The sequence below is a fragment of the Narcine bancroftii genome, chromosome 6 (assembly GCF_036971445.1).
Source record: "Narcine bancroftii isolate sNarBan1 chromosome 6, sNarBan1.hap1, whole genome shotgun sequence".
Lineage (NCBI taxonomy): Eukaryota > Metazoa > Chordata > Chondrichthyes > Torpediniformes > Narcinidae > Narcine > Narcine bancroftii.
In genome coordinates, this window is record NC_091474.1 from 27,664,289 (window position 1) to 27,736,377 (window position 72,089).

The window sequence follows — 72,089 nt, forward strand, 5'->3', positions numbered from 1 at the left end:
ATACAAAGAAAGATGTCCATCAAGTTTGAGGAAATTGCGAACTGGGATCTTTTGCACCGATGTGGTGAAAGCACTCAGCAGCAGGGCATCAAAGACAGCTTTGATCATGGTAGCTCTGTCAAAAACATTGTCATAAAAATCTTGTCAGCCTCCTTTCTAGAGCCAGTCTTGTGAACTGAGCAAGTCTGTGCCATGACAAGGAGAGGTAGCAACCACTACACTGGCTGCCCTCCTACTGCAGGGGGAAACCATTGTACCTGCAAATAGGCAACCTGGGAGGCTGGCCTCACCTGCCGACTGTCAATCACCAGCCCCTTATAAAGACTCGATCTGGCCCCTTTGGGGAAGTCAGACATGTGGATCAACAAAAATACTAAGATTGGTTCCAACATCTGGTTGAGCAAGTGCACCTCCTCCATTCAAACCCAAATTACACCTACATCAGGTACCCCAATGGACATGAGGACACCATCTCGACCAGAGACCTGTCCCAGCCCTCTCACCCCAGGCACTTCTGGCCCATCCAGGATACCCCGGGAGTCAACACTCTCTCTCTGCCTCCCTGCATATCCGCCTCACACCTACACCTCATCTCTGCCAGACACCATCCTGCCCACACCACCGGCCACCCTGGCCACCCCAGACCCAGCTGCCCTATCCCTTCTGACCATTGACCAGGATCCTGTCTTGCAATGGTCCCAGAGGCACAGACGACCGCTGGACTGCCTGAACTCATAGATACTACCCGGTACCAAGGACATAGCACCCTCCCCCACCAGAGGACACATTTTAAGAAGGGAGTGAATGTGGTGATACAACCACTATACTGGCCATACTCCTACCAGCCTTCTGCAGGGGACAACCACTGTACCTGCAGATAGGCAATCTGGGAGACTGGCCCCATCTGCCAGTTGTCAATCACCAGCCTGTATAAAGATTTGAGCCAGCCCCTTCAGTCAGACACATGGAGCCAGCAAAGATACTAAGACTGGTGTGGAAGTTTAAGCTAATTAAAGCCTGTTGTACAGTCTGTGGACTTTGCGTCTGAATCATGAGCACAGCAGCGCTCACAAAAGGGTAGTAGGAGCATTGAAATGCAGAGTTTGATGGTGGAGCTGCAGCATAGGGAGAGGCCATTAACTGCGCATTTCTCTGGAAAAGCAATCACTATTCGAAGCTGAAAGGCACTGTGTTTGCCAAGTAATTTCTGACCTGTAGTCCCTTCCCCCAATGTCTGAGCAGAATCTGGACAGAATCTTTGTGGAATTTTTACCTCTTTCAGCTGGCATCTGAATAGCGTTGGTCAGTGCCAGGCCTCCAGGCATTGAATAATTACTCGTTCTGTGGCTTTGGCTTCTGCCTGCTGGACTTAAATTGAAAACACATCCAGTACTTGACCCTGCAGAAAAGTGCAAGTGAAGCCATGATCTTACTAAGGACAGTGCGGCTTATGGAGCCATGTGGGATTTTCCTCCTTCTACTTTCAATGTTATTTATACTCATATTTCTATTATGCCTATAGATCAATAAAAAATGGTCCAGGACACATCTTAGAGCTAGAAATGTCACACATTGGCTTGGCCACTGAGTGTTAAAAAATGTTGTAAAGGTGAGAGGTGGATATATTTAATTCCAGATCTCAAGACCTTGGCAATTGAAGGTGTAGAATATAATTTGTAGAATGCATGGACACTTAGAAGTGGAGAAATGCAGAGACCCTGGAGGATATCACATATAGAGGGGATACAGAGACTCAGGAGTTGGTGGTCCTGCCTTACAGTTCCAGAGACCCAGGTTCAGTCCTGACCTCTATACTTGTCTGCATGTGCTTCCAACGGTACTCCAGTTTCTACCCAAATCCACAAGACATGCTAGGCTACAGTAAGTAAGAGTCAAAAGCAGGTAAAGCTTTATGGGATGTGAGAGAGAATAATTTGCAGGGTATCAGGGAATGGGGCTAATGGGATTGTTTTGCTCAAAACCACCATAGACACAAGGGGACAGATGGTGTCTTTTTTGTTAATGGTGGGATTTTAAAAGCAAAGTGTTGAATTTTAAATTCAAATCTTTTCAGCAAAAGCCAATGGTTAATAAAAGCAGTGAATAACTGGAAGAACAATAAATTAGGAAACATTAGATAAAGGTCATTAGACCCATAGAACCATAAAACATTACAGCACAGAAACAGGCCCTGACTTCAGCCCTTCTGGTCTGTGCCTGTTACAGAGTTCTGTGTTGTGTATTGGCCGATGTGTTGTGTGGTTTTATGTTAAAAAATGACAGTTTGCCTTCGAGAGCCAAGGTGAAGGTGGACTGCTGAGAGAGTGGGAGACAAACTGAGCATGTGCAGAAAATGATCTAAAAATTTCTGGACTTGGATGGTGCTGTGGCGTGGAAGAAGGCCCAGAGCATGAGTCATGGTCTGGAGGACAGTTTAGAATATTGGGATTTCAAAAAGGATGAACATTCCGAAGGCAGCCAGAAGGATCCAGACCAAGCAACACAAGACAACTTTGAATTTTGTGCTCTCTCTCTCTCTCAAAGATCTTTTGGCTTCAGTTTACCAAACAAACTGAATTTTGTTTATGACCTTTGCTTCGGTTGAGATCGAAGTTTTGTGAGTCTTATGTATTTTGTGTCTAAGTTTTTCTGTGGGCTGGTTGGAAATATAACTTAGACTTTAATTACATATGTTATATTTAGGCTGGGGGATTTATTAGTTTTACACTGTTATAGAAATTTGCATAGTAACCAGTGGGCATTGTTATAAAAGGGGGGGATTTTGAATTAAAGTTTTAAAGTGAATTTTTTGTTAATAAAGTAATTGTACATCTTTACCGCTGTGTGATAGGCCTTCTTGTGGTTGCTGGTTTGATCTTGTAACAGTGCCAAACTATTTTTCTGCCTAGTCCCACTGACCTGCACTTAGTCCATCACCCTCCATATCTCTCCCATCCATGTACCTGTCCAAATTCTTCTTAAATGTTAAAATTGAGCCCACATTCACTACTTTAGCTGACAGGTCGTACCACACTCCTATTACTCTTTGTGTGAAGAAGTTTCCCATAATGTTCCCCATAAATCTTTCACCTTTCACCCTTAACTCATGCTCTTTGGTTTGTATATCACCTACCCTCAGTGGAAAAGCCTACCTACATTTATTCTGTCTATCTCTCTCATAATTTTAAATACCTTTATCAAATCTCCCCTCATTCTTCTACATTCCAGGGAAAAAAAGTCCTAACCTGTTTAACATTTCCCTGTAACTCACTGAACTGAAATATAAATTTGTTTTTCTCTCCACTATTGTTGCCTGACCTGCTGGCATTTTCACTATTAATTCAGATTTCCAGTATTAGCTGTTTTCTACAAATTCATAATGGTCAGTAGTGCAGTGATGACATAATCCCATTCTGATCTTTGTTATAGCTTACCAGGAAGGCAGAAGAAAAAATTGAAGGGGTTTGTGCAATACATAGATGTACTGAGAAACTGAGCAGATCACACAGAATCCATAGGTCAAAGGGCTCAGGCCTGAAACGTCGGTTACCTTTAACTTCCTGTAGATGCTGCGTGACCTGCTGAGAGTCACCTGCACACTCGTGTATTGCTCTTGACCCCAGCATTTGCAGATTTTCTTGTTTAACTGAAAGAGTTTATAAACACTTTATGGAAACAATACAACATTTCCCTTGGGGAGCATTCCTTGGGATTTTCTGTCCTATAACAGATCAAAGCAGAAATTGAGAACCTTCTGCATCAGGAACACACAGAAGTCCAGTGTCAACGTGGACACAGTGGACCTCCTCACGCTATCCACTGGAAGAGCACAGTTTCCTCATAACCCACAAAACCAGAGCAGAAGGAAGGCATCTACAAATCTACAAATCGTTATTGAATGAAGATCTACTGGGACCTGAAGAGGGTGCACAAAATCAGTGAACCGGTGCGGACTCGAAAGGCCAACATGCCCTGTTTCCGCTCCATAAATGGTTATATGGTTATATGGTTAAGGTAAGCAGAATCTTGCAGGCTCTAAGGTTATGGGGATCAGAATGGAAGTGGAAGTAGACTTAGCAAAACTAAGGGACTGTGAACTTCAGGATGAAATCAGGGAGAACAAGAAGCAGTCCTCATCAAGGGTTCAGCATTGCAAAGTGTTAAGAACTTCAAAATCCTGGGTGTCAACATCTCTGAAAATCTATCCAGTGGCATCTATGTCAATGCAATCATGAAGAAGGCTGGCCAGAGACTCTAATTCATGAGGAGTTTGAGGAGATTTGGTATGTCGCTAAAGACTCTTGTAAATTTCGGTAGGTGTACTGTGGAGAACATTCTCACTGGTTACATCATTGCTGGTATGGAGGTGCCAATACACAGGACAGGAAAAGACAACAGAGAATTGTGAACTTGGCCAGCACCATCATGGGCATCAGGCTTCACTCCATCGAGGACATCGACAAGAGAAGGTGTCTTAAGAAAGCAGCCTCTATCCTCAAGGACCCTCCCCACCCAGGCCATGCCCTCTTCTCTTTGTTACCATCAGGAAAAATGCTTCAGTTTCTAGGAACTGAAAGATGATGATGAATACCCAGCAGCACAAAAACAGTTTCTTCCCCTCCCCCATCAGATTTCTGAATGGACAATTATCCACAGACCCTACCTCACTTTGACTTCTTTTGTACTAATTTATTTAATGTTTAAATAAATGGGGTGGCACTGTTAGCGTATCAGTTAGCGCAACACCGTTACTGCACCAGCGATTGAGATCGGGGTTAGAATCCTATGCTGTCGAGAAGGAGTTTGTACAGGGGCTTTGGTTTCCTCCCACTTTTTGAAGCAGGTCAATTGGGTGGCATAGGCTCATGGGCTAAAATGACCTGTTGCTGTGCTGTATGTCTTTAATTTAAATTTAAATGTAATTTCTAGCAATATTTGCACTTGGAACGCTGCTGCAAAATAATGAATTTTATGACATGTTCATGATAACAAATTCTGATTCTGATTCTGAGACTGACCAGGACTGTATTAAAATAGTCGAGGTTTAGAACAATAAAGGGCACTGACAAGGGTTTCAGTGGCAGATGAGGTAAATAAGAGCAAGATGGAAAACAATAACACTTTCCCACTCCAGCCAGTCTTCATGTGCAAGGCCACTAAGTTTATGTGAAAATGGAGATTCTTTAACATGTTTTATGAGAAATATTTAGTTAAATCACCATAAACAAAATTCCATCAGATTTCATGGCTAAATTTTTGAAATACCCACAACAAATAATGACATTTTCAGAACCGGGGCTGTGATCAAAATAGTTTCTATGCGTGCAATATCCATTTTTGTTGCTAAGTGTAGAATGATATCATCAGAAATTATTTACTGTAATGTAATATTGGGTCCATGAGCACCAATGTCAGCAGCAGATTTTAATTTCCTTTTAAACAGAACAAGATTAAAAGTGGGCTGGAACTCATCACTTTTGGCCAAACTTTTTCTGAGTTGCTATGAGATGTGCGCTCAAGAAGATGACAATTGCTGGACTTTTATCAGACATTTTATTGTAGTTTTTTTTAATTTTTAAAAATTTCATTTACGACACAGTCGAAGCCAATTCCGTTGGTTACCTTTTACTTCCTCCAGACACTGTGTGACCTGCTGAGTTTCACCAGCACATTTGTGTATTGCATTTGGCCCCGGCTTTTGCAGATTTCCTTGATTATCTGAAAGCGTTTGTCAAAGCATTCTGGACACAATGCAACATTCCCCTTAGGGAACATTTCTTGGGAATCTTTGGTCTATAACAGCAAAAACTGAGAAACTTGAATACATGCTTCAGGAGCACACAAGCAACCAGTGTCAAAGAGGACATAGCGGACCTCCACAAGCTATCCACTGGAAGTGTGCAGTTCCCACAACAGGCACCCACGCCACTGAATTACACCCAAATAGCCTTCAACAATGTCTGTTTTGGAGGGTGGGAGGAAACTGGAGCACCCATAGGAAACACACGCAGATCATGGAGAGAACATACAATCTCTTTACAGACAGCGCCGGATTCAAACCCTTGTTGCTGGCACTGTAATAACGTTGCACTAATCTCTACACCAACCATGCCACCCCCTGTGTGCTGACTAGCCAAAGGAACTCAATAGTGGTGTTTGAAATGTCACTCTCACTGGCTTGAAATGTGATTTTGTTTTTGCCTCAATTATACTCTGTCCACTCTTCTCATGATCTGGCCAACTCAAGCCCAATCATGTTCTGGATCCTCTGCTTCAGTATCAGGAATAAAAGCTGCTACGCATTGTGATGGTATTCTCAAAGTTTAAAGCTCAGATTTATTGTCAGAGTACATACATGACATCACATACAATCCTGAGATTCTTTTTCCTACGGGCTAGGCAGAATTTCTATTTCATCAGTAGTTCAAAATAAAGCTATTTTTAAGAAAAGGTACGTGTACAAAAGAGAAAAATGAAAACAAAGAAGGAAGTGCAAGCAAACTGACTGCAATACCGAAAAAAATATTCAGCAATAAATAATGTGCCAAGTAGAAGTCCTCAAATGAGTCTCTGATTGAGTTTGTCATTGAGGAGTCTGATGGTGGAGGGGGAGCAGCTGTTCCTGAACCTAGTGGGGCAAGTCTTGTGGCACCTCTACCTCTTTCCTGATAGTAGCAGCAAGAGCATGTGCTGGGTGGTGTGGATCCTTGATGATTGCTGCTGCTCTCCGACGGCAGCATTCCCTGTCGATTTTCTCGATGATGAGGAGAGTTTTGCCTGTGATGTACTGGGCTGTGTCCACTACCTTTTGCAGGATTTTGTGCTCAGAGGTATTAGTATCCCTATACCAAGCTGTGATGCAGCCAGTCAGCACACTTTCCACTGCACATCTGTAGAAATTTGCCAAGGTTTCACTGTAGCTCAATATAAAATTTGTCACATTATATCTCATTGTCAGCCCTTTTTTAAAGACTTGTTTTCTTTAAAGCTTCTTTTATTGTTTCTCAGCTGTAACATTTGACTGAATAATACTGCAACAAATGTTTCCTGAATACTGTATCATATTGCTTCATAAAGCGCTTAGAAAAACACAACTTTGGACTTCAGTGAGCCATGTAATGAGAAAATAAATGACAATTCTTCACCAATATGCTCTGTTGTAATACAGAACACAGAAAACTACAGCACAGAATACAGGCCATTCGGCCCTTCTAGTCTGTACCGAAACATCATTCCTCTAGTCCCACTGACCTGCATCCATTCCATAATCCTCCAGACAGAACTTAACATTTTTCATCACCCAGTTGAGTGGTTGTCTGTAAGCTTTAAGAAGTGTTTTTGCTATAAGCAATATGTACTCTGAAGGAAACTGATTGGCCACAAGAGAATCAAAATCAAAATTTACTGTCATGAACAAGTCACAAAATTTGTTGTTTTGTGGCATCCCAGTGCAAACATTCCTATAAACCACCTTACAAAAATAAATAAAAATATTGCATGAAAATCAAAGTAAGGCAGTGTCTTTGGTTCATTGATCATTCAGGAATCTTATGACAGCAGAAAGAAGCTGTCCTTTTGCCACTTAGTGCTCATCTTCAGGCTCCTGTATCTTTTTCCCAATGTTAACAGATTGAAGAAAGCACACCCTGGGTGATGGGGATCCTTGAAGATAGCGGTTGCTTTCTTAAGACACTGTCTCTTGTAGATGTCCTCCATGGAGTGAAGTCTGGTGCCTGTGTTGTCATTGACTGAGTTAACAACTCTCTGGAGCTTTTTCTTGTCCTGAGAGTTGGCGCCTCTGTACCAGACAGTGATGCAACCAGCCAGAATGCTCCCCATGTTACATCTGAAGAAGTTTTCAAGAGTCTTTGGTGACATACCAAATCTCCTCAAACAACTCACAAAGTAAAGCCACTGACATGACATGAAGGCTCCAGGACAGATCCTTGTAGATGTTGACACATAAGAATTTTAATTTCTTGATCCTCTCCATTACTGAGCCCTCGATGAGGACTGGTTTGTGTTTCCCTGACTTCCTCCTGAAGTCCTCAATCATCTCCTTGGTTTTGCTAACATGAAGTGCAAAGTTGTTGGTGTAACACCACTCAACAAGTGGATCAATCTCCCTCCCTTCTGCCGACAACTGTGGTGACATTGGCATATTTGTAGATAACTTTGGAATTGTGCCTGGCCACACAGTCATGGGCGTACTGTATAATGAGTAGAGCAATGGATAAGCATGCATCCTTGAAGTGACCTTGTGCTGATAATCAGTGAGGAGCAGATGTTGTTTCCAATTCTCACTGACTCTGGCCTTCCTTGAGGAAGTCAAGGATTCAGTTGCAGAAGGGGGTCCAGAGGCCCAGGGTTTGAAGCTTATTGACCAGCACTGAGGAATAATGGTGCTGAAGGATGAGCTGTAGTCAATGAAGAGCGGCTGTATGTATGTTGCTGTTTTCGAGATGATCCAGAGTTGAGTGGAGAGCCAGTGATATTGCATCTGCTGTGGAGTGATTGTGACGATAGGCAAATTGCAGTGGGTCCAGACCTCTGCTTAGGCATGTGTTAATTCTGGCCATACCATCATCACAGTAGGTGTTACTAGGCAATGGTCATTGAGGCAGTTCACTCTGCCCTTCTCTTCTTGAGCATCAGGATGATTGAAGCCCTTTTGAACCAGATGGGAACTCTGCTTCAACATCCACCTCTGCAAAATCATCTTTGTTAGCTTGGCTCTACAATTCCAACAAATCTTATATTTCTCAATGAATGCTTCAAGATCTTTGACAGTCATAAAACTTTAGTGGCTGGATAGTTGAAATAAGTGAAGTTAGAAAGCACATGTGAAATCTCTTGCCTTTGCCTTCAAGCTCACAGTAGCGGAACGTTCAGAATGATATTCCTCTAGAACAACCATTTCTCAACCACTTTTTGGCCATACTCTGCTCTAAGTTTATGGGCCCACTTCCTCCCCTGTGAAGCAGTCAGTTTTTGGTTTCTTCTGTACTTCTTTTCTACCGACTACATAAAAAGCATAAAAATATTTATGTAACGTGTCGTTACTTTTATTTAAATATTCTGTGACCCTAGTGGGTTGGGGGGGGGGGGGAGGCAGTAGTAGTGCCCCCATTGAGAATGGCTGGTATAGAATGTGTCTTCTCAATACTTTAGGAGTAATGACTCTGTATTTGACACATTCTTGATCTGTGAACTGCTTGTAATCCAGACAAGGCTGTTGAAAACAGGCTGTGGAACAAAAAGAGAAAATTGATACTATCATCTATGCCAGATCCTCCACCCCATGCAAAAGTGCAAGTATTTCAGGCAGCGAGGAAGAGATTGTGCTTGCATTATAAGACTTTTCATACCAGGATCTTAAGGCAAATCAGAGCTGCAGAGGTGAGATGGAGGGAGATATTGGAGATTTAGTGAACTTGTCAATTACTTATCACATATCATAGAAGTCTAAGCTGGCTCTCAGAGGATTCACATCAATCCCAGTTACCCACTTGTTTCCCTATAATCTATTCTGTCATATTCTTGTCAATTCCACCCTAACTCTCCTACCACTTGCCTGCATTTGGACTTATTCATCATCCATTACTCTATGACAATTGTCAAATCAAGTCAAGTTTATTGTCATTTGATTGAACCTGACAATACCGTGTTCTCCAGTCCTCAGTGCAAAACATACAGACTCACAACCAGACATAACTCACATACAAATACTACATATGCAGGACAAGTATTCAAATGTATAAATAAATAATATTGTTTCATGAATATGAGAGTCTTGGATAATTGGTGTGAGCTATTCCTTTGGTCATTCAGCATCAGCGTTCTCACTGCCCGTGGGAAGAAGCTCTTCCTCAGCCTGGTGGTGCTGGCTCTGATACTCCTGTATCTCTTCCCCGACAGAAGCAGTAGCAAGATGGTGTGTGCATGGTGGAAGGGGTCCTCAATGATTTCACTCTTCAGACAACAATCCCGATAGATTATGTCAATGGTTGGGAGTGGAAGGAGACTCCAAAGATCCTCTCTGCCCTCTTAGGTTCCTGCAACAACTATACCCCACTGTGATGCAGCTATAGAAGGTTGACATAATGGTGGCAGGAAGTCTTGCCCACTTCAGTCTTCTCAGGAGTGCAATTGCTGTTGTGCCTTCCTGACAAGTGAGGAGATGTTGAGCGTCCACAATAGGTCACGAGTTAAGTGAACTATAAGGAACTTGGTGTTCTCCACTCTCTCTTCTCTCTACCACAGAGTTGTTGATGTGCAGTGGAGGGTAGTCATTCCTGGTCCTTCTGAAGTCCACGATCATTTCCTTTGTCTTGCCCATGTTCAGACTCCAGTTGTTAACTCTCACACCATTTCACAAGATTTTCTCTTCTCTGCAGATAGACTCATCATTGTTGCTGATGAGGCCAACTACTGTTGTGCCATCTGCAAGCTTGATAACACTGTTGGAGCTGGATTTGGCAATGCATTTACAGGTCAGGAGTGTAAACAGGAGTAGGCTGAGCACACATCCTTGATGTGCACAAGTGCTCAGCGTGACGGTGCTTGACCTTCTTCTACCAACCCAGACACACTGTGGTCTTTCCATTAAGAAGCCCAGAATCCAATTTATAGCCAGTTAACCTACCAACCAGTACAGCTTGGGATGTGGCAGAACACTGTGCACTTAGGAAAATGCCCATGCAGTCACATGGGGAGCATGAAAACTCCACACAGACAGCACCTAAGATTTGGAGCAAACCTGAGTCTCTGAAGCTGTGAGGTAGTAGCACCACCTGCTGCATGACTGTGGTATCCTCATCTTGTGAATTATTTCTTCAATATCTACACAAACCACCACTGCTGAGTGTATGGTGCCCAGAAAGAGCACAATGAAGATGGCGGCTAGATCAGTGTTTCTGAAGTAGTCAAGAGGAGTTAACCTGTTTATTGCTGATGGGAAGAGTGATAAAGCCAGGGTTGGATAATACTCCTCTAGTACCTGGGGAATCTACATGCTCTTTGCAAGTAGCATGAGCATCAGATGGTTTAGCAAAATGGGTTAAATCCATAAAGTGAAAAATGTTAAAATATATTCTGTAAATCTTTTACTTTGTTAATAAAACAGGAACCAGTATAGTGTGCATAATAATGGTTGCGCTAAATCAGCTATTCTCAATCTTTTTTTGCTATGGCCTCCTTGAGACCCTGCTCAAAGTTTATGGCCCCCTTCCCTGTGAAGTAGTCAGGTTTAGTTGTTCTTTTCCATACTTCTCTCCTATCGACTACATTAAAAATATTTAATGATCTCAGTTTGTGGGCCCCCTTAAATGTGCTGTTGGTTCCAGAGGGGCTGTCTGGCCCCCTTTGAGAATGGCTGCGCTAAATTACAGTATCTGCAGTCTCTTGTGTTCTTGTAATACGTTAGATATCACAGACAACATACGCCACACAAACAACTGCTTTTCACTAACTGCATATATGTACCAACACATTATTAAATACATTAATTAGTCATTGATACACACTACACTGGTTCAACGAGGTTGATAATGAGGTTCAATGTCAACTTTTGTTTAATTGTGTTCTTATGAAACATCGTGAGACATTTCACTAAGTTGAAGGCATTGTGTCTAAAGGGAAGTAATCACTTTGTTGTGCTACCCCGAGAGAAATGGAACCCTTTGTTAATCATGACCATCTTCCACAGTTGGTTAGATGTGGTAAGTTATTCTATAATGACAGTTGGAACTAGCTGCTTTGGCATCTGCAGCCTGAGGCTCCAATAATTATAGTGTCCATTCGTGCTTGCGGTTTATTCTTCCTGGCACTTGGATCTTGAAAAGACAAGGGAGAACTGTGTTTCATGAGTTTTCGACTTTGGAAGAGTAACCACTGAAGGTTTTTGAGGATGGAAGCATGGACCATTAGCTGAGAAACATCGCTGGAAGAGAAAGTGGCTGCAGGGACTGCATATTCCCAGCAATATCACAAAAGATGCTACAGAGAAGCAATGACAGATGAACAGAACATTTCAAATACTTTGATGCAGAGTTTATAAGAAATGAAAAAATAGAAATCCAATGTGCATCAGACCTGGGAGATGATGGGTTTGAGATTCACTTAATCCAGCTAACTCTTTGGTACAGTTCTCCAGTTTGGTCTTGATGAAGGCAACAGCTTATAATGTTAATTAAAGTTCTATGCTGAGGTTTGATTCTTTTTTTTTTTTTTTTTTTTAACTTGTTGTTATTTTATTACAGAATTTTAATATTAATTCTCGATATTTGACATTGATTCTCAGTGAGAGCTCTACTCTCAACGATATCTCAACCTTTATTTGCTCTATAATCATTTTATGATGGAGCAGGAAATGAACACACATTGCTAAACATAATATTGATTTACATAATACACTGTTAACAAATAATTGATAGGAACAGTTTAACCATCTACCAGGTTTAACATGTAATGAATCAAGTATTTTGCAAAACTTCAAAACCTGAAATTTCTTGGACAAATAGGAAGGAATTTTGTTCAATTAATTTGATGGAGAATGAAGCAGTAATTTAACCAAAACATTCAAGGCTAGTCTTGGCTTGTTCCATTTCATGCAAGAAGTTATAGAATTGTGGCAAAGTCAACTCCATGTAAATAATTTCAGTTTTGTTTCCCTTCTTGATCACCAACTTTAACTGCAAAAATATACTACCAACTTTTTGAAGCTCACTGCTGCCTGCAGTCACTCCAAATTTCCATTCCATATCTACCAACTGGTTGACTGTCATTGTTTGTTCTAGTGCCAGTCTTGACAGTACTGTAGAATGCAATTTCCACTGATCTGCAAAGCATCCAGCCTTCTCCTCACCTAGTCCAAGAGTAATGAAATCAGCTTTGATGTGATCAGCTGTCAAATTTCTTTTCAAGGCACCATAAGGAACCAACAGGACATTTTTCAGAATGTTCTTCAATGGGCCTGAACTCATTCCATTTTTTGAGGCAAACTCACTTAGCTCATTTAGTAATCGTACTGACTCTGTGGGTTCTGTTACAAAGTGGAAAATTATTTCTGTCAATGCTGAAAATTGCTGGTTGGAGAGTTTATTAAGTGCCTGGATATCGCTGGACAAAGCGTCCGACACCGTCTCTCCACTGAAGTGCAACTTGTGCATCTTCTCCCCACCGCCTCCTCTCTCTCTCCGTCCCGTCCCTTCCGCCAAGACCGAACGAGAGCCTGAGGTTTGATTCTTCATGATATCTGGGCTGGCTCAGTGGATTTCATCAGTTCTTCTGAATATCTCTTGTGTGGCATCTTATCAAAGGATTTCTGCAAGTCCAACTAAACATCTATGATTTGTTCTTATTACAACCTCAGAAAACTGTAATAGATTTCTCAAACTCAGTTTCCCTTTCATAAATCATTGTCAATTGCCAAGTCATATTATTTTTTTCTCAGTGGCTTGTATCACTTCTAATGTGGCTGCTCTGTGCTATTTAATGGAAGTATCCAACAGTCCCAGAGCTCGCATCACTGCAATCCCCTCTCACTCAGTAGGGAAGGGGCACTGATGTAATAGGAAGGCCCCTCATCTCTCAGCTCCCTTTCATCAGACTCCTTTAAACTGGTGACAATTTGCTGTTTCTTCACTATCCCTGAGTCTAGTGGCTTGGCTAGAAATGGATGGGTCATTCATTCTTATAGCAGAGGTCAATTTTATTTTTTCCATATTATAGAAAAATTTACACTTCTGTCATAACTTTCCTTTTGCTTCTCTCTTCAATTGTTAGGGGCACCAGGCTCATGGTGACTTACAGCAGACAAAAGTTAAAGTATTCTGCATTATTATGTGACAACAAAAGGAACCTTGAACCTTAAAACAATTTACAGCCAGCGAGATTCTTTCAGAAGTTTAACGCTGTTGGGTGTACTGCTGAAAACATGTCTGCCAATTTGCGTGACAATATGCCCACAGTGTTCTTGTTGAAGATTCAGAAACAAAGAGATTCCACAATCTTTTTCACACCAGATCCTGTGGGATCTTTCATTACATCTGAGTAGACAATGTGACCTTTCACCTAATGGAAGGAAGTTGTGAGCAGATCAAAGTGGCAGTTCCCACTGAGAATAACAAATGTGAGAGCCAATTGCCAAACTGCTTGCAAGTTGATACCTTAACCTGAATCCTTCAGAATTGCACTGGAGTGCATCAACATAGCAAACTTATCATTTACTTTGTTATATTCAATATTAGCAATAAATAAAGTTTTATTATTTTGCATAATGTTATCCACATGGAAAGCTGAAGAAACCTGTAAAAATTTGGTGAACCCAAAACACCAGTAGCATGCGACTACTTGACACTCGACTGTGCTGGGTGCCAAGTGTGTGTGGAGAACAACTCAAATGTTGCTATTTATTGTGCTTTGATGGTGTTATAAGTTTTCTTTTTTGGAACATGTTGTTGTTTGGTGCGCTGATAGTCAAAAGGTCTTATGCAAGTAACTTAGTATCAAATAGTTTTAAATTTAAAATTTAGACTTACAACATGGTAACAGGCCCTTCCAGCTCATGAGCCCATGCTGCCCAATTGCACCCAATTGATCTACAACCCCTGCACATTTTGAAGGGTGGAAGAAACTGGAGCACCCGGAGGAAACCCACCCAGACATGGGGACTGAAAAGCAAGACATCACTCTCAGTCCTGGTCCTCACCCTGGTCACTGTCCAAACCAGAATTCACAATTCAGGGTAATGAGCCTTTGATAGAAAGTATCACCAGCATTTCTGTTTTTATTTCTTGGACGTAGAATTTGAGGTGAATTTGAAATCAGCATTAATAGTATTGACTCGAAGAACAGGCTGAAGTGGTTGAACAAATTACTCCAGCTCTTATTTCTAATTTCGGCTTAAGTTAAAGAAAAAAGTGCAAACTCCACTCCTGAGATGCGGACACAACTACAGGCTGACATGCCAGTGCTTCACTGAGGGACTTGCACCCGTTAGATGTACAATACTTTGGAAGACACATTTAATGAAATACTGCCTTCTCAGGTAGATTTTCAAAGATCCCAGATTTCCTCATGACAGGAGAATTATTTGTTCCATCAAGTCCAGGCCAGCAGCAAGCAAATCCATCTGTCCCGTTGTGGACTTCAGGAGGAGAAAATCAGGTGAGCACAAACCAGTCCTCATTGAGGGGTCAGCAGAGGAAAGGGTTAAGAACTTCAAATTCCTGGGTGTCAACATCTCTGAAGTTCTATCCTGGAATCTTCTTGTCCATCCAATCACCAAGAAGTTTGCGGAGATTTGGTATGTCACCAAAGACTCTTACAAATTTCTACAGGTGTACAGTGGAGTGCCTTTTCACTGGTTGAACATTGTCTGGTATGGAGATGCCAATTCACAGGACAAGATTACAGAGAGTTGTAAACCATCATGGGAATCAGTCTTCACTTCATTAAGGACATCTGTAGTGTCTCAAGAAAACAGCCTCTATAATCAAGGACTCTCACCACCCAGGCCATGCCATTTTCTCACTGTTACCATCAGGAAGTAGTACAGGAGCCAGAAGATGCACACCCAACATTACATCAACAGCTTCTTCCCCTCCGCCATCAGATTTCTGAATGGACAATGAACCACAGATACAACCTCACTTTCTCTTCTTTTGCACTAATTTATTTATTTTTAGTGTAATTTATAGCAACATTTTCACCTGCTGCTACAAAACAAATTTCATGACATGTTAATGAGAATAAATTCTGATTTTGATTCCATTCCACCTGCTATAATCTATTCTCTCCTTTATCCTCATTAACACCCACCAGCCACCAATGCAAGGGCCAAGTTACAGGGTCAATTAATCTGTCATCAGTTATGATGTTAGAAAACAATTAAATTAAATGAATGAAGTAAATTTCCCTCTGCTTAATCTTCTCTTCACCACTATTTCTTCCAGTGTGCCTGCAAGACATTTAACCAGGCACACACTCAGTGGGCACATTTCCTCGCTGAGAAACTTGGAGTTTGCATTCTCACTCTGGAATTCATGAGGAATGCAAAAATGGAGCACAAATGTCCCTGGAATAACTATCTGCCACGTGGATATTTGGAACTTGAACCTGTGAGACACTGGTTCAAGAGCTACCCACCAGCCAAAGCTAGCATTGATTTCTGACTGCACACCAAGATGGAGACAAATCCACCATGGGATTGTCCAGGCATTGGTCGAAACAGCTTCTTGATGCAAGTTTTGTCTGCTGAGTTAAACCAACTCAGGAATAATAATCAACTGGAGAATCAAACAATCTGCTGGAGGAATTTAGCAGGCCAGCCTGAAATGTTAACCATTCTCCCATTGATGCTGCTCACCCCATTATGTTCCTCCAGCAGTTTGTGTGTTGCTCCAGGTTCCAACATTTGTAGTCTCCTGGACTCCATCAACCTGAAAATGCTGAAGATACAGATCTCCCAGCCCTTATGGAAGCAGAAACAGTGTGGATGATTCCTGGCCTATCTCTGGATGATCGCAGATGTTACCAGACTTACCTTGATGAGGGGCTCGAGCCTGAAACGTATCTTTGCTGTTTGATCTGTTGTGTTTCTCCAGCGTTGTGAATTCACTGAATACCACTTTTACCACTTTTTTCTGTTTTCCCTCAAATTTCCAGTGCCTGTCATTTTTATTTTGCTTTTTTTTTTCAGAATATGTGAGAAGCCTTCAGTGGATTGTAAATTAGTAACTTGCAATTAGGAAGGTTATTTAAAGTGTTTCAAAATAACATAACCATCACCCAGAACAAGGCATTACCTAGTTTGAAAGTTTAAGATATAAAGGTTTAGGAACTTCCCAACTCTCAATCCTGTTTCTCATCCTGATCACTGTCCAAGGCTATTCATCTCTGTCATGCCAACCTACCTCTGTAAAATAGTGTAACTCACTATTTCTCACTTCTCTCACTTCCACCTTCTATATCTCCTGGCCATTCAAATTTCTGCTGCCTGTTTCCCATTTCCCACATTCCCTGTGCTCATTGATCTACACCTTGTCCCAACCCAATAATCATCAATTTTAAGATGCTCATCCTCATTTACAAGTTCTCTGGTTTTGCCCTGTTGTATTCCCTAATCTCCACTAGCCGACAGCCGTCCTAAAGCTCTATGTTCTTCCATTTCAGACTTCTTATGCTTTCTTTGCCATCCCTGACCAATGTGAACATGGAGGTTGCAGGAAAGGTAAAAGGTCATTCACAATTGATTAAACCATGTTCTGTATTCTTTGAATATACATACCTTCCTTTATTCAAATGCATAGGCAAAGATATTTGTGTGAGATATTAAACTGAGCTGAAATGCATCTCAGCAAATGAAAATTATCTTAGAGGACTGTCCCAAAAATAGCATGAACTCTTCAATATCCAGGTTAACAATATATACCACCTGATGATTGCTATATGTAAAAACACAATGCTGGAGAAATTCAGCAAGTCAAACAGTGTACTTTGTATAGCAAAGATCAGGATACATAACCAACATTTTGGGCTATCTTTATCTTTGCTATATGCACTGTTTAACCTGCTGAGTTTCTCCAACATTGAATTTTTACTTCAACCGCAGTGTCTGCAGACTTTTGTGTTTTACTTACTGATGAATTCCCCATTGCTGGTTGGGAGAGTATGTTGTTCATAGATAGGCAGCCGTGTTTCCTACATTACACAGTGATTGTCCTTTGAAAAGTACATTATCAGGTGCTCACACTTCCCGTGGAAGGCACTCCCATTAATGCAGAACCAATTCTGGCACTCTTATCTGTAAGTTGTGGAATCGTTTACAATGAGACATTTCTTAAATTTAATTTGCTCTGTTTTAATTTGTTGGTTTGACTGTATGCTGCGCATTTTCAAAAACCATACAGCTACATTTTAAGTGTAATTATCTTATTCCATTCAGCACACTAATGCTTTGCCTGTAAGTAATTAACAGAAGTTTCGATGTATAAATGTGGGGCATCAGATAACTCAGATCGATCTAGCTATGATGGAATATTTTACAGGAGCCAACTCCTGTGTACTTCTCTTCCTACAATGCTATCAACTGGTGATTCAAGTCATCTGGCCTTCATTCTGCAATCATCAAGCTCTCGGCATGAAGAAAGTTTAAAACGTTCACAGATTATTCAGTGTCCTCAAGTCAAAATCAGTTATTAAATGCAGGAGATGATTCAGTCTTCAAGTGTGGTTAGATTGCAGCTGTTGGGATCATTTACAAGTATCTCCAAAACACAATCCAGATACCTGCTCTCTTGTCAACTCATGGATAAAGTCATAATCCTCAGTTAAAAGGGAAGCATCTGTTGCAAATGTTCCACTTATGCTCTGTTCTTCTTATTTATAATGTTCAGTTCAGGCACAATATTTCTCTGATGAACCTCTTTCCCATTTCCTGAGGTGCAGACTATATAATTGGACAAGATTGTGTTTTATTATAGAGCTTGCATGATTCAGAAATAGCAGAAATATTAGCTTTAGACTCTTGAAACATTAAATTTCCCCCCCCCCCCCAGTCACTCCCTGGGTGGCACCATTCTTGCAGCAGAGAATTCAACTAATGTCCAGCATTCCTACTGAAGGTCAAATCTGTTTTCTGTTTGATTATCTGATGTACAACTGTAATTTTGCACTTTGGTATCAAAGCCAGATAATTGCAACAGGGGTGGCAGAGTGATTCACTCCCTTTGTATCTAAGGATTGTGCAATGGGTGGTTATATCCAGTGGCCTGTTACTGATCTCCAGTCACATATTTGAGTGTTCTTGGTTTCCACTTGAACAACATTGTCTGCATCTGCCATGATTTGTGTGTATGTGTAATTTAGAGATAAACAGAGAGGTGGAAATTCTGTCTTCATCCAATATATGATCCATAGTGGTATTCAATAGGCAAGTTGATAGGTACTTAAAAGGGAGATTTTTTTTTCAAGTTTCCAAGGTAAAGCCAAAGAGGAGCAGGGAATTAGATAGCTCTGTCAAAGAGGAAACTCAGGAGCAATGGAGTGGTGTCATTCTCAGATTACCCCAACTTCTTTGTTCCCAGTATCCTGTTAATGTAGGACTTGTGCTAATTAATCCCTTTGCTCCCTGCATGTTTGACTGGGTGACTTGAGTTAAAAATCTCCCTAGATAAAAAAACATTCATATAATAATTTAATTGTTACTGATATCCTTTTGGATTCATAAAAGCATATAAATTTACAGTACGGTGATATTTCAGCCATCACATTGATTCCAGATGGTAAAGTGCTGTAACCACTAATTCCATTTCAGAGCTCTCATTCCATTGCTCAGTATTTTACTTCCCTTCCTGGCACTTTTTAAATGTGAGGAAGACATGTCAGTGCCTCTACTTCCTCAGGTGTTTGTTTTTACATCAGAAATCTTGGCAAATTCCTACTGATGTGTGGTGGAAAGTATGCTGACTGGCTGCATCTTGGTCTGGTATGGGGTTACCAATACCCCTGAGTATAAAACCCCCCAAACTTAGTGGACACAACTCAAGACATCATAGGCAAAACCCTCCCCACCATCGAGAACATCTACAGGGAACACTGCGGTCAGAGAGCAGCAGCAATCATCAAGGATCCACACCACCCAGCACACGATCTGTTCTTGGAGGTATAGGTTCCACAAGACTTGCACCACCAGGTTCAGGAACAGCTGCTCCCCCTCCACCATCAGACTCCTCGACAACAAATTCAATCAGGGGCATATTGAAGGACTCTCACTTGTGCGCTTTATTGAGTTTTAAAACTCTCTTTGTATTGAACATTCAGTATGTTTATATTTTGTATTCTGTTTACGGTTCTTTGTTTACCTCTATAGAGTTTTTTTGCACTACCACTAAGTGATAATTCTGCCTCGCCCACAGAAAAAGAATCTCAGGGTTGTATGTGATGTTATGTATGTACTCTGACCATAAATCTGAAATCTGATTTCTATCTCCAACATGCTTTCAGACGCTAAGTTCCAGACTTCCAGTTCCTTGTGATTGAAGACCCTTCCTCTAATCCTGCTTCTATTTGCCATCATTCCATGTCCCCAGATAGGGGGAATTTCCCATTCATTCGTCTATCCTGATAATACAGCTGACTGTGTTATTGTCCCCCCTCAGCACTCCCTGTTCAAAATGTACTTCTATTTCTGTCTAAACACTTAACACTTCCTGTACATTTGATTTGAAATAGTCGTACCTTTTATTCTTACCCTCAATTCCACAAGTAATCTGGCTCACTTCCAGCCAATTCTGCAGGACAATCAACAAATACAAACAGTCAGTTCAGCCACTTGTTCGTTTTGGTCTCATTAATCATTCAGCAAAAACACTCAAAGAGGTTCTCTCTCGTTCCGACAAATTGTACAATCATTTCCTTTTCTTTTTCAATATTTTTATTGAGTTTTGTAAGTAAATCGAATGGAGATAATAATAATAAAAATAAGTATCCAACAAAGTAGATCTGCATATGGCTGCAAATAACCTATGATACATTGCAAAAGACCCAAAAAAAGATATAACATGTAAAAATTATGCTAATAATCTAACCTCTCCCTTGTGAAATTATTGGTTGAACATATATATAGCAATATTGTAAGAGGGAAAAACCAAACCACAAAACAGGATCCAAACGATCTTATAAATTATAAAAATAATTTTATAAAATTATGAAAATAGTTTTAAAATAAGTTACAAAATTAAAATACATTTCAATAATAGAACATTTAATTTTTTTCCAAAGTCAGGCATGTATGTCATCACATCTGACAGCCATTGAATATGAGCAGGAGGGACAACATCTTTCCATCTCACTAATACAGCTCTTCCAGTGATAAGGAGGGCAAAGGCAACTACGTGGGATTAGAGCCCAGATAAATTCAAGTCAGTTGGCTTACTTGTTTCAAAGAGGGCAAGAAAAGGATTAGGAATCAAATTAATATTAAGAACTAAAGACAAAAAGGAGAGAGTGAATTGGAGGGCGTGGCACAGACAACGTGTGTTTTAGTTTTAATTTTTATTCTCATTTTCATTGTTTATCCCCTAACTTTTATTAATACAGGGTCCAGAAGCATGTTGTTTTCCTTATGTAATTGTGTACCTGCATAAGTTATGGGAGAAGGGAAGGGAGGGAATAAGGGAAGGGAGAGGGGGAAATGCTGGACGTGTGAATATTTTGTGCTGAAGGAAAATCTACTATATTGTTTGCTTGGATTAGCATGAGTCTTGAAAATAAAATAAGTTTTGAAAAAAGAACTAAAGATGATACTTAGGCAGGCAAACTGGCCCCGCATGTCATGCACACGGCGGGGCAGCCGGCCAAAATGGTGCCGTCAGGGGTTTCTTCCCGACCTCGGCATCAGGCTTAGAAGCCTGTGCTCTGCAGCCCACGTGACGCCTTGATGACATCCGGACCCACGGTGCGCTTTTCAGCCAGGTCCGGGCTGGGAGAAAAAGAACAGCCAGGCAGACCTCAATAAACCAGTTTGCTCATTGAACTCAACCCGTTTGGTTGTGGAGTTATTCAGTAAGTAGAGTGGCGTTGCTACAGTATGAAAAATACTTACCCAATACATGGAATTAAAAGGACATGCCCAAAACATTTGAAACAATGTACCTTTTTCAGTGTAACATCTGTCACATTTTGAAGAAATATTAAAATAAAATTTAGTCGATTGAATTTTGGAAAAGTAAGCTCAATATACTACTTTAAATTGGTAGAATAATTTCCAACAAGATAAATAGGACCTGACCCGTTCCAAATGATTTGCTCTTGAAAAGCAAAATGCTGGGAATGCTGATCAGACCGAGCAGCATCGTTGGACAGAGTTGACAGTTCAGCTCTCATCAGAGCTGGAAGAAATATAATTAAAGCAGAGTGTGGATCTGATCAGAGCTATCTACATATGAAAGGAGAAGAAAGAATTAAATGGATCATTCAGCACCTCAGCTCTGTCCAGCGCATTAGCGGGGATCTCCCAGTGGCCTCACTTTTAATTCCCTTCCCCAATCCCTTGCCGACATGTATGTCCATGGTCTCATGCACTGCCAGACTGAGACCACTGACAAATCGGAGGAACAACACCTCATCTTCCGTCTGGGCACCCTCCAACCAGATGCCATTAACATCAACTTCTCCAGCTTCTGTTAACATCTTCCCCCACTACTGCCTCCAGCCCCATCTATCACTATTTCTCCTTTCCTCAAGATCTGTCTCTCTTTTTCCTTTTCCCTCTGTTCCTTTTTTTTCCAGTTCTGCATTCACAGAGCTACCCCTTCCCCTGATGAAGGGCTCAGGCCTGAAACATTGGTTCTGCAGCTTTATCTTTGCTGTATAAAGCACACTGTTTGACCTGCTGAGTTTTTCCAGCATTGTGTTTTTATTTCAACCAACAGTGTTTTACTTCTTTCATTTCTCAGCTTTATATTGCTTGTTGCTCTGTACCCCTCCCCCTGCCCTTTCTTCCCTTTTCTCCAGCTTTATAATTCAGGCACCTGCCTGCTTTTTGCTCTTACCTTGAAGAAGGCCTCAGGTCTGAAATTTGCTGTAAGTTTACTTCCTATGGATGCTGAGACACCTGCTGAGTTCCTTTGGCATTTCTGTTTTTACTACAATCACAGCATCAACAGGCTTTCATGTTTCATGTCTTCTATTTGACACTTTGTAACGGCCACAATGCCAGACATGTCATCTGCAATTTTCAGGTGTACCGTCCAGCTGCAGCTTAAAAGATCTCCAAGATTTATTCCCAAATCCCATCATGGTTGCAGTGGGAAACGAGGACAAAGCTGTGAAAATCATGTTGCTCGATCTATGTAACCTCACATTAAAGTACAGAGAAACTGGGCCTTTGTTATGGACCTCTCTTTGGTTGGAAGTTGCAAGAAGTCCTTGAGAAGAAAGACTTCAGCCCATTATATGCTTTAAGATCAAGGGCAGAGAATAGAACAGAAGGGAGAGATTCGCCCTTCAAGTCTTGATGCAACTTTCACATGCTTCGACAGGGCACTGAGTGACTGTGACTTAGGATCATGATCTGAACGCCTCATTTGCACTTCTTTCAGTACAACAGATGTTCAAAGGTGACTTATTTAGCCACGACCTTTCACAAATAACACATAACTCCCTGTACAAAACAAATGAGTAGATACTTCCAGAGAAAATATTCCAGAGTTTGTTTACATTCCTTATCTGTTTACAATTCTTTTGACTGTTTACATGTTCACGCTGTGTGGATTATTTTTTGCACCACCAATAAGTGGTAATTCTGCCTGGCTTACAGGAAAAAGGAATCTCAGGGTTGTGTGTGATGTCACGTATATGCTCTGACAATAAATCTGAAATCTGAATCTCACATAATTGAATTAAATACCACGTATTCCAGAAATGATCTCAGCTTGAAAGAGTGTTTTGACATGCATTCACTCTATGTGATAATAATGACAGAATATTTGAGAATATGCCTGGATATAGATGAATGAGATGTTAAATCTGAAAACTCCCTCATTCATCTGGACTGGTCAGAACTGTAGTATTCAGTTTAATGATGTTCACAGAATTGGTCTGACTTGGCCCACCCTGTCCATGCTGATCCTGATGTCTATCAACACTAGTTACATTTGTCCATGTTTGGTCTGTATCTCTCTACGCCTTTTGGATCCAAGCATCTATCTACAGGCTTAATACAGCACACATGCAGGCCCAATTCATCCATACTGATCAAGATCCCCAACTATGCCAATTCCATTTTCATGCATTTAACTAAATTCTTCCACTCCTATTCATGAACCTGTCCAAATGATTTTTAAGCAATGCATTTGTATCTGTTTCTACTAACACTTCTGGTAGCTTTTTCTATAAACCCACCACTGTACGATTGAAACATCAAATTCCTTTGCATTAACTGCAAGTCTATACTTTTGTATTTATTATTTCTTTTTCTGTTTCATGGCACATTGTGCTAAATTAATTTATACTATTACAGGTACACAATCCTTTATCCGGACATCTAAAATCCAGAAAGCTCCAAAATGCAGCAAGTGGGGAGAGAGACAACAGCACGACTCGGGCGGGTGAGAGGGAGGGACCGGCGGTGCGAGTCAGGCGGGCAGGAGACCGGCAGCGTGAATCGGCAGGCGGGAGACCAGCAGCATGAGTCGGGCGGACGGGAGACCGGCAAAGCAAGGTGAGAAGGCGATGGGGTGGGGGAGGGGGGGAGAGACCAGCAGCAGCAGCGTGAGTCGGGAGGGCGGGAGACCGGTAGCGCAAGTTGGGCGGGCGGGGGAGGAAGAGACCAGCAGCACAAGTCAGGCAGGCGGGGGGGGAGGGGGGGAAGATGGCAGCACAACTGGAAGGGGGTGGGTGGATATGGCTGCACAATTTGGGTGGGTTTAAATCTGGCTTTCCGAAATCCGGAAAAATCCAAAATTCAGGACACACTGTGCCCCAAGGGTTCCAGATAAAGTATTGTGCACCTGTATTGATGGTATACCCTGTGTTCTTTCATGGCTGCTGCAAGAAAGAATGTTGGTGCACATGAGAAGCTTTAATTAAATCAGAATCAGAATTTATTTTCATGAAATTCATTGTTTTGCGGCAGCGTTAAAGGGGAAAAATTGCAATTAATTACATTTTAAAAATAAATAATTAGTGCAAAAGAAGAGAAAAAAAGTGAGGTTCATCGTCTGTTCAGAAATTTGATGGCAGAGGGGAAGGAGGTGTTTTTGTACCACTGGGTGTTCATCTTCAAGCTCCTGTACCTCCTTCCTGATGGTAGCAGTGAGAAGGGCATAGTCTGGGTGGTGAGAGTCCTTGAGGATAGAGACTGCTTTCACTGCCTCTTGTAGATGTCCTGTACATTATATTTGTGTATATGGAAATAAACTCTCATATCTCACGTCATAACTTTCTCTATCTACTCTCTTGCATTAAACATTTTTGTAAAAGGTTCGAGGGTTCTCTGTAATTCAATTGGCCAGGATTATTTTGTCCCCTCTTTGCCCTCCAAATGACTTTCTTAAGGATTCTCCCAAATCCTCAATAAATCTCAAAGGATGTAACATACATGATATACATCAACGTTTGCCTGCTGTAAGGCAAACACAGAGCTGCCATGAGCATTGCCTGACACACCTAATAATAGGAGAAAGAGAAGCAAAAGGGAACCCCTTCAGAGACACTGAATGACTGTGGATTTGCCTCCTGCCCTCCCACATCCTCTGCAGATGCACGATCCATTGGCAACCCGAGCTTCAGATCCAAACTGCTGACATGATCAGGAAGCCTTCAGTACCCAATGCCCTTCAGGAGCCTTTCTTGCCCTCAGCACCCTCTCAAATCCCGGTTCTGATACCAGGTTCCCATGAGGCATTCTTCAGAAGCCTGCAGCCCGTGCGTGTCCTCCAACCGTGTCACTTGCAGCCTGTGTGTCCCTCAGCGTCTGAGCCCCTTGCTGGTCCACCACTGTGATCACCGTCCTGTAGGATCATCTCCTCTGCTTCTCCTTCTCAACGGGGAGAACTATTGAAAGTTCTGTTTGAACCAGTTTCAATTACACACAAATCAATAACAATGCGCTGTGTAAAACAAATTTCCACTCACCATCCTCCTGGTGCTTTTAATTATATTAAATGATTTAAATCTTATTATTAAACAACACTTAAGTGCATGCAATATAAATGAGATAAATATTGAGTTGGTGAGGAGCTAACCCAGTGTATTGTGCTTGAGAAATGTGAGCTGTGGGAGGTGTAGAATCGTGGACACGTTGAAATCATTCTGAGAAAGGTTTCCAATCCTTAAAGGGAGGGTTCTTCCAGTATTGAGCTGCATGTCAGAAACTAGATCAAGCGATCCAAAATTTTATTGGTAAGAACACAGAAATGCTGGAGGAACTCGGCAAAGAAGGACCGGTTATATATTTTTTTACCTCCTGTGTACATTAAAACTTGTTGAGTTTCTCCAGCATTTCTGTGCTTTTACAACAATCACAGTGGATGCAGACTTTCATATCTCACTCCAGGATTTTACTGTGCTTAAAATGGCAACACTGCAACAAATTCTTTCACCGTTATTGGTTCCTGCTCTTGCATCCACAGGATTCAAGAGCGATAATGGTCAGTAACAGAAGGATGAGCCATACAGAAAGGGTTGAAGTTATAAAATAGCTCGTAAGTGACAGTCTCAATTTTGAACTGATTTGTTCTCATTCAATCTATCAATCTGATTGACATACTGAGTGCTTCCAACATCCTTCTGGTCAGATCATCTTGGAAAACATTTACAAACCAGAGGGCATGGGTCAAGCGTGAAAGGGGATAAGTTTAAGGGGAGCATTAGGGGAGAGTTTCTTCACATAGAGAGTGATGGGAGTGTGGAATGAACTGTCAGCTGAAGTGGAGAACATGGGCTCAATTTTAATGTTCAAAAAAAATTGGACAGGTACATGGATGGAAGGGGTACAGAGGGACTGGGCAGAATACTAATTCAGCAGAGATTAGAAGGGCTGAAGAGCCTGCTTTCTGTGGTGTAATGTTCTGTGGTTCTAAAACCAAATGAATCTTTCCAGAACTGTAACAGAAAGCAGAGTTAATTACTGGCAGGTCAGACAACTCCACTGCAGCTAATGTCATTCCACTGAAGATAACTTCAGTTTGGGCAGCCCGATTGCAGGCAACTCAGCAATGGGAACTCATTTATTACAACTCTTACTTCATTCAGTGCTGTTTATGGGAGTTCACTATGAGCAAATTATTACATTGTTTAGTGGAAAGTGGAGGAAGTCAAACCTGACCTGAGCTTTGGCAGACAACAGACAAGTTTTTAACTCATTCACTTCCAATGTCCCTTTAAAATAGTCAGATTTGCTTAAACCTTAGATGTTGATAAGCTCAGTTTACTCAGGATAATTCAGGCCTACTGACTGCCAATATCCTCACCTGTACCATCACATCCACCTATCAACCTTGTGGGTGCAAACTGCCCTGCTCAGATCACTAATGTTCAGTTCAGCAGCCTAAGTTTATTTGTCACATTATAATGAGTAATGATCTTCTGAGAGCAGTCTAACAGATTAACTCTAATGTACATACAGCTGCATAAAGTAGAAGAACAAGAGCAAAGTTGTAAAGTACAGATACAATGAAAAAGTAATCCATTTGTATATAGAAAGTATTAGAGTGCAGAGAACACAGAGTAGAACAATCGTATTTTATGAGAAGAGCTCACAAGATTTTGCCATCCTTTGCTGGCACTCTCTTTGCTTTGTCCAACATCTTGTCTTTTCTCCCCACTCCCCCACACCCCATCCCCCCCCCCCCCACCCCCATTCCCTATCTCTTTAACTACCTTCAAGATTTCTATGATCCTACAGTCCTGGTCTCCTGCACATCCATGATCTCCAGTGGGACTTTTGCAAATTTCTACAGGTGCACTGTGGAGAGCATTTTGATAGGCTGCAACACTGTCCAATATGGAAGTGCCAATGCACAGGACAGCAAAAGGATACCGAAGGTTGTAAACTCAGTCAGTGCCATCATGGGCAACAGTCTTCACTCCATTAAGGACCTATACAAAAGGCAGTGTCTCAAGAAAGCAGTCTCTATAAGGACCTCCACCACCCAGGCCATGCCTTCTTCTCACTGCTACCATCAAGAAGGAGGTACAGGAGTATGAGGACGCACACCCAATCGTACAAAAATAGCTTCTTCGCATCCACCATCAGATTTCTGAATGGACAATGTACCAGACAATAGTGTATTTATGAAAATATAATTTATAGCAACTTTTGCACCTTTAATGCAAAATAATTTGTTCTTGCTCTACTCACTATACACCTATGACTGAGTGGCTCGGTACGACAACACCATCTACAAATTTGCTGACAATACCACAGTAGTGGATGATATAAAAAGGGGCATTGAGTCAGCATACAGAACAGAGACTGAAAACTTGACTGAGTGTTGCACCAACAACAACCTTGCATTTAATGTCAACTGCAGGGTTAAAGTAGGGGACTGCACGGTTGTCATAGGGGACAGCATGGTTGGCATAGGGCAGGGGAGTCAAACTCAAATTCACAGAGGGCCAAAATTAAAAACTTGGACTAAGTCGTGGGCCAAACTAAATATTTATTGAAAATTTTCAACAACATCTGCATGTTTTCTCTTCTTTCAACATATGTAATGTTAAACTTTTTCTTATTAAAATAAATGTTTAATAATAGTTTTGATTAAACTCTTTCCAGAAGAAGCATTAACAAATGAGAAATAAAATATTCAATAAATAATATTTCTCTATAGCCTTAAAGCTCCTTTTACATGTATTTTTTTTCACAAGCCAAAAGTCAAAAAAATAACAACTTGCTTCAATGAAAATCCAATCTTTCAACTCTGAACAGTCCAAAGTTAACCAAAGAAAATATTAATCCAAGCTTAGCTTGTCTCACTGTGATTTACTCTGATGCACCTGGGTCTAAACCAGATACTTGGCATCTCTTCTTAGATGCAAGTTCATCAAACTCTGGGGTCAGAGTTTGCCTCCCACCTGTCTTGAAAGGTCCTGTTTTCTGTCTTTCGTTTGGCCATTTTTCGTAAGGGGTTTATTACATGTGAGTTGGGCGACAGGTCGCAGATGGTAATGAAAGTAAAGAGAGGAGGTGGGGGCGATTAGCGGGCTGACGGGCCGGCGCCAATGCATTTGCAAAGCATTCTGGGATTTGCCAGCGGGCCAGCTCTAAAACATATTTGATATGATCTTGCGGGCAGTATTTATATCACGGGCCAAATTTGGCCCGCGGGCCTGAGTTTGACATGTGTGGCATAGGGGATGACACGGTTGGCTTAAGGAATGGCACAGTTAGCGTTGGGGGCACAGTTTGCATAGCGGTTAGTGCAAAGCTGTTACAACCCCAGCGACTAGGACCAGGGTTCGAATCCCATGCTGTAAGCAAGGAGTTTGTACATTCTCCCTGTGTCTGTGTGGGTTTTCCCTGGGCGCTCCAGTTTCCTCCCACCATTCAAAATGCTCCAGGGTTTGTAGGTTAATTGGGCAGCATGGGCTTGTGGGCTGAAAGAATCTGTTACCATGCTGTATGTCTAAATTAAAATTAAAACTAAAAAAATAATGCTGCCACAAAACAACAAATTTAATGACACAGATTCACAACAATCAACCTGATTCTGATTCTGGTAGCCATGCCTCCGGTTGCCAAAGTATTACCTCTGGGATTGTTACTTCTCCAAGCTAACTTCATGAGTATTAAAAACACAATGCTGGAGAAATTCAGCAGGTCAAACATTACACTTCATATAGCAAAGATAAAGATACATAACCAACGTTTCAGCCTTGAGCCCTTCATCAAGGATTTCCTCACCTCCAGACCACAAACAGTGAAGATTGGTAAGAACATCTCCTCCAGAGCACCACAGGGCATTCTTAGCCCCTTGCTGTATTCACTATACATCAAAGACTGTGTGGCTCAGTACGACAACAACACCATCTACAAATATGCTGAAGTTACCACTGTAGTGGGGTGTATAAAAAGGGGGGTTGAGTCAGTGTACAGAAGGGAGATTAAAAACTTGGCTGAATGATGCACCAACAATAATCTTGCACTCAATGTCACCAAAACTGAGCTGATTATTGACTTCGGGAAGGGAAAACCAGACGTGTATGACCCATTGATAATAGGGGGATCGGAGATGGAGAAGGTGAACAAATTTAGTTCTTGGGAGTAACTATTTCTGACGATCTTTCCTAGACCTAATACACTCATGGCACCATGAAGAAAGTATGTCAGCTCTACTTCCTCAGGAGTTTGCAGAGTTTGGTATGGTATTGGAAACCCTGGCAAATTTCTACAGATGTGGGGCGGAAAGTGTGATGACCAACTGCATCACCATCTGGTATGGAGACATCAATAGGTTGAGTGGAAAGTCCTACAAAAACTAGTGAATACAGCCCAGGACACCAGAGGCAAAACCCTTTCCACCATCGAGAACATCTACAGGGAATACTGCCGTCAGAGAGCAGCAGCAATCATCCACACCACCAAGCACACATTGTGTTCTCACTACTACCATCAGGAAAGTGTAATATGCATCACAAGATTCACACCAGCAGGTTCTGAAACAGTTGCTACCCCTCCACCATCAGACTCTTCAACAATAAACTCAATCAGGGACTTATTTAAGGATTCTTACTTGTGCACTTTATTGCTTTTATCTCTCTCTGTATTGCACAGTCAATATGTTTACATTTTGTTATCTGTTTACTGTTCTTTATATGTGTATGTGTGTACAGTGTCTTTTTTTTTGCACTACCAATAAGTAGACATTATGCCTGCCCCACAGGTAAAAGAATCTCAGGGTTGTATGTGATGTCATGTTTGAACTCTGACAATAAATCTAAACTCTTACAATAACGAAACAACAGCAAGTGCTGGAAAGTCTCAGAAAATGTGTGTGTGTGCGTGCGTGCGTGCGTGCGTGCGTGCGAGCGAGCGAGCGAGCGAGCGAGCGAGCGAGAGAAAGAGAACTTTTCCAGGAAAAGAACTTACATTGGAAAAGGTGCGATTATTCTCTGGACTGTCAAGTTTTCCTCACCATTTTCTATCTTTACACTTCCCGCCTGACATGGTTTCCAACCTACTTTTTTTCTAAGTGATGACAACTTCAACTCTCTGTATACTGCATTAAAGTGTCAGTCAATATGTGCAGGTGTGGGACTTGAAACACAACCGTCCACTAATACCATTGTATTCTTACATATCACCCTGTTGGCATACAGAAATATTACATTGACTTTAATTTGTGAAACCTTTGAAATTTCAACTGCACTAAAGGTCACCAGTGTTGGGGTAAAGGAAGTCAGGGATGGTCCAAGGACCAGATCTGAAGGAGTGCAAAATAACTAGGAAGGTTACAAGGATGGAAGGGATTACAGAGAGAGTGAGGGATGAGCACATGGGTGGATATGAAAGCACAGAATTAAAATCAAACCACCCCAGGGTAAAGTTTCTCTTCTTCTCATACACTGAAGGCCATACATGGATTGCAGAATATGATGGTATCATAGATCTCAGGGATCAGAAGAATAGAATATAGAAGGGAAAAGTAACATGAAACACAGATCATGAAACATGTAATACAAAACTTGTGGAACAGAATATAAAACATGGAATACGTACAATGTTACACAACACGGAGCATAGTGTCTGATATAAGTCATGCATGAGTTACAGTTTTATCTCATTTGGAATTCACTGTGACTGCTACAAAACATGACAATGAATTGTTATCAATCCTTTCCATCGCAAAAACACATTTTACTAGATCATTTTTTGCAAAGCAGCACTGAGCCAAATCATCTGGTAAAATAACAGTTGGATATGTCCCCCTGTTTTAAACTTGGCAGTTCCAAAGAATCCAATTACCAGGCAGTTTATGCAATCTAAATGCAAACATGTGCAGCCCTGTCACTCATTTCTTCCTCCAGAGTTGTTCGGTTTTTCTCCAGGGTACCTTTGGGAGAGTATAGGTTTTTAATGTATTACTTCTGTGTAGACCACATCAACTTAAAAAACACGAAGGCAAAAACACTGCAATGATGTGATGGATGATTTTCTGATGCAATTTTTTCCATGGTATTTCATTCTCAACTGGTGGCAGGTTGCATTGATCAAGCTTTTATTCCCCTGAGTGTAGTCATTTGAAAGATGAACTGAGGACTTTAAAATGACTAAAAGGCTCAATCGAGAGAGTGGGATACAGATATTCCCTTTGATGGCCACATCCATTTCTGATAGAGCCTACCTTTAATTAATTAATTAACCTTTAATTAATCAAAGGGAATATCAGTATCCCACTCTCTCGATTGAGCCTTTTAGTTATTTTAAAGTCCTGGAGTGGTGGAAATCAGGAAATAGATGTAGAAAGGTTGTTTCCCATGGTGGGAGAGTCTGGGACCAGAAGGCACAACTTCAGGATTGAAGAGCATCCAGTTAGAACAGAGATGTGGAATAATTTCTTCAGCCAGAGGGTGGTGAATCTGTGGAATTTGTTGCCATCAGCAGTTGTGGAGGCCAACTCATTGGGTGTATTTAAGGCAAAGATTGGTAGGTTCTTGATTGGCCAGGGCATCAAATGTTATGGGGCAGGGCAGTGGAGCTGAGTGGTGTGATAGTACAGATCTATCACCAATGTACATAGTGTATCTAGACTGTGCTTACAGCGATTGGCTGAGAGCTATTGTCTGGGCCTTAAAGGGTTGTGTCCCTAGCCAGGTCGGATCATTCCGGACTGGTCAGCCATCTGTGAAGAGCTCCTGTCTTTTGCTAATAAAAGCCTTGGTTTGGATCAACAAGTCTTTGATTCTTTCGACGAGCTCTACAAGTGGGAAGGTGGATCAGCTCATGATTGAATGTGGGGCAGACTTGATGGGCTGAATGGCCTACTTCTATGTCTTATGGTCTTATAACCAGGGGTGACCAACCTTTTAATTTTTAATTTAGACATACAGCACGGTAACAGGCCATTTCTGCCCTTGAGTCTGTGCCACCCAATTAACTTACATCCCCGGTACATACTCATGGTCAAAAATGGCTTGTTACCATCCTGTATGTCTAAATTAAAAATTAGAAGGTTGGCCACCCCTGTAAAATGCACTCTGGATGCAAAAGGCTGACTTAAAGTTTCAAGACTGAGATAGATTTATGATGGGGAAGGTTACTGTAGGGTAAAGAGGCACAAAAAATAATTGAGACATGATCAACTGTGATCAAAATTAATGTCTGGACATGCCTGAGAACTGTTCATTTACTTGTAAAGCAATTTAAATCCCATTTGTTTTGAAAAAGCAGGAATTTTTAAAAATGTAATGTTAAAAATCTCACTACCATACTCAAGTAGGTGGTGATAATTACCATTCCTAACATCTGGGGGAGAACACCAATTTTATTTTCTCTTTTTTTTAATATTTTTCATATTTATAAATTAACAGCCAGGAATGGAATAGCATAAAGACAAGAATAGCTTCAAAGCTCCCAACTTAAAGGGTCAAATCTATGGAGCTTGGCAGGTGTTTGTTCCAATTGGAACACTTGTTTATTAAGTGGCATACTTAATAACGATAGCCATTTAGAGGGATTGAAGTGTGTCCATTTCAACGCTAGGAGTAATAGGATAAAAGGGATGAACATAGAGCATGGAACAGTACATGGAACTAGGATGTTGTGACCGTTACTGAAACTTGGCTGAAGGAAGGGCAAGATTGGCTGATGCAGGTACCAGGTTAGATGTTTTAAAAAGAATAAGATGTGAGGTAGAAAAAGTGGGGGGAGGGGGGTAGTAACATTATTGGTCATGGATAGTATCACGGCTATAGAAAGGGAGGACTCTGTAGGATTATCCACTGAGTCGGTGTGGGTGGATGTCAGAAATAGGAAGGGAGCTATTACTGTACTGGGAGTAGTCTATAGACCCCAAATAGCCCTCAGGACACCGAGGAGCAGATAAGCAGGCAGATCTTGGAATGGTGCAAGAAATACAGGGTTGTAGTTATGGGTGATTTCAACTTCCCTAATATTAACTGGCACCTCCTAACTGCAAGAGGGATAGATGGGGCTGAATTTGTCAGGTGTGTCCAAGAAGTATTCCTGACACAATATGTGGACTGACTTACTGGAAGAGAGACCAGACTGGATCTGGTTCTGGGGAATGTACCTAGTCTGGTGGCAGACTTCTTGGTGGGGGAAACATTTTGGTGAGAGTGACCATAACTCTCTAAACTTCAACATAGCTATGGAAAAGGATAAACAGTCAAAAGGGAAAGTGCTTAACTGGGGAAGGACTAATTATGAGGCAGGAATTAATGAGAATAAATTGGAAATAGATGTTCAAGGGTGAAAGCACAGAAGTAATGTGGAAGAAGTTTAGGCATAGTTAGGGATAGGTTTGTCCAATTGGGGCAAGGAGATGGTAGGAAAAGGGAACCATGGCTGATGAAACAGGTCAGACAACTAGTCAAGAGGAAGAACAACCATACATTAGATATAGGAAGCAAGAAACAAGAGAGCTCATGAAGAGAGCATGGTAGCCAGTAGAATTAAGGAGATTCCCCCAAGGTGTTCTATGCATTTGAGAAGAATAGACCCATAGAATGAAGGTGAGGCCGCTAAAGGATAAAGGAGGCAACACGTGCCTGGAGGCGGAGGAGGTTGGGGACACCCCAAATGAATACTTTGTGTCAGTATTCAAAAGAGAAAAGGACCTTGATCAGGGTGAGGTCAAAAATGAACAGGCCTCAGTGCTAGACAATGTTGGATCTTCTTAATACCTGATATACCCCAGGCTGCTCTCTAGGGGCAGCAGCTATGATCTTTGATTTCTCTTTGGTCACAGGGGAGGTGCTGGAGGATTGGAGAATGGCAAATATAGTCCTTTGTTTAAAAAAAGTAATAGGGAGAATCCTGGGAATTATAGACCGGTGAGACTTGCATCAGTAATTTGCAACCTAATGGAGAGGATTCTTAAGGATAGGATCTATGAGCATTTGGAGAAGTCCAGTCTACTCAAGGACAGCATGGCTTTGTGAAGGGAAGGTCATGCCTCACGAGTCTAATTGAGTTTTTTGAGGAGGTAGCTAAAAAAATGTAGATGTGATCTACATGGATTTTAGCAAGGCATTTGACAAGGTCCCCCATGAGAGACTCATCCAGAAAATGATGAGCCAAGGAATCAGAGGAGAATTAGCTGTATGGATAAAAAAAATTGGCTTGCAGGAAGAAAGCAGAGAGTAGTAGGGGAAGGAAAGTATTCTGCCTGGAGGTCGGTGACTAGTGGAGTGCTGCAGGGATTTGTTCTGGGACCCCTGCTCTTTGTGATTTTTATAAATGACCTGGATGAAGAGGCGGAAGGATGGGTCAGTAAGTTTGTGGATGACACAAAGAATGGAGGAGTTGTGGATGGAGCTCAATGATGTCGAAGGTTACAAGGGGATATAGGGGATTGAATTCAGGATTAGAGAATTCATGTTCCAAAACTACAAATCTCTGGTAAGTTATGGCCACCACATTATAGGAAGGAATGTGGAAGCTATGGAGAGGGTGCAGAGGAGACTAAAAGGCATAGTGTGGACAGCCAACACCAGTTTCTCAGGGCAGGAATAGGAAACACCAGAGGACATATGTACAAAGTTAAGGGAAAGAAGTTTAGAGGAGACATCAGAGGTAAGGTTTTTTTACAAAGAGAGTTATGGGGCCTTGCTGGGGATAGTGGTGAAGGCTGTAACATTGGGGCCATTTAATAGACTCTTAGACAGACACATGGATGAAAAAAATATGGATATGGGGTAGGGAGGGTTTAGCACTTTTTTTATATGTGGGTTGGCACAACATCAAGGGCTGAAGGGCCTGTACTGTGCTGCAATGTTCTATGTTCTAAAACTGAACCTTTTTTTTTCCCTCACTAGAAACCTTTGCCAAAATTTTAGGAGGTCTTGACAGGGTGGCTGTAGAGAGGATGTGTCTACTTGTAGGAGAATCTAGAACTGTCTGAAATAACATGAGACCCACTGAAGTCAAATTTGAGCTGAAATCTCAGGACCTGAGCCTATGAAAATCCCTTCATTTTCAATAAGATCAGAGATGAAAGGTAACCAGAGAACGGAAGAAATGTGTTGTGGTGGCAAATATGTCAGTTCTGATATTATTGAATAGTCAAGTGGGTTTGAGGAGCCAGGCAAGTGTCCTCCCTCCCAATCCTGATGTGTACATTGTATATTTGCATGACAGTTAAAGAGGTGTTTGATCTCTGTAACAGGAACAAAAGATAAACTGTGAGAAGTATTCAATGGGTTAAGTATCATCTGCAGAGGTATAGGGATGGTCAATTTTTCATATCAAGACCTTGCTTTAGGACTTTTAGCAGGAATATTGGTGTGTACTCCTGACTTTAATTCTGACTTTGCCTTTAAACAGTTTTTGACATATCTTTTAAGTAGAATTTTTACTGAAAGTACAGAATATTTGATGATAAAGTCATAAAGATAGGAGTCCTGAATGATTGGAAGCAGAGTGGACTTCTAATAAATTTGTTTTCTCAAATTTATCGCTCTTAATTAAGATGAACAGATCCTGGAATCAGTTCAGGAATCACCAGCAAACCAAAGCTGGAGTCTATTCTCAAGTTCAACCTCTGAACAAAACTAAGAATAAGAATCAAATATGGAAGTGGTGCTTCAGGGGCTTTGTGGATACGAATGTGGCTACCACAGAATAACTAGGTCATCATGGGTCACATTTACAAAGTCCATAAGCCATGGGAACAGAAGTAGGCCATTCTACCCATCGAGGCTGCTCCACCATTCCATTATGGGCTGATGCATTCTCCCATTCAGCCCCACTCCACTCCCTTCTTCCCATAACCTTTGATTCCCTGACTATTCAGATACCTATCAATCTCTGCCTTACATACACCCAAATGGTTGGCCTCTGCAAGCCGCCCGTGGTAGTAAATTCCAGATGTTCACCAATCTTTGGCTGAAGAAATTCCTCCGCATCTTGGTTTTAAATGGGTGCCCTTCAATCCTGATTTTATTTTTGGATAATTTGTGCTTGTCTAAGATCCCCCCTCACTCTTCCAACTTCCAAAGACTACAGTCCAAGAGCCATAAAGCCTTCCTCATATGCTAATCCCTTCATTCCATGAATCATTCTTGTAAATTTTTTCTGAAACCTCTAAAATGTCAGCAGATACTTTACTACCCAAAACTGTACCCCACCCTCCAAATGAGGCCTCATCAGAGCCTTATAAAGCCTCAACATCACATCCCTGCTCTTGTATCCTATTCTCTACTTATGAATGCTAACATTGCATTTGCCTTCTTCACCATCGACTCAGCCTGGAGGTCAACCTTTAGGGTATCCCACATAAAGACTCTCAAGTCCCTTTGCACCTGTGAATTTTGAATTTTCTCCCCATCTATATAATAGTCTGTCCTTTCATTCCTTCTATCAGAATCCATGACCATACATTTTCCAACATTATATTTCATTTGCCACTTTATCCATTCTCCTAGTCTATCTACTGTAAGTCTCTCTGCAGTCTGGAACCCATGGAATACCAACAACACATTTATCTTACACTCTGGTTCCAGAATTTAGTTATTTTGACCAAGGAAGAATTTTAATCACAAGTTCATGTGGCAGGATTTTATATTGGACCAGTAAATAATTAGACAATGAGCTGCAAACATTAGTAAGCAGGTCTTTCTGTACACAAAATTTAATAGAGCCAGATACTTTGACATCTCTGTGAATATTTTCAAGCTCATAACCACTTGATGTGGAAGAAAAATATTAATTCAGCGAATTTTTGTGATTGGAATATAAAGATCAGATGGACCATGGAAGCAGATTCAATAAGATTCATAAAGGCATTGTATATAAACCAGGAAAGGAAACAAATGATCGAGGGAATGGGGACAGAATGGGGAGTGGGAGAATCTGCCCAGGCCTACTGGCCTCTTTCTGCATTTTGAATCATTTTGATTCTGTTATTAATGAAACTATTTTATTTCCAGAATTGTATTAACATGAGCTGTAAAATGAGGAATGTTGGCACTTGTGTTAGTTGTTTAGCTCCCAAGTCTGGTCCCAAGAAAGGAAGAGAAAGAGTTGATGAATGCCTGGATGTCTGAAGCCTTGATGAATGGATAGCTGTTGTTTTGTTCTCTAACTTGCAATGCTCTGTTACAAATGCAGCTCTGCATTTACAAATCTAGTACCTTGGAGTTGCGTGGGAAGGGAAAAGTTTGGTGGGTTCAAAGAGCAAAGAGTCTGGATACAGGAAGGATTTTTAATAAAACACACTTAAGGATATCGCAACAGGGATAACACACACTAATACTCTCAATCACACAGCATGATATAATCAGACACATTGGACTTAACATACCAATACTAGCAAAGGTTTACAGACTTATGACAACCAAGGATTACAATATTGCTACCCGTCATTCCTTGCCTAACATAGGCTTGGCTCCAATGTTATCGAACAACCCTGATCCCTGTGTAGTGCACACACTAACGACTCCTCCAGCTTTGTCCACAGTTAGCGACCTTCAGTGGGGCAGGGTTCATCTCAGTACCAAGGAGAAAAAGAGGAAGAGCTACTCCATGTGGTGGAATTTATAGTAGAGTAAGCTGGAGGGTCCAACCCAGGTAATCACTTGGTGATTAAAGGAGCCAATGGTCAGGTGTGCACTAATGGGTGGGCAGAGACCAATCTTAATTGGCAGGTAATCCAACTTCCGACGAGGTTCCAGATGGAGAGGCCCTCCACAATCCACACTCAGTAATCCACAGTGTTTTTCTCTTAAATGTTGAATTAGTCACCAGTTGAAAATTCCAATTGAATTGCTTTCTGGCTCAGATATGGAAATTGAAAAGCATTCTCTTCCTGTTACCTCTGGGCCTCTAGCCGAGAGCCTTCAATCAGACTAACTCCAGTTATCAACTTTTCTGCTGTTGCAAACAAGTTTGAGTTTGCCAAAAACAATTATGATCTTGAATGCTACCAAAATTCAGCACCTCTGTTGATGACCTCTCAAACTAGGGAAGATGGCCAAGGCAACAACTATGCAGGGATAACCCCAGTTAATGCCTCAGCCTGATGATCTCCTGCTTTGCTTCTCCAAGCTCGTTGCTTTGAGGTAAAACTACCCTGATTACAGGATTATCCCTAGAATTATTTTATGATCTCCTCTGCACCTTTTGCGAGGCCTTGACATCTTTGCTGAAGTACGTGGGGTCCAACACAAAGTTCATACACCAGATAAGGGTTCAATATTACTTGTTTTAGCATTCCACACCTCTGTTAATAAATTCAAGGGTTTCCCATACTTTTTTGACCTTCCCTGCTCTTTCAATTATATGAATACATTCCTTCCACACTCAGTTCCTGGATCCCTGAAATGAACTAAATGAAGTGAAACATGAAAGTCTGCAGATGGTATGACTGTAGTAAAAATACAGAAATACTGGAGGAACTCAGCAGGTCTCACGCCATCCACAGGAGGTAAAGATATCAGGACTGAAATGAACCTCATTTACTTCTTGTATTGAGCAGATTACAAATGCTAAATTAAAATACACAATATCCAAAGCAAAGCAGGGATAGAAAGCAGTGGGAGAGTGAGGCTCCAGTATGGGGTAAAGATTAGAAATCAAAAAGTGAGGAAGGGGGTAGAGTGGTGATTGATGGCAGGTTGTCAGAATTTCAGGATTCCAATGCAGAAGGGTTGGAAGGCAGTTGAGAATCCGAGGAAGGTGTTAGTCAGGGGCCAGAGTTGGTTGAGATGTGGGATACCACCACTGGATTGGTAGTAAAGCTGTTAGACATTGAGGAGGGGATTTCCCTGTGCCAGACTCCACAGCATGACTGAGTTAGAACTCACAAACGCTGTTCAGATCCATGCAGCTCATATTGCCCCGCACGAGTGTTAATCACTGCCCCCATCTGAGGTGTTCAGAACATTCGTGCCCCAATTGCTGAGAGGGACCCACAAAATTTCATCGTCTTTGTGCAAAATTATACCGTCCACAATTCATGTTGTGTTAAATTGAATTGGGTTGCATGTAACATCATGGAACTGATCCATCCAATTTATGACCTGCAGTGGAAACTTATCTCTTTACTGTGATCCTGCTGTGTAAAGTTGATTTTTTTCTAAGGATGAAGAATTTATCCTGCTTTCAGAGTGGTACAGAACCAGGTCCTTCAGCCCAGCACATCCATGCCATCCTTTGAACCTATCTTGACTACCCATTCTCATCGGGGTCTCTCCTGGGGACAACAGAACATTTGAGTAAAAGCCTTGTTTACTTTTCATCCTACGCAATATAAATATTTTAAATGTTTTTTTATGTAGTCGGTAGGAGAGAAATACAGCAGAAACCAAAACTTGGATGCTTCACAGAGAAGGTGTCCTATAGACTTTGAGCAGAATCCTGGGGAGGGAGAATAGCCAAAAAAAGTTTGAGAATGGCTGCTCCAGACCAATCCCATTTGTCTGCATTTGGATGATATCCTTCAGCATATTTCCTATTTAAAGATCTGCTTAAATGCCTCTTAAACATTGTGATTATATCTGATTCCACCACCTCCTCTGGCAGTTAGTTCCAGATATCAACCACTCCCTGTGTTGAACACAACCCTCTCAACATAAATCTATGCCATCTTACTTTTGTAATCCCTACAATGACTAAAAAAGATTGAGTATCTACTACATCTAGACCTCTCATACTTTTATATCTCTCAGTCAGGTCACATCCCCTCCACCATTCAGGGAAAGCAACCCAGTTTATCCAATGTCTCCTCACAGCTAAAGTCCTTCAATCCAATCCAGATCCTGGTGAACCTCCTTCACACTCTCTCCAGTGCAATTACATCCTTCCTACATCATAGAACCTCCTCATGACTTGACTCGATAACTGACACTACCAGAGTAAATTAAGTGAAGAATGATCTTCACACTGACAGTGGAACTTTATGGTGTGCAAATTGGCAAAAAATCAACTATAACTTCACTTCAAAGTGGTTAATTAGCTTCAAGATGCTTTAGGATATCCTAGGGTTAAATGTGCTGAATTAAAAACAAATGCTTTCTGCTTGTATGACTATGTTTATAATCCATGGCATTTAGTTCTTTCATTTCATATTTATACAATCACCATATAACTAAGGCACTCCAGCTGGAATTAATATTGTCACTAATGTTGCCAATTCCCTGTTAAATACTCTTAACACGTGTATTACAAACAGAGTCACACATGCCTAATCTCCCAGTAGATGAATTCACAAAATCTATTTCTGTAGTATTGTGACAATATATTAAGGTGTTCGGTGTTAATATTTTCTCAACGGATAAAGGACTGTGTGGAAATTAAACTATATTCAAGAGGCAAATGACTGAGAAACCATTTTTTATTGCTTTACTCTGAACATATATTTACTTTTGTAACCCCAAACCTAACTTTAACTCAAACTCAAAGTCCTAATTCTACACTGTAACCCAGAGTGGGAACAGCAAACACCAGAGAGCATCTGTATAAAATGAAGGGAGGTAAGTTTAGGCATAAAGTGATTTTACACAGAGAATTGTGGGTGCCTGGAATGCCTTGCCAGGGGTGGTAGTAGAGGCTGCAACAATAAGAGACTCAGACAGGCACATGGCTGAAAGAAAAATAGAGGGTTATGGGGTAGGGAGGGTTTAGTAATTTTTTGGTAGATATCTATATGTCAGCGCAACATCATGCGCTGAAGGGCCTGTACTGTGCTGTAACGTTTGATGATCTATGTTAAACCAATTGTAAGGCTAATCTTTCTTATCAAGAAAGATACATCCCATGATTAATTAAGGTGGGAAACATTTTTTGAATATTTTATTTAAATTTCATATAGGCATTAATGTCAAAAAACAGAAAAAATATCCCCCATACATTTCAGTCGAATAATACATGATGCTATGTACCCCCAATCCATTCTCGCCAAATAATAACCCGAAGACCAGAAAGAAAGATAGAAAGATTTTAAAAATGATAAAAAAGGAAACACATCTGGTTACTAAAATTCAGTCAACTTTTCCCTTTACATTATTAATCATATACTAATTCCAAGGAGTTAATTAGGTTCTATGAGGTTCAGGGGATACCTTTCATAAATTGATACCCACAATGTGTAAATATGGACACCAATTTTTTTTTTAAAGTATCATATTTATTTCTTAAGTTATATGTAATTTTCTCGAGGTATACAGCTATGTATTTCAGCATGCCATTTATCCATTCCCAAATGCAAATCTGATTTCCATGTCAGTGCTATACATTTTCTTGTGACTGCTAATGCAATTTTCACATATTCCTTTTGAAATATATTAAATTTCAGTTTTAGCCGTGTCCCAGATATATTACCTAATAAGAAAAGCATTGGATCTTGAGGAAATTTGATTCCAGTAACCCATTCTAAAAATGCTCCTAATTCCATCAGTTTTGGACATGACCATGTGGAGTGTAAAAAAAAAGTATCTCTCTCTTGATTACACCTGAAACATTTATCTGATAAATCTGATTTAATCTATTGTGTGAGGTAAGATATAAGTGATGTAAAAAGTTATATTGAATCAATCTATATCTAATATTTATTGTATTTATCATTCTATCATGACACAATTCCAACCAATTTTTCTCCCCAATACTAATATTTAAATCAGTTTCCCATCTCTGTTTAGATCCTTGTTTTCATATTCTCTTTTGTAATCATGTTTACATAGCTGAAATAAACTTCTTAATAGATTTATTACAAATCAAACTTTCTATTTCACTCCTTTCAGGCAATAACATTGTCAGAGCCAATTTATCCCATAAATATACCTTTATTTGATCATAATAAAATATTCTATTATTTTGTATCCCATACCTATTTTTCAGTTCATCAAATGACATTAAACTTCCCCCTTCAAAACAATCTACTATTCTCTTAATTCTCTTGGTAGATCAAGTATTAAAAAGCTGGTGATTCATTGTAAATGGAGTAAGTTTATTTTGAGTCAATGGCATTTTGGGCTTCTCATAATTCCTCATTCCCATTTCAACATTTAGCTTATTAATCAAATGTTTCAACAGTGGAGTATCCCTATCTCTGGTTATTAGTCTCATATTCCTATTTATATATAAAATCTTCAGGCATTATCTCTTCTATTTTATCCATCTCAATCCACGCTGGTTTATCTCCTTCAAAGAAGGAAGAGAGAAATCTCACTTGTGCCACTTTATAATAATATCTAAAGTTTGGAAGTAGTAAATCTCCCCATTCAAATTTCCAAGTTAATTTTTCTAACAAGACCCTCAATATCTTGCCCTGCCAAAGAAACTTTCTTACATATTTATTAAATTCCTGAAAAAAATTCTGTGGAATAAATATCGGCAATTTTTAATAAATATATTGTAACCTAGGAAAAATATTCATTTTTATACAAATAACTCTTCCCAATAAAGTTATAGGTAGTTCCATCCATTTTTTAAAAATATTCATAAATTTTCTTAAGTAAGGGGTTATAATTCAATTTAAATATTTTTTTTAGATTATTGTCTCTTCATATCCCTAAATATTTTATTCCATTTGCTGGCCATTTAAATTGGGTATCTCTTTTACACTGTGTATAATCACCCATAGTAAGAGGCATAATCTCACTTTTGTCCCAATCTACCTTATAACCAGGTACTATTCCGTACTCTTTTAATCTTGAATATAATTTACATAGTGAACTTTCTGTTTCTGTCAAATAGATTATTATGTTGCCTGCAAATAAATTAATCTTATGTTCCTCTTAATATCAAAATCAGACCTAATCAATTATGCCAATGGTTCTATTGCTAAAATAAATAAAGCTAGTGACAATGGACCCCTTTGTCTATTAGATCTAGTTAAATGATAAATATCAGAAATTTGGTCATTTGTTACCACTTTGGCTTTTGATCCATTACCATATAACCATATAACCACTTACAGCACAGAACAGGCCAGTTTGGCCCTGCTAGTAAATTGCACAAGGCTTTAATCCAATTTATAAATGTTTGTCTCAGTCGAAATTTTTAAAATACTTTGAATAAAATGTCCCATTCTAATCTATCAAATGCTTTTTCTGCATCTAAAGCTACGACTACACCTATATCTCTTTTCTGTGCCAAATGTATTATACTCATCAATCTAGTCATATTATGCTGAATTTATTTATTTTAACAAATCCAGTTTGATTCAGCAAGTATTTTGCCAACCTATTTGCTAACATTTTATATTTTATAATCTGCAATTAATAAAGACTTAGGTCTATATGAAGATGACTTTAAGTGATCTCTATCTTTTTTTGAATCACTGTTATTACTGTTTTAAGAGATTCTGGTAAGGTGTATGTTTCATCTGCATGCCTTAATACTTCCATTAATGGGGGAATTAATAAATCCTTAAACTCTACAAAATTCAGGTGGGAAACCATCCTCTCCTGGAGACTTATTACTTTGTAAAGAACTCAGTGCCTCCCTAACATCTATGAGTATAAAAAGAGCAGCCAACTCTCTTTGATCATCCAAATTTAATTTTGGTAAATTAATTTGAGATTTAAAAAATTATCTATTTTATTATCATCTTTTGAAGGCTCCGATTGAAACAACTTTAAGTAAAATTGTTTAAAATTGTCATTAATTTCCTGAGTTTTATGTAAGGTGACAAACCTTGACTGCATTTTTACCTTCAAGTCTCTTTTGAACCAACCAGCTTCCAATTCCATTCCACAACTTTTGAACTCAAGGGTTTATGGATTGCTTCCCATTGAATCACAGCTGTAGAGTTTGATCCATGATGGCTTTGGTTTTTCTGTAGGACAATGAAGAGAAGATGAGAAAGCCAGGGGATCTTGGACTGTGGGAAAAGTCTAGAGAATTATGGATCTAGATAAAAGTCTGACTAAAAAAATGCAGCTCTGCCTCCATCAGTTATAGTCGTTGTTGAGGTCCATGCCTTTCATCAAGAGGAAGCTAAAGGGTGTGTTGCACAAGAATAATTGTTTACCAGAGCAATGCAAAAGACAAGGCAGGGACAAGCTGTTACCAGAAAGATGTACTTAAAATAGACACGTCACAATGTAAATCAACTTATCAACATTTTATAAAATTCTCAAAATGTTATGTCATGCAGTTAAATGTCACATGAATAATTGCTACCATGATTGGGTTGAATAGTTTGTAAAAAATCAAATCTGGCTGAAAAATCAAAACTTTTCCCACAGTCTAAGCAGTGCTTCTACTGGGCTGTGAGGTTAGGAGTTCAATGGATTAGACACCGCTAAGGTGCTATATTTCCACTCAGGATGGCATGTGATTTTGCAGGAGATTATTTGACCTATGAACCCTAATCTGGTTCCATGCCCTCTTTCCCCGTAGCCCTACGAATCCTTTCCTTCCAAACACCTAGCCAGTTTATCTTCAAATACTTCAGGACAAGCGTTCACAAGTTACAATAATAGATCTTATACGTGGTACATACTGCAGAATGAGTGCTTCAGGTAATGGATGGGATGCAGATCAGAGGTTGCTTTGTCCTGAAGAATGCAGAGCTTTGTAAGTGTTGTTGATAATTCAGACATGTGGTAAATATTGCATATTTCTGTATTGTTTCAGTAAAGTAATGGTTTGTTTAAGATGAAATAAGAAGATTCTATCCAAACAGCTGAAAATGATTGTCATGTTCTTTCCTGTTGGTGGAGTACATTGGAAACAATATAAGAGCTTGCAAACATACCACTTGCAATGCAAGTGCTAACTTATGGCCCATGGACACACATTGGCCTGCAGACTGCTGGAGACTGGCATAAGCCTGGCTGAATGGGTACCAGGTATTAGAAATGGGATGCAAGAAGGCCCTCAGGTGCTGAAGACTTCCTAATTGTATCAGAGGTCTTGATCTGGAGCTCGTGTTGCCACTGGTTTGGACTGCAGTCTGTGTGGCTGCGGGAGCTCTGGAGGGCAAATTCACATACTCTGGGGGGTGGGGGGGGGCCCTCTTCTGCTTCTGTTTCTTTGACTGTGAGGAGTGCCAGGAAATTTCTGCTGATGACAAATCTTTGTCTGCCATATGGGCAGACTAAATGCAATTTGGTGTAATATTACATCTGTTTTATTACACACAATAAAAGGATCTTGAATTTGTATTAATCAGATATTATGTCTGCAGGCTGCTTCCCCACTTCCTTCCATAGACAAGAGCAGACAGCATCCAGTATTTCATTTGAGTGGCCCCAGTTCCATTCCTTCCTAGCAATGCTGCAATCCTTCCATAAAATTCCTCTTCAGAATAGACCAATATCTAAGCCTATCCCTCCCAAGCATAAATACATACTCTTGTTCTGGCATTAAGACTGACGCTTAAGATCTTGCACACCCAACACATACTTGCATACTCAAAAAAAAAACATTTCGATGCTATGTCAGTACTCAGCCAGTTGACAGCACTCGCCTGCCTGCAAGTTGAAGGCCGTCTCTTGAAGCTCAAGCTTAGAGGCCAATCTGATTGCTAGTGCCGTGCTGAGGGAGTGTGGCAATCTTACAGATGAGCAGTGAAACCAAGGGCTTCTCAAATCAATGTAAACAACCCCAGGACAATTTTCAAAGCAAAACAAATCTATTCATTTATCCCTTGGTGCCCTGGCCAATATTTATCCCTCCTTGAATCAACATCATAAAACAGATTAAACTGATTATGATCTGGCTGCTGTCTGTGCAAGTCTGCTGAGAGTGAACTGGCTGCTCTGCTTCCTGCAAGTCCTATGGAAGTTGCATGACCTGCTGAGCTTCTCCGCACGTTTTTGTGCGCTGCACAAGATCCCAGCATCCACAGCTACAAATAAAGGGACACGGGCCTGTGTATCTACAAAATTTGGAAAACGCATGCACACACTGACTTAAATATACTTCGACACACAGATACTGGCTCAATCATGCTCGTGTACATAGAGTCACCCATATCTCTTCAAGTAATATCATTGCATTTCACACCGAGGCTCACACGCAATCTGCAACATGTTAATCCTTTAAGACTCCGGATATTTTTAAACTTTCATAATATATACTCCAGGCTGGGCCCATGGATAAACGATATGAACACCAGTATGAACCAGCTGGTGGTTGGGTATAAAAGTAGTCCAGAAAATGGGGACATGGAGTATATGCGCTTGTTGGTAGTCCCAGAAAACAGGGACACAGAATCCAAAGGTTTAAGACATTAAATGTTCCAATGTACATATACAGACAAATGTATGTGGACTCACAAAATAGCATTTCGAGCTCTTAGTTAGGTTCCTCTTTAGGCTGTCATTCTGGTTGCTAACTCTCGTGCCGTCATGCATTGTTTTAAAATTTGGTTCACTGACTAAATGTGACTAACCTCCCTGCCAATTCATTGGACTAAGTTGTCAAAATTAGAATTCCATCTAACAGCCCTACAATGTCTAATGGATGCACATAAGAGGCTGTGATTGCTAAAATCCGGAGTAACAAACAATCTGCTGAAGGAACTCAGTTCGAGCTGCATCAATGGGAGGAAAAGAATAGTGCACATTTTGGGCAAGTACCCTTCATTAAGACTCAGATTTTCAAGATTCCATTGTTGTCTTGGAATAATACAGAACATACATTATTATACTAAATTGCCTTCTACATGCCATAAGTGTCAAAATCAGAATTTATTATCATGAACAAGACATGAAATTCGGTGTTTTGCGGGAGCGTCGTAGTCCAAACATTCATATTATAACCATCTTACAACATTATTATTAAAAAAAATAATGCACGAAAAGTAAGGCAGTGTCTTCGGTTCATTGATTATTCAAGAATCTGATGGCAGCGGGAAAGAAGCTGTCCTTGAGTCCTCATCTTTACCTCCTTCCTGATGGTAGTAGAGTGAAGAGGTGTGGGGGTCTTTGAGGATAGAGGCTGCTTTTTTAAGACATTGCTTCATGTAGATGTCCTAGATAGAGTGAAGTCTGGTGCCTGTGATATCTCAGGCCAAGTTAACAACCCTCTGGAGTTTTTTTTGTGTCCTGAGATTTGGTGCCTCCATACCAGACAGGGATGCATCCAGCCAGAATCCTCTCCATGGTACACCTGTAGAAGTTTTCTAGAGTTTTTGGTGACATATTAAATTACCTCAGACATCTCACAAAATATAGCTGCGTATTGCATCAACTTGGAGGCTCGAGGACAGATCCTCGGAAATGTTAACACCCAGGAATTTGAAGTTCTTGACCATCTTCAATACTGAGCGCAAGGTTGTTGATGTGACACCACTCAAAGACCTTATCTATCTCCCTCCTCTACGCTTCCTCATTGCTGTTTGTGATTCTGCCGACAACTGTGGTGTCATCGGCAAACTTGTAGATAGTATTGGAATTGTGACTGACCACACAGTCGTGGGTGTATAATGAGTAAAGCAGAGGACTAAGCTCGTATCCTTGGGGTGTGCCTGTGTTGATAATCAGTGAGGAGAAGATATTGCTTCCAATTCAAACTGACTGTGGTCTTCCGATGAGGAAGTCAAGGATCCAGTTGCAGAGGGGAGTCCAGAGGCCCAATGTTTGTAGCTTCTTGACCAGCACTGAGGGAATAATGGTATTGAAGACTGAGCTGTAGTTGATGAATAGTAGCCGTATGTATGAGTTGCTGCTTTCAAGGTGATCCAGAGCTGAGTGGAGAGTCTGCGATATTGCATCCGCTGTGGAGTAATTGTGATAATAGGTGAATTGCAGTGGGTCCAGATATTTGCAAGGTACATGTTAATTCTGGCCATGACCAGCCGCTCAAAGCATTTCATCACAGAAGAAGTTGGTGCTACTGGGTGATAGGTGTTGAGGCAGCTCACACTACTCTTCTTGGCTACTGGGATGATTGATGCCCTTTTGAAGCAGGTGGGAACCTCTGACTGTCGCAATGAGTGGTTGAAAATGTCCGTGTACACACCGGCTTGTTGGTTGATGCAGATTTTCAGTACCCTGCCAGGTACACCATCAGGGCCTGATGCCATGCGAGGGGTCATGACATTCTAGCATCATCCTCAGAGACAGATATCACAGGGACCTCAGCCACTGGTGTTGCAAAAGAGACACTGAGTATCTGTGGATTTGCCTCCAGCCCTCCCACAATCTCTGCAGCTGCACAGACTCCTGTACAATCCATCAGCAACCCAAGCTCCAGATCCAGACCTCCTTTGGGAGCCCTTCTTACCTTCAGCATCCTCTCCAATCCTGGTTCCCATGAACCAATCTCTACCAGCCAGCAGTCTACGTGTGTCCCTCAACTGCCGAGCCCCTTGCTAGTCCACTGCCGCGGTCATCGTTCTGCAGAGGTGCCTCCTCTGCTTCACCTTCTCAAAGTGGGGTGTTCTCCCCATTTCTGGTGCCCTGCACCAGTCCGTTGCTGGAGACTGCAACCTGTTATTGCCACAGCCAAGCATAAGCACTACCGTCTTGGGCCCAGACCCTGGCTTGGAGGATTTTAAAATAAAATACCATCAGTTCCTTTAACAGGCCTGTATGAAGCCATCGGCACAAGGACCAGGTGGTTGAATGTTTTGGAGCAACACTGCATCTCTGCTCCCCACTTTCCCGGATACGTTACAGTATGTCCGGCAGCACTGCTATTGTTTTTCATGAGGATATGGGTTATGAGAAGCTCTCTGGAATTCAGAAGAATGGTGGGGGGGGGGGGGGGGGAATCTTAGAGAAACATACAAAATTATTGAAGTGATAGAGAAGATAGGAAAGTTGTTTCCATTGGAAGGTAAGATTAGAACTAGGTATAAGGGCTTCAGGATTGGAGGAAGTAGATTCAGAACAGAGGTGAGGAGGAACTGCTTCTCCCAGAATCTATGGAATTCTCTGCCCAAGAAAGCAGTAGAGGCTGTCTCATTAAATATATTTAAGATGCAGACAGATTTTTTTCATAGTAGGAGAATTAAGGGTTCTGGGGAAAAGGTGGGTAGGTGGAGCTGAGCCCATACCCAGATCAGCCATGATCTTATTGAATGGTGGAGCAGGCTCCACAGATCAGATGATCATCTCCTGCTCCTATTTATTATGGATGTTAAAATGGGCAGGGCCAGAAGCGACATATCCTATAGAATGTTATATCACAGAACCTTCAGCCCACAATGTTGTGCCAACCTATATATACTTAAAAAAAAATCCATCCCTATTTCATTACTCTCTATTTTTCTTTAATTCATGTGCTTGTCTTAAGAATCTCTTAAATGCTCTGTTGTTCCAGCCTCTACCACCATTCCTGGCAATGCATTCCAGTCTCTACTCTCTTTATAAAAAAACCTGCCCCTGATGTCTCCCCTAAATTTCCTCCCTTGACTTTGAGAGATGTCCTCTGGTGTTTGCTACTCCTGCCCTGGGCAACAGGCACTGGCTGCCCACCTTATCTACACCTCTCAGAATCTTGTCAACGTCCCCGCTCCTCTTGGCTTAAGCCTACTCAGCCTAATGGTTAAATCACCTCTCATCCTTCTTTGCTCCAAAGGGAAAAGCCCCAGCTCTGCTAACCTTGCCTCATAAGACTTGCTTTCCAATCCAGGCAACATCCTGGTAAATCTCCTCTGCACCCTCTTCATAGCTTCCACATTCTTCCTGTGATGAGGTGACCAGAACTGAACACAGTACTCTAAGTGTGGTCTCACCAGATATTTATTCCATGTTATAATGTTTATTGAAATATAGGTATGATTATAGATGGAAGAGGTAGCCTGTGCTTAAGGCATTGGCGGATTAACTACCACCCAGACCCCGAGGCTGATCTTCAGAAAGGCTCTCCCTGACCTTCCCCCCCCACCCTCACCCCGCATCACCCTTCATTGAATAGAATAAAATGACATTAAGTGACATTAAATAACATATTAGGGATTTCCAAAGTGGTCGATGTTGACCCGGGGTGGGGGGTGGGTGGGGGGTGGTGGTCAATGGGACTATCCAAGGGGTTGAAAACTGCCAGGGGGTCAAAAAGGGGTCAATAAAAGCTGGGAGGCCGATTCAACTTTTGGGTTCGAAAGAATTGTAGAGACTGATGTCCCTGCTCCTGCCCGGGAGCCCGACGTCCCTGCTCCTGCCCAGGCGCCTGATGTCCCTGCTCCTGCCTGGGAGCCCGACATCCCCGCTCCTCTTGGCTTAAGCCTACTCAGCCTAATGGTTAACCTGCCACTGGGTTAAGGATGAAGTTACTATAAACATAGAGGACAGAATGAAAGGTATTCAAGCAATGGTGCCTTTATTGCAAGAAATAACTAAAAGAATTCAAAGGTAGATCTGTAATGGCCAAGCAGTAACAACTGTGAAATAGTAGGATACATGAATGCAGAGATTGGACCTGCATGTGGCAGACAATATGGTTGTAATTTTACATCAATTGGTGTAAGTAGTCAAGCTTATGCCATAAAGCCAATAAATATCTGGGATGTGTTTGGTTAGGTTTCTGGGATAATATATTCTGAAGCCTACTAAAGAACAAATGTATTGGATTTAATGTTAAACAGTGAGCTAGATTTCATTTGCAGCTAAACAGTGAAAACATGTTTATTTAATGGCAATCATAATATGATGGTGTCCCAAGGAGTATTTGAAAGGGAGAAACAAGAACCAGCTGCAAAGATTCTACTTTTAGATAAGGCAGATTTCAATGGAATGAGAAAGAGAGATCAACAGTAAACCACACAAATCTGTTAATAGAAAAATGACAGAGGATCTGTGGGAGGTGTTCTGAAGGAATTTAATAGGATCCAGAGCCAATTTATACCCCTGAAGGGCAATTGATAAAAGAATACTAATGAGATGATGGGCAAGATGAAACAAAAGGAAAAAGCAGTCAAAACTACAGGAAACCGTGTTAGTGGTGGTGAACTCCAGGTTTAGACTGGAATATTGAAAATATCCTTCCACTGTTTAAAAAGGTGAGAGAAATTTGGGAATCATTATTAAGTGAATTGGAACTTGGACCAGTTAGCCTAAATCTGTTGAGCCTATATTTAAAGGCAAGACATAATCCAAGCACCTTGGAATCATTTAGCTATTTGCAAAAAGTTAACAATGAGCTGTAAAATGGAGGTGATGTCTAACAAACCTTGAAGGGGTGACTGATACCAAGCACATGGCAAGGTCCATGATGTCTATTGTTTTGGAGATCAAAATGGTATTTTATAGAGTCCTACAAAATGATTGCAGACGTTGATAGAAATTATTGCAAAATAATGTCAGGAAAGTGGGGGAGAGAGAGAAAAAGGGAGAGAGGAAAGGGAGAGGTGAGAGGGGGAGAGAAGGTAAGAGAGGGGGAGAGAAGATGAGGGGGAGAGAAGGTGAGGGTGAGAGAAGGTGAGGGTGAGAGAGGGGAGAGGTAAGAGAGGGGGAGAGAAGGTGAGGGGAGATAAAGAGAGGGGAAGAGAAGGTGAAGGGAGAGAAAGAGAGAGGGGGAGAGGAGAGAAAGAGGGGAAAGAAAGAGAGGAGAGAAAAGAGGGAGAAAAAAGGGGAGAGAAAAAGAGAGAGGGGAGAAAAAGGGATAGGGGAGAGAAAGAGAAGAGAGAGGGAGAGAGTAAATGGGTAGAGAAATGGAGAGGGGTAGAGAGAAAAGGAGAGAGAGAGAGAAAGGGAGAAGGTTAGAGAGAAAGGGGAGAGAGGGAGAGGGGAAGAGAGGGAGAGGGGAAGAGAGGGAGAGATGGGCAGAGAGAGGGAGAGATGGGCAGAGAGAGGGAGAGTTGGGCAGAGAGAGGGAGAGATGGGCAGAGAGAGGGAGAGATGGGCAGAGAGAGGGAGAGATGGGCAGAGAGAGGGAGAGATGGGCAGAGAGAGGGAGAGATGGGCAGAGAGAGGGAGAGATGGGCAGAGAGAGGGAGAGATGGGCAGAGAGAGGGAGAGATGGGCAGAGAGAGGGAGAGATGGGCAGAGAGAGGGAGAGATGGGCAGAGAGAGGGAGAGATGGGCAGAGAGAGGGAGAGATGGGCAGAGAGAGGGAGAGATGGGCAGAGAGAGGGAGAGATGGGCAGAGAGAGGGAGAGATGGGCAGAGAGAGGGAGAGATGGGCAGAGAGAGGGAGAGATGGGCAGAGAGAGGGAGAGATGGGCAGAGAGAGGGAGGGGAGAAGAAGGAGGGGAGGGGAGGAAGAAGGAGAGGAGAAAGAGGGAGAGAGAGGGGGGAAGAAAGAGGGGCCAGAGGGAGAGGGAGAGTTAGAATAATGGGAAAGTACTCAAAGTGGTAGCAACAACTACAAACATTGGCAATTCTGAGAGATGGCCTCCTTGTACTTAAATCATGAAATGCAGAAATTAAAAGCCATATGAAATGCTTCATGTCATATCAAGAATGGCAGCATTTGCAGAAGGTCACAAATTATACTGCAGTTAAACAATGTCTTGGTTAACCACTACTTGGAGCACAACGATCTGTGCTGGGCCATGCCTCAGGAGGAATACATTTGGGTATGAAGGAAAATGTGACATAGATGACAGATGAGGTCCAAGAGTTAAATTAAAAGAGAACCTAGTGTGGGATTGTGTTCCTTGGAGCTTTAAACATTGGGGAATGATTTCAATGAAATCTTCAAGATATTACTATGAACAAATTGGGGGGAGTGGGGGGAGGAAAAGAGAGAGAGAGAGAGAGAGAGATAGATCCCTCTGCCGAGGTAGTAGACAGATTTAATCAGGGATGGAAGTTAAAGGAACAGGATGAAAAGGTGACAGGGTTCAAAAACACTTGTGCACATGACAAGTAGTGAAATTCCACTACACTTAAGTTAAAACTGCGAATATCTTTCATTTTACCTTCCCACATTCCAGCCATTTATTTAGCAATTGTAAACCGGATAAGAGTTGAAGATCTTGATTTGCTAATATGTAGTCAGTTTCGCTAAAAGAACATTATTTAAACATATTATAGCAGCAAATAACTGCAATTTGAAGATATCACTGCTTCCCCACCAACCCGCGCCCAAATATTTTGCCACCCAACAATACTGAAAGTCTTTTGAAATATGTAAAGGTTAAAGGTTAACTGTTAAAGTTCCATTGTTGTTATTTGTTAACCACTAAAAATAACTGGATACCAGCCTGGAGGGTGCAAGATGGTTATTTGGAGTGAGGTTGGCCACGATCTTATTGTGGGTGAAGGAGTTGAGTGGGTGAAGAAGCTAAGTGGCCTTGTTCTGGTCATGTGATCTGACGCTATTGTATCTGAACATCTGTGTCACTGACACTCTCCTCTTTGTATCTCATCTGTCAATCTCTGGCACTATCTTTCCTCTAGATCTGAACATATTTCATACAAGCTCTTGCTCCTAATTTAAACAAAATAAATGTTGGAAATTTTCAGTAGAACAGACGGGATCTATGAAGAGAGAATGAGAGAGATTGCTTCAGATCAAAGAACATCAAATCTTCTGATCAAACCTTAATTTGCTCTCTCTCTCTCTCTCTCTCTCTCTCTCTCTCTCTCTCTCTCTCTCTCTGGATGCAGCTCCACTTGTTGAACATTTCTCCATGGATGCACAAGTCTTGATGAAGGGTTCTGACCTGAGATGTTTTCCTCCAGCAGATTGTGTTTTGCTTCGAATTCCAGCATCTGCAGTTTGCTTCCGGGGCTTTCAGCCAAGTAATGGCATCAAAGAGCCTACTCAAAAACAGGAGGCATTTGTGTTCACTGCACCAAACTACAAATGTCCCAAGAGAGGCAGTGGTCGGTGCTGGCATGGTTTCTGAGAGGCTTGGGGACCTTTGCCGGGATGACCAGTGAACGGCCTCTCAATCAAAACACATTAATTCCTGGGATTTAATCAAGAAAACCTGCAGATGCTGAGGTCTAGTGCAATACACAAATGTGCTGGAAAAACTTGGCAGTTCGTGAAGAAGGCATGCAGAAAGTTAAAGGCAATCAACGTTTCGCACAAGCTCTTCATTAGAAATGAGGTAAAACTGATAGACATCTGAATAAAAAGATGGGTTCCCACCCCCCCCCCCCCACCTTTGTGGTGGAACCACTGTATAACTATTGGCACTGTCTGTATGAATGTACTGTATGGGTTGGTCCGCACCTGCACCTGTGACTCCTCCCCTCAGAATCCCCATAAAGGATGTTTCGCTCAAACTCCCTCAGTACCTGCCTTGGAACCAGGCCAGCAACATATGAGGCATGCTAATGGTGATTAAAGCCTATTAATCACAACTCTCAGTCTCATGTGGTTAATCAATAGCACTACAATTTAATCACCATAAATTTTGTCATGGACAAGGCAATATGGGCAAATAAACTGGACACCGACCCTAAGACCCAGAGGCCTCCAACAAATTCGATCAATGCCTTCACTGCCTCAACGTTTTCATGAGACGCAACGACATGCAGAGTGAGGAAAATAAGTTGAGATCTACTCTTCACGCAGATTGGCCACCACATTTTTTTTAGATGATAAGGGAATGCAATTCTTACTCAGCTACATTGGAGCTCCTGCAGAGACAGTATCAGACCCCAACAAATGTTATCTATGCCAAGTACCTTCTGGGCAGTCGTAGACAAGCGCCTGGTGTGTGGGTGGATGAATACATGCAGGTCCTATGAGAGCTGGGGCAAGCCTGCAACTGTAGAGATGTCTCTGCTGCTGTCCACTGAGAGGAACTGATACATGATACATGTGTGGCAGGATTCAAGTCAGATCACATCAAACAGAGACTCCAGAAAATTGTGATCGAAGCCTGCAAGAAGTCGTCAACCTGGCAAAAGCGCTCGAGACAGCACAGCTGAACGTGGAGGTCTTCTCCTCTGGAAATACAGCTGCCAGATTAGGAGCATGGGCCCAGACATCTTGGGACACGGGGTCCAGGTTACCTCCGCCGCCATTGAGCACCCAAAGTGCTACTTCTGCAGCCGTGCAAAACATCCCTGTAAGAACTGCCCTGCCCGAAACGCACACGTTCCTCCTGTGAGAAGAAGGGAGTCTACGGGAAGGTACATAGGTCCTAACTTTCCTCCAACAGTGCCACGTGCAGCCAGCAGCCACCACCATCTTGGACTGTGTCACTTCCAGTTGCAGGGAATGGCTCAACAGGACCATGGGGACGGCAAACCAGAACGGCGCCACTTCCAGCATCACTTCCAGCGGTGAGGGGCAACACTGCGTGTGCGGCATAGGGGCAGCCATCTTGAGGGGGCACCACTGAACCAGCACTACAACAGTGATTAAGATGTTGGCTTCGATTACTGTGGATCAGGACAGACCACATCAATTAGCCAAGGGCACGACAGACAGAGGTAAATGGTTGCGTCAGGAACTGCCTATTCAATTCAAGGAGCATGGGGAACTTTATTCACCCAGGCACAGTACAGCACTATACTCTCGCAAGTGACCCCAGCGAAGTGTAAAGATGATCTGGCCTCAGCCGAGATCATGGGAGCTGCACCGTGGTATTGACTGTACATGGCACTGAGTACAAGAATTCTAAGCTCCTTATCATGCTATGGCTCTGAATGCCAGAAATACTGGGACTGGACTTCCAGTGACAGCACAAGAGGGTCCAAATGCAGTTTGATGGGCCACACCCCCCCCCCTCCTCCTATGGTCTGCAGCTACCAACTTTCAAACTGCCCACCCTCCCTTCTGAACACAACCTGCAGTCTGTCCACCCTCCAGGTCCCACTGCCACCCTAGTTCAAGAACCTCATCCCTGACTGCAAGCCTGTCACTACCAAGAGCAGGCAAACAGCCCCAGGGATAGAGCCTTCATTAAAACAGTTAAATGACTTCTGGCTGAAGGGATCATAAAACCCAGCACCAGCCCCTGGAGGGCACAGGGGTCGTAGTTAAGAGCAGAAAGAAACACTGCATGGTCATCGACTATAGTCAGACCATAAACCGATTTACCTAGCTGGATGCCTACCCCCTCCGCCCCATCGCCGACATGGTGAATGACATCGGCCAGTACTGGGTTTTCTCAACCATTCCGATCTGCCCGGAGGAAAGTCCATACACTGCATTCGAAGCAGATAGATGCCTCTACCACTTCCTCCTGCTCCTCTTTGAGGACTCCAGTGAGGTCTCCATCTTCCAGAGAGAGATGGACTGGATAGTGGATACTATGTGCTAAAGGTCATATTTCTCCATCTGGACAACATGACCATCTGCAGCTATGACCACCAGGATCATGTCGTGGTTGGGCTTCTTTTCCTACTACACCCAGTGGATCCATAACTATGCAGACAAAGCACATCCCTAGTGAAAATAACCACTTTTCCCCATCAGCAAAAGCCTAAGTGATGTTTGCACACATCAAGGGCAACATTGTGGAGATGCACACTGTGGACGAATCCATCCTTTCTAGCTTCTTCTGGAATTTCCACTCTGTTACAGAGCTAGCCTTTTTGAAGAGATCTGGATTCTTAAACACCCTTGATCTCACTCTCAGCAGGTTGCCAATCCCCTGATTCAGCCAAGGCTTCTGGTTGGGGAACTCTCACGAGATCTCCAGACATCAGGTCCCTGACCCATGTCCCTGAATGCGTCTGACTTTGCCCTGGCTTCCACGCTCAATCCGGCGGGCAGGCCCATGGTATTTTTTTCCAGACCCTCCAGGGCCCCAAACTCCAGCCATCGAGAAGGAGGTCCAGGCCATAGTGGAAGCTGTGTGCCACTGGAGACACTACTTGGCCGGAAAACCATTCACCCTGCTGACCGACTAACATGCAATTGCCTTTATATTCAATAATAAACAGCAGGGAAAAATTAAGAATAAGATCCTGAGGTGGAGAATTGAGCTATTCATCTACAACCACAAGATCTTATACCAGCCCGGGAAGCTCAATGAGCATCCCAATGCCCTATCCCAGGGACATGCGCCAACACGCAGTTGGTCCATTTCCAAGCTCTCCAAAACAGCCTCTGCCACCCCAGGATCACCAGGTTCTACCACTTTGTTAGAACTTCCAACCTCCCTTACTCTGTTGAGGATATCAGGATATCAGACCTGCCCAGTCTTCACTGAATGTAATTCCCAATTCTACCGATCAGACAAAACTCACCTGATTAAAGCCACCTGCTATTTCAAATGCCTGAGTATGGACTTCAAGGGCCCCCTCCCCTCCATCAACAGAAATATACATTTCCTCAACATTATCGATGTATACTCCCACTTCCCTTTTGCCATCCCCTGCCCAGACATGACCATGCCCACAGTCATAAAGTCACTATGCAGCATATTCACTCTATTTGGATACCCCTGCTAGATCCATAGTGACCAGGGGTCCTCGTTTATGAGTGAGGAGCTGCGCCAGTACCTACTGACCAAGGGCATAGCCACGAGCAGGATCATGAGCTATAACCCCTGAGGGAACGGCAAGATAAAAAGGGAAAATGCCACCATCTGGAAGGCATCCTCAGGTTGAAAGGCCTTCCCATCTCCCAGTGGCAAGAGGTTGTCCCTGAGGCATTCCACACTACGAGGTCCCTCCCCGCATGAAAGGTTCTTTTCTATCCCCAGTGTCGGGAGCCACATTTCCATCCCTGGGTTGACAGGATTGGTGTGTGAAGAAAGATTGCATAAACTAGGGCAACACACACGCATTGGATTTTAGAAAATGAAAGGGGATCTAGATGTATACAATTCTGACTTGGACAGGACGAGATGCAGGAAGAATGTTCCTAATGTTGGGTAACTCCAGAACTTGTAGGGGGGGTGGGGAGGTCATAGTCTAAGGACAAGGTGCAAGCCATTTAGGACTAGGGTGAGGAGAAACTTCTTCACTCAAAGTGGAGAAGTTTCCTACCCCCACCCCCTTCACTCCTTCCCTCAGATCCATTCAAAAGGACTGTGGCCCCAATGGCCAAAGGGATCAAGAGGGCTGGGGTTGCCATAAACGCATCAAACTTTCTTCCACCTACCACGAGTCCATGGGCCGAGGTCGTCTCTTCGAACACAGAACTTCCAGGAAACGTTTGAGTAAGTGCAAAGCCGTCACGAAATTAAAGAGCTCGAATCGTATTGGAGTGGAAGAGATCCTGCCTGAACCAGGACGGAGTGGGATGGGGATGTGTGTGCGAGGGGGAGTTGGATAATAGACCGTCTTGCCGGGGTCCAATGGGTTAAGCTAGCCCCGTGACGCTCCCGCTGCGGTTGGGGGGGGGGGGGGGGGGGAGTGTTAGTGTGGATGGGACAGGGCGCAGACGGAGAGTAAGGTAATCCCTCCATCCACTCTTCGGGGCTCCGCGGCAGGCGACAGACGGTGCAGCGCAGATGTATCTGAAAGCACTAGCGGTGGCAATCATCTTCGTGGGATGCTGGCGGGAAGCGAGCGGAGAGGAGGCAGGTAAATCCCACTGGGGTGGGGTACAGGACACTGAGGCTCGGGAAGAGCCGGCTCACAGCGGAGGCTACGGTGCTTTGGTAGTGAGGTTGAGGAGTGGAGGCGGGCTGCGGTGACCCTTCTCCCGGGCCGGGACCCTGCAGCCACTCGGGACCATTAGCGGACCAGGGCACTGAGCGGGAAGGGAAACCCTCCGCCTTTTCATCCGGACCCCTGTCCCGCTCTGTGGCCCCACCTCTGGCCCTGGATCCGCAGCCCCTCTCTACCCGTTGTTAGGCGCAAAAATTTGTTCTGAAATTGGGTTTCATCCGAGAGCGGGTTTATACAGGAACCGGTCCACGCTACGACAATTAAATTAGATGGAGATGTACAGCACCGTAACAGGTCCTTCTGGGCTGAGCCCGTGATGTTTCGAAGGATAGGAAGAAACCGGAGCACGCGGGAAAACCCAGGCAGAAGTAAAACACCACAGAAACCTTGGTTTAAGTAGATAGACATTGCTGGAGAAACTCAGCAGGTCCAAACAGAGCAGAAAGTACACGGGGACAACAAACTCTGAACAGTGAATAGTGCGTGAATAGAACCCGGTTGCGCAAAATGCCTACCAGGGACTAAGCCTCCAACCGACCACCCCCCCCCCCCACCTTCACTCCCATCCTTCCTCCCCCCTTCACTCCCATCCTTCCTCCCCCCCCTTCACTCCCATCCTTCCTCCCCCCCTTCACTCCCATCCTTCTTCCCCCCCTTCACTCCCATCCTTCCTCCCCCCCTTCACTCCCATCCTTCCTACCCCCCCTTCACTCCCATCCATCTTCCCCGCTTCACACCCATCATTCACCCCCCTTCACTCCCGTCCTTCTCCCCCCTTCGCTCCCGTCCTTCTCCCCCCTTCGCTCCCGTCCTTCTCCCCCCTTCGCTCCCGTCCTTCTCCCCCCTTCGCTCCCGTCCTTCTCCCCCCTTCGCTCCCGTCCTTCTCCCCCCTTCGCTCCCGTCCTTCTCCCCCCTTCGCTCCCGTCCTTCTCCCCCCTTCGCTCCCGTCCTTCTCCCCCCCTTCGCTCCCGTCCTTCTCCCCCCTTCGCTCCCGTCCTTCTCCCCCCTTCGCTCCCGTCCTTCTCCCCCCTTCACTCCCATCCTTCCTCCCCCCCCTTCACTCCCATCCTTCCTCCCCCCCTTCACTCCCATCCTTCTTCCCCCCCTTCACTCCCATCCTTCCTCCCCCCCTTCACTCCCATCCTTCCTTCTCCCCCTTCGCTCCCCTCCTTCTCCCCCCTTCGCTCCCCTCCTTCTCCCCCCTTCGCTCCCCTCCTTCTCCCCCCTTCGCTCCCCTCCTTCTCCCCCCTTCGCTCCCCTCCTTCTCCCCCCTTCGCTCCCGTCCTTCTCCCCCCTTCGCTCCCGTCCTTCTCCCCCCTTCGCTCCCGTCCTTCTCCCCCCTTCGCTCCCGTCCTTCTCCCCCCTTCGCTCCCGTCCTTCTCCCCCCTTCGCTCCCCTCCTTCTCCCCCCTTCGCTCCCCTCCTTCTCCCCCCTTCGCTCCCCTCCTTCTCCCCCCTTCGCTCCCCTCCTTCTCCCCCCTTCGCTCCCCTCCTTCTCCCCCCTTCGCTCCCCTCCTTCTCCCCCCTTCGCTCCCCTCCTTCTCCCCCCTTCGCTCCCCTCCTTCTCCCCCTTCGCTCCCGTCCTTCTCCCCCCTTCGCTCCCGTCCTTCTCCCCCCTTCGCTCCCGTCCTTCTCCCCCCTTCGCTCCCGTCCTTCTCCCCCCTTCGCTCCCGTCCTTCTCCCCCCTTCGCTCCCGTCCTTCTCCCCCCTTCGCTCCCGTCCTTCTCCCCCCTTCGCTCCCCTCCTTCTCCCCCCTTCGCTCCCGTCCTTCTCCCCCCTTCGCTCCCCTCCTTCTCCCCCCTTCGCTCCCCTCCTTCTCCCCCCTTCGCTCCCCTCCTTCTCCCCCCTTCGCTCCCCTCCTTCTCCCCCCTTCGCTCCCCTCCTTCTCCCCCCTTCGCTCCCCTCCTTCTCCCCCCTTCGCTCCCCTCCTTCTCCCCCCTTCGCTCCCCTCCTTCTCCCCCCTTCGCTCCCCTCCTTCTCCCCCTTCGCTCCCGTCCTTCTCCCCCCTTCGCTCCCGTCCTTCTCCCCCCTTCGCTCCCGTCCTTCTCCCCCCTTCGCTCCCGTCCTTCTCCCCCCTTCGCTCCCGTCCTTCTCCCCCCTTCGCTCCCGTCCTTCTCCCCCCTTCGCTCCCGTCCTTCTCCCCCCTTCGCTCCCGTCCTTCTCCCCCCTTCGCTCCCGTCCTTCTCCCCCCTTCGCTCCCGTCCTTCTCCCCCCTTCGCTCCCGTCCTTCTCCCCCCTTCGCTCCCGTCCTTCTCCCCCCTTCGCTCCCGTCCTTCTCCCCCCTTCGCTCCCGTCCTTCTCCCCCCTTCGCTCCCGTCCTTCTCCCCCCTTCGCTCCCGTCCTTCTCCCCCCTTCGCTCCCGTCCTTCTCCCCCCTTCGCTCCCGTCCTTCTCCCCCCTTCGCTCCCGTCCTTCTCCCCCCTTCGCTCCCGTCCTTCTCCCCCCTTCGCTCCCGTCCTTCTCCCCCCTTCGCTCCCGTCCTTCTCCCCCCTTCGCTCCCGTCCTTCTCCCCCCTTCGCTCCCGTCCTTCTCCCCCCTTCGCTCCCGTCCTTCTCCCCCCTTCGCTCCCGTCCTTCTCCCCCCTTCGCTCCCGTCCTTCTCCCCCCTTCGCTCCCGTCCTTCTCCCCCCTTCGCTCCCGTCCTTCTCCCCCCTTCGCTCCCGTCCTTCTCCCCCCTTCGCTCCCGTCCTTCTCCCCCCTTCGCTCCCGTCCTTCTCCCCCCTTCGCTCCCGTCCTTCTCCCCCCTTCGCTCCCGTCCTTCTCCCCCCTTCGCTCCCGTCCTTCTCCCCCCTTCGCTCCCGTCCTTCTCCCCCCTTCGCTCCCGTCCTTCTCCCCCCTTCGCTCCCGTCCTTCTCCCCCCTTCGCTCCCGTCCTTCTCCCCCCTTCGCTCCCGTCCTTCTCCCCCCTTCGCTCCCGTCCTTCTCCCCCCTTCGCTCCCGTCCTTCTCCCCCCTTCGCTCCCGTCCTTCTCCCCCCTTCGCTCCCGTCCTTCTCCCCCCTTCGCTCCCGTCCTTCTCCCCCCTTCGCTCCCGTCCTTCTCCCCCCTTCGCTCCCGTCCTTCTCCCCCCTTCGCTCCCGTCCTTCTCCCCCCTTCGCTCCCGTCCTTCTCCCCCCTTCGCTCCCGTCCTTCTCCCCCTTCGCTCCCGTCCTTCTCCCCCCTTCGCTCCCGTCCTTCTCCCCCCTTCGCTCCCGTCCTTCTCCCCCCTTCGCTCCCGTCCTTCTCCCCCCTTCGCTCCCGTCCTTCTCCCCCCTTCGCTCCCGTCCTTCTCCCCCCTTCGCTCCCGTCCTTCTCCCCCCTTCGCTCCCGTCCTTCTCCCCCCTTCGCTCCCGTCCTTCTCCCCCCTTCGCTCCCGTCCTTCTCCCCCCTTCGCTCCCGTCCTTCTCCCCCCTTCGCTCCCGTCCTTCTCCCCCCTTCGCTCCCGTCCTTCTCCCCCCTTCGCTCCCGTCCTTCTCCCCCCTTCGCTCCCGTCCTTCTCCCCCCTTCGCTCCCGTCCTTCTCCCCCCTTCGCTCCCGTCCTTCTCCCCCCTTCGCTCCCGTCCTTCTCCCCCCTTCGCTCCCGTCCTTCTCCCCCCTTCGCTCCCGTCCTTCTCCCCCCTTCGCTCCCGTCCTTCTCCCCCCTTCGCTCCCGTCCTTCTCCCCCCTTCGCTCCCGTCCTTCTCCCCCCTTCGCTCCCGTCCTTCTCCCCCCTTCGCTCCCGTCCTTCTCCCCCCTTCGCTCCCGTCCTTCTCCCCCCTTCGCTCCCGTCCTTCTCCCCCCTTCGCTCCCGTCCTTCTCCCCCCTTCGCTCCCGTCCTTCTCCCCCCTTCGCTCCCGTCCTTCTCCCCCCTTCGCTCCCGTCCTTCTCCCCCCTTCGCTCCCGTCCTTCTCCCCCCTTCGCTCCCGTCCTTCTCCCCCCTTCGCTCCCGTCCTTCTCCCCCCTTCGCTCCCGTCCTTCTCCCCCCTTCGCTCCCGTCCTTCTCCCCCCTTCGCTCCCGTCCTTCTCCCCCCTTCGCTCCCGTCCTTCTCCCCCCTTCGCTCCCGTCCTTCTCCCCCCTTCGCTCCCGTCCTTCTCCCCCCTTCGCTCCCGTCCTTCTCCCCCCTTCGCTCCCGTCCTTCTCCCCCCTTCGCTCCCGTCCTTCTCCCCCCTTCGCTCCCGTCCTTCTCCCCCCTTCGCTCCCGTCCTTCTCCCCCCTTCGCTCCCGTCCTGCTCCCCCCTTCGCTCCCGTCCTGCTCCCCCCTTTGCTCCCGTCCTGCTCCCCCCTTCGCTCCCGTCCTGCTCCCCCCTTCGCTCCCGTCCTGCTCCCCCCTTCGCTCCCGTCCTGCTCCCCCCTTCGCTCCCGTCCTGCTCCCCCCTTCGCTCCCGTCCTGCTCCCCCCTTCGCTCCCGTCCTGCTCCCCCCTTCGCTCCCGTCCTGCTCCCCCCTTCGCTCCCGTCCTTCTCCCCCCTTCGCTCCCGTCCTTCTCCCCCCTTCGCTCCCGTCCTGCTCCCCCCTTCGCTCCCGTCCTGCTCCCCCCTTCGCTCCCGTCCTGCTCCCCCCTTCGCTCCCGTCCTGCTCCCCCCTTCGCTCCCGTCCTGCTCCCCCCTTCGCTCCCGTCCTGCTCCCCCCTTCGCTCCCGTCCTGCTCCCCCCTTCGCTCCCGTCCTGCTCCCCCCTTCGCTCCCGTCCTGCTCCCCCCTTCGCTCCCGTCCTGCTCCCCCCTTCGCTCCCGTCCTGCTCCCCCCTTCGCTCCCGTCCTGCTCCCCCCTTCGCTCCCGTCCTGCTCCCCCCTTCGCTCCCGTCCTGCTCCCCCCTTCGCTCCCGTCCTGCTCCCCCCTTCGCTCCCGTCCTGCTCCCCCCTTCGCTCCCGTCCTGCTCCCCCCTTCGCTCCCGTCCTGCTCCCCCCTTCGCTCCCGTCCTGCTCCCCCCTTCGCTCCCGTCCTGCTCCCCCCTTCGCTCCCGTCCTGCTCCCCCCTTCGCTCCCGTCCTGCTCCCCCCTTCGCTCCCGTCCTTTTCCCTCCCTCCCTCCCATCCTTCACTCCCGTCCTTCTTTCCCCTCCTCCTTCACTCCCGTTCCCCCACTCCCGTCCATTGACCACGTTGTCTCCCCTCACTAGTTCCATTTGCCTGTATTCAGCCCATGAGCATTTAACCCTTTCCAAAGGCTATCACGTTCCTGGCACTTCCCCTTGTCACACTAATAAGGACTGCTCCAACACTGCAAGGGGATTGTTTGCCTTATTGTAACATTTTTTCTTGCACTATGCTCTCTGAACATTTCTTATCTATCTTTTGCATTTATTTTGTCAATAGTATGAATTTCAATGCATATTGTATGTACATTCTACAATGTATATGGCATTAAATGCATAGATATGGTCATAAATCTTCTTACTTACTCATTACAGAGGAGATAGAGGCAGAGAACCAAAGGGAATTCCAGAGCTTATGTCTGAAGGCATGATGTCCAATAGTTGGGAGATTTTAAAATCAGTAATGTACAAGAGATCAAGATAATTGTGAGGAAGAGTTCAGGAGGCAGGTTGAATTGAACTAAATTGAATTGTTTATTGTCTCATTTACTGAGATACAGTGAAAAGCTCCTCGACCCTCCCACCATGGGAAATAACTTTTCCACATCTATTCTATCTGTGCCATCATTTTTAAGTGAGCTGCACTCCCCTTAAGCTGTGTAAAATGTAAAGTAACTTGAAAAAAAACATCAGTATTGTCATCCTTAATTACGTAAAGTTCAATTCAATCAGGTAATTCCGGTCGCTTTGAAAACTTAATTTTTTTTCCAAATCAGCAAAATAGACCATTTTCAATTTACAATGAACAAACTTGAACTTAATCATTTTAAATGTGTGCATTTGTTACCTATTATTTTATTTTTATTTGTTTTAATTTTTTTTAAATTTTATTTTTTCCGGCTGTTTAAGGCTGCTGTTTGCTTGAATTCCGGATACCAGGGGCTATCATTTTGTTTTCCAGGTGATGCTTCAAGCTGAACTGTGTATATATAACAGCCCAGCCAATCCTCATAACTCATGTCAAATCAAAGACCGATGAGGTTCTGAGCAACCTTGGTATAATTGTTGGCTTTTTTTTTGACAGGTCATTCAAAGAATCCATCTCATTCAGTTTCAAGCAACCATATTCATTGCAGATGACCTTTAATTATGGCTCCCTCTGTGATTGAGCATGTAATTAGCAGATGTAGTCAATCACCTTGAGTAATCACTTGTCTTGCAGAGAGCTGTGATTTGTTCACTGGTCAGTCAATACAGCAGGAAGGGAATGCTGTCCCTTTGACATTCTGCCAACTACAGTAATTTACCTGGTTAATATTGAAAATGTGCTACTTGCTTGTTGATTAGTTTGCCATTAGCTGGAAAGGTTCAGACAAAGTGATTGAAGAGGAAACCACACAAACTAAAGAAGAATCAGAGGTCATAAAATGATTGACAAGGAAAATCTTGTGAGTTATCATGACCTGGAATTCATTGCCTGAAAGGGTGTTGAAAGCAGACTTGAGGCTTTCAAAAGGAATTAGATGAATGTTTGAGGGCAGAACTTTAGCAAAAGAGATTCTCAGTAAAATACACACTGGAGAATGCAAAAGTAAGTCTTTTGTCGCGGGTCATCATGGCTTTGCACTTGTATGGCATGAATTTTGGCAGCCGTTTGACAGCACTTAATATAGGAAGGCATGTTTCATGTTCTCTTCTTCTCTTTGGCTTGGCTTCGCGGACGAAGATTTATGGAGGGGGTAAAAAGTCCACATCAGCTGCAGGCTCGTTTGTGGCTGACAAGTCCGATGCGGGACAGGCAGACACGATTGCAGCGGTTGCAGGGGAAAATTGGTTGGTTGGGGTTGGGTGTTGGGTTTTTCCTCCTTTGCCTTTTGTCAGTGAGGTAGGCTCTGCGGTCTTCTTCAAAGGAGGTTGCTGCCCGCCAAACTGTGAGGCACCAAGATGCACGGTTTGAGGCGATATCAGCCCACTGGCGGTGGTCAATGTGGCAGGCACCAAGAGATTTCTTTAGGCAGTCCTTGTACCTTTTCTTTGGTGCACCTCTGTCACGGTAGCCAGTGGAGAGCTCGCCATATAACACGATCTTGGGAAGGCGATGGTCCTCCATTCTGGAGACGTGACCCATCCAGCGCAGCTGGATCTTCAGCAGCGTGGACTCGATGCTGTCGACCTCTGCCATCTCGAGTACTTCGACGTTAGGGATGTAAGCGCTCCAATGGATGTTGAGGATGGAGCGGAGACAACACTGGTGGAAGCGTTCTAGGAGCCGTAGGTGGTGCCGGTAGAGGACCCATGATTCGGAGCCGAACAGGAGTGTGGGTATGACAACGGCTCTGTATACGCTTATCTTTGTGAGGTTTTTCAGTTGGTTGTTTTTCCAGACTCTTTTGTGTAGTCTTCCAAAGGCGCTATTTGCCTTGGCGAGTCTGTTGTCTATCTCATTGTCGATCCTTGCATCTGATGAAATGGTGCAGCCGAGATAGGTAAACTGGTTGACCGTTTTGAGTTTTGTGTGCCCGATGGAGATGTGGGGGGGCTGGTAATCATGGTGGGGAGCTGGCTGATGGAGGACCTCAGTTTTCTTCAGGCTGACTTCCAGGCCAAACATTTTGGCAGTTTCCGCAAAGCAGGACGTCAAGCGCTGAAGAGCTGGCTCTGAATGGGCAACTAAAGCGGCATTGTCTGCAAAGAGTAGTTCACGGACAAGTTTCTCTTGTGTCTTGGTGTGAGCTTGCAGGCGCCTCAGATTGAAGAGACTGCCATCCGTGCGGTACCGGATGTAAACAGCGTCTTCATTGTTGTGGTCTTTCATGGCTTGGTTCAGCATCATGCTGAAGAAGATTGAAAAGAGGGTTGGTGAGAGAACACAGCCTTGCTTCACGCCATTGTTAATGGAGAAGGGTTCAGAGAGCTCATTGCTGTATCTGACCCGACCTTGTTGGTTTTCGTGCAGTTGGATAATCATGTTGAGGAACTTTGGGGGACATCCGATATAGGAAGGCATGTTTCATGTTCTGGGGTACTGTGAATGAACAAAACATGACAGGCATGTGTGAAATTCACACCCTGGAGTGAAATGAATTGACAAATCAAAGATAATGGGGTCCAGGACACTACCTTGGCGAACTCCTGCAGTGAAGACCGGGGCTGAGGTGATGACCTCCAACAACCAGTTTTGCTTACACACGACATGATTTGGGAAGCAGAGAATTGTCCCACTTGATCCCCAGCTGCACGAAGCTCTGAGTTGCTTTCTCATTCAAGATCAAGTGCCTTCTGCATGCCTGGGACTCGGCTGTTATGTGTACCTTTTGATCAAGGTTGGACAGAATTGTTCGGATAGAACACCAAAGAGCACAGGTCATCGGTAAGTCTGCAGGGTCACTGACACCTTCTGCCCCTTTGAAGGTGATTGACAGTGGTCTGAAGGGCAGTAATCTGTTGGGTTCAAGTGGACAGGACCAAGGTGAATTTTTCCCTTGTCTCACATGGATAGTGATTCAGAAAATTATTTTCTTTTTAAAATATTTTTATTGCTATTTATTCAATTAAAAAATGAACAATACAATTATATGTGCTACAGAACGAGTTAAAATTACAATTAATGATCATGTGTAGAAATTCAGAAATACAATAGCACAAACGTAATGATACAATAGAACCTAACAAAAAAGAAAAAAACAAAAATAGATAAATTCTAAACCCCTTCCTCTAAGCAAGGATGACATAAAAATTCAAGTGGCATAATCTTGGGGGGGGGGGGAGAGAGAGAGAGAGAGAGAGAGAGAGAGAGAGAGAGAGAGAGAGCGCGCTAACTCTTAAGGTTATGCTAGTAGTCCATAAAAAAGCCCATATCATTTGGAATTTGATATTTGAATCAGTAACGTTTTCCAAACTTAAACAAGACATAATATTCTTAGCCATTGTGCATGTGTAGGTGAAACATGGTCTTTCCATTTAATCAAAATTGCACGTCTGGCCATTAACGAAGAAAAGGATAAAATGCCACGTTGAATTGAAGTTACTTTAACATCATCGTCACAAAGTATTCCAGAAAGAGCTATGAAAGGGTTAGGTTCCAATTTTAATTTACAAATAACTGATAAAGTTTGAAAAACTTCCTTCCAAAATTTTTCTAATCTAGGGCAGGTCCAGAACGTGTGAATTAAAGAGGCGTCACCTGTTTTTATATTTGTCACATTGAGGACTTGTGTCTGGATAAAAACGAGTCAATTTAACTTTAGACACGTATGCTCTATGGACCACTTTAAATTGTAACAGGCAATGCCATCAGTTTAAGAATAGCATTCCTCACCTCATTGGACATTAAAAGGTTCAAATCTTGCTCCCAGGCGTTCTTGATTTTAATTAACAAGGCTTTTCTTAAATTAAGTCATTTTTTTTGTAAATAAGAGATATTAAGCCTTTATAAGGGGGGTTTTTAGTTCAAAAAATGTATCAAGAGTATTCGCCTTGTGAATTCCAGGAAAATTAGGAATCTGGGATTGAACAAATTACATAATTTGTAAATATCTTAAAAAATGAATTTTAGATAAATTAAATCTTAACCAATTATTCAAAGAATGAAAATCCAGGAGTCTTCCACAATAGGAATTATGATGGTGATCCTGAAAAAGGATCTTTTGAATCCCTCCTCCTGTAGGCCCATTTCATTATTGAATGCAGATTATAAAATTATAGCAAAAGCATTGGCCAATAGATTGGTGCAATATTTGCCAAAGTTGACAAATCCAGACCAAGCTGGATTTGTACAAAAGAGACAAGCAGCAGAAAACAAGTGGATTATTCAATATAATGCATCTGGCACAGTCTGGGGTGGACCCAGGCGTGGCCGTGGTTTTGAACGTGGAGAAGGCCTTTGACAGACTGGAGTGTGACTTTCTTTTCAAAGTATTAGAGAAATTTAGATTGGGACAGCCATTTATTAATTGGGTAAAAATGCTCTACCATTTACCCCAAACTAAAATTATAACAAATGGACAGATGTCTCCAGTGTTCTTGCTTGGTAGATCCAATAGTCAGGGTTGTCCACTGTCCCTAGCATTGTTTATTATTAGCTATTGAACCATTGGCAGAAGCCATCCGATGGAATCCAGAAATAAAGTGGTTCAAGGTGGGCCAGGAGGAGCACAAAATCAATTTATTTGCAGATGATTTGCTAGAATATTTGACTGACCTGGGGGGGAATCATACTGGAATATTATGGCAAGATCTCTGGGTACAAGATAAATTTGTACAAAAGTGAAATCATGCCCTTGACAAAGGGGGATTACAGACCGTACCAACAAAGAAGCCAGTTTGAATGGCCACAAGAGGGCATTAAAAATTTGGGGATAAAAGTGGATAAGGATTTGAGTCATTTATATAAACTCAATTATCTCTCTTTGCTCTGGAAGATTGAGGAGGATTTGGATATATGGAAAACCCTGCCTAATACTTTGGTGGGCAGGGTTAGTTGGGATTACAAACTGGGGGCATTAAAATTGCCAGATTTCAAAAAATATTATTGGGCGGCTCAAGCCAGGTTTATCACCTCACTCTTTGAGGGAGAACACCCCCCCACCGCCTTCCTAGGCACAAATTGGACTACATGGGGTAGGTGAAAAGATAGCAGGAGAGTCTATATATAAATAGAACACTAAATTAATTTCAAAGAAAATGAATAACCCCATATTAAAGAAAGTTCTTCTGACATGGCAAAGAATAAATCAATGTATTGGATTGAAGGTGGGGATATCTCCCAAAATGCCCTTGACCCAGAACAACTTAATACCCTTGATTCTGGGTAATAAAATCCTGCACACCTGGTGCCAGAAAAGGATCAGGTTTATTGAGAATTGTTACAAGCGAAGGGCAGCTCATGTCATTCGAGCAGTTGAGGAATAAATATCTAATAGAACATTCTTCTCTCTACAACTAAGTTTTTTTTTAAAGGGACAAATTGGCACCATCTATGACCCTGACTGTGAAGTGACAAGGAGATTCTAATTCAAAGGGGGAATGTGTGTAAGTTCATCTCTACGATGTTCCTCCTATTCCAAAGTGAGGACCCGAACCAGGGCTTACACAGGTCGAGGAAAAGGTGGGAGTCAGACTTGGGCACAACAATCCATGAGTGGTGCTGGTCAGATCAGTGACTGGACAGTATGACAGCTGTTATTATTGCCAGGTACAGATTGGTGCAATACAATTTCTTGCATCAACTGTATCTCACACCTCAAAAACTACATAAATCTAAACCAGCAATCTCAGAAATGTGCTTTAGGTGTGGTGTGGAGATTGGAACCTTTATCCATTCAACCTTGCTGTGTACAAAGGTAAGATCCTTCTGGGAGGACCTAGGGGATATTCTGGAAAAAAATTACAAAGGTGGATTTTCCACAAGATCCGGCATTATGGATGTGGGTCTTAAACTGTCAGAGTACCACATTCAGTTTGTGAAGGTTGCCTTGGCAGTAGCCAGGAACTGTATAGCGGTCATATATAAGTCCAACTCCCAACTAAATATTACATGGTGGAATATGGAAATGCAGAGTTGCATTCCCCTGGAGAAAATCACATACAATTTAAGGAGAAGATGTGGCACATTCGTTAGTGTAGCAATCTTATCTAAGACACGTAGGAACACAGATATAATTTCACCCCTTCAGAATATAAGGAATAAAGGAAATAAAACAATCCGTCCCAAAGGATCAAAGAAATGGAATGTGGCGCAGACGACAGGCTCTTGCTTTTTTTTGTTCCTTACCCCTTTTATTTAAATACCCGTTTTTCCATTTTTCTTCAGTTTTTCGCAAGGGTTCTTGTGTTTGTGTATTTTTTGTATTGTATAATTTTATATAACTTTATTCTCAGTTGTATTGGGGCATGGGGGAGGGGAAGGGGTAGGGAAGGCGAAAATGGACTCTGCATGTTATACATAAGTTTTGAAAGAAAGTATTGATATCTGAACCTATATGAGTCTTTGAAAATCAAAAATAAAATATTCAATTAAAACATTCAATAAAAATATTGGCCTATTGGAATAACACTCAAGTGGATCTTCCCCTTTTTCACAATAAGAGAGGTGCTTATTAAAAGATATTGGAAGATTGCCCTGTTTAAATGAATCATTAAACACCAAACTTAATTGAGGCACAAGCAATTAAAAAAAAAGATGTTAAAAATTCCACAGGGTACCCATCAAGTTCTGGAGATTTACCTGATTGCAATGAAGAAATAGCTAAAAGTATTTCCTCTTGTGAAATAGCCTCCTCCAGACTCGTGCGATAATTCTGTGATAACGTAGGAATATTTAACATTCCAAAAAGTCCATTATTAGATTCAGAAGTATACAATCTCATATAGAATTCTCTAAATGTATCATTTATTTTAAAATGATCAGTAGTAACATTACCATTGCCCATCTGATTCTTAGTAATAGCAAATTCTCACTGTGGCTCGCCTTATGGTCAGCTGAACTTTCCTCAGCATAACTCTTGATCTTATGTCTATCCAGGGTCCACCTGTTTACTAGGCATCAACGCAGCATACTCTGTTTATGATGCATTGACTTACTGGACACACAATCTCTCATTTGTCCACAGAAAGTTTCCACACATTGTGATTACAGATTATAAATGTTGGTAAGGAGGTGGAGATTGGAAAACTGACGAGTTCATCATGGGTGAAAGGGGCACCACCAATGTAGTTGTCCGTGTAATGGAGGAGTTCTGGACCCTTGCCTGTGTAGGCTTGTCTAATAGAATGCTCCACCTATCCAATGAAAAGATAGGTATTTAGCTGCTCTCATTGCTTGTATTTTCTGATTTGTACGTGCAATGCAACTTCTAGTGATGCACCTGCCTCTTTGGAGTGAAGCTGTTCTGCACCTGTTAACTGCACATCTGTTTATAATGCACATGTTGCATTGTTCACCATTCTCTCATTCAAATGGCACCTGATCACTAGGCATTTACATCCTCCTGTTTACGGTCTACCTACTCGCTGCATTCCTGTTACCTTCAACTTGTACCTGCTT

General features: G+C 43.5%; 1 protein-coding gene and 1 long non-coding RNA gene across 2 annotated transcripts; one reads left to right on the forward strand and one right to left on the reverse strand.

Moving 5' to 3' along the window:
• The first annotated feature begins 2,497 nt into the window (after positions 1-2,497).
• LOC138737472 (uncharacterized) lies at positions 2,498-30,227 on the forward strand. Its single transcript, XR_011340948.1, has 3 exons — positions 2,498-2,617; positions 24,026-24,226; positions 29,801-30,227. It is a non-coding gene; the product is annotated as an uncharacterized lncRNA (long non-coding RNA).
• Positions 12,244-13,223, reverse strand: LOC138737471 (COMM domain-containing protein 7-like). The gene has a single exon (XM_069888184.1). The coding sequence runs from the start codon at positions 13,167-13,169 to the stop codon at positions 12,567-12,569; it is 603 nt and encodes a 200-aa protein (XP_069744285.1). The 5' UTR covers positions 13,170-13,223; the 3' UTR covers positions 12,244-12,566.
• Positions 30,228-72,089: the final 41,862 nt, after the last annotated feature.

What these genes read in the sequence shown, in the direction of transcription:
- LOC138737471 (XM_069888184.1), bottom strand. Translation starts at nt 13,169, where the DNA reads ATGCACAAGTTGCACTTCAGTGGAGAGACGGTGTCGGACGCTTTGTCC.